Below are 57,500 nucleotides of genomic sequence, written 5' to 3'. Positions count from 1 at the left end.
CACAGTATAATACTCACACACGCGCACAGAGCACAGTATAATAATCACACACACACACACACACACACAGAGCACAGTATAATAATCTCACACACAGAGCACAGTATAATAATCTCACACACAGAGCACAGTATAATAATCACACACACACACACACACAAAGAGAGCACAGTATAATAATCACACACACACACACACAGAGCACAGTATAATAATCACACACACACACACAGAGCACAGTATAATAATCACACACACACACACAGAGAGCACAGTATAATAATCACACACACAGAGAGCACAGCATAAATCACACACACACACAGAGCACAGTATAATTATCACACACACACAGCACAGTATAATAATCACACACATAGCACAGTATAATAATCACACACGTGCACAGAGCACAGTATAATAATCACACACGCGCACAGAGCACAGTATAATAATCACACACACACACACACAGAGAGCACAGTATAATAATCTCACACACAGAGCACAGTATAATAATCTCACACACAGAGCACAGTATAATAATCTCACACACAGAGCACAGTATAATAATCACACACACACACACACACACACACACACACACACACAGAGAGAGCACAGTATAATAATCACACACACACAGAGCACAGTATAATAATCACACACACACAGAGAGCACAGTATAATAATCACACACACAGAGCACAGTATAAGCACACACACACACACATACACACACACAGAGCACAGTATATAATCACATACACACACACAGAGCACAGTATATAATCACACACACACACACAGAGCACAGTATAATAATCACACACACCACACACACACGCAGAGCACACTATAACAATCACACACACACACACACAGCACAGTGTAATAATCACACACACACACACACACACACACACACACACACATACAGAACACTATAATCACACACAGCACAATAAAATAATCCGTGCATAATAACACATAACTATTATAACACAAATATACAGAACAATATAATAATCCATGTATATACATATGTATAATCACACAAACATAAACAATATGTATTCATGTTACAATCAAGAAATATAGCCAAATTTAATAACTTATAACAGTATAATAACTTTAGAATTCTTGTGTGTGTGTGTGTGTGTGTGTGTGTGTGTGTGTGTGTGTGTGTGTGTGTGTGTGTGAGACAGGTGATGATAACGAACGTGACGTCACTGCTGAAGACTGTGAAAGCAGTGGAGGATGTGGCCACTAGGGGGAGTAGAGCGCTGGAGGCTGCTATCGAGGCCATCAAACAAGAGCTCTGTGTAGGAGCTCCTGCATATGTAGTGAAGGCTTAATAGCACTGTTATAATGGGTAGTGTAGGCCTAATAACTGTTTAAAATCAAATTGCGTGTTTGGGGTCATAGGAATTTTGGGGATGTCAAATAGTTTGTATATTGATTCATTTAAACATATATTGCTATAGTTTTCTGCCTTTACCACTGGGCTGCATATAATTCTCAGTTGAAAATTTGCCAGGTTTTTCAGTCCAGAGATACTCCAGTGAGGTCTGCCACACCTGAGGAGTTCGTTCGAATGACCAAGGGCATCACCATGGCCACAGCTAAAGCTGTTGCTTCTGGTAACTCTGCCAGACAGGAAGATGTCATCTCCACAGCCAACCTGAGCCAAAAAGTTATTGCAGATATGCTAACAGCATGCAAGGTGTGTCTGTGTATGTGTGGTTGTGGGGCGTGTGTGTGTGTGTGTGTGTGTGTGTGTGTGTGTGTGTGTGTGTGTGTGTGTGTGTGTGTGTGTGTGTGTGTGTGTGTGTGTGTGTGTGAGAGAGAGACTGTGTAAGTGTGAAAAAGGATGTGTGTAAAAAGTTGTATTTGTTGTGTTGTGCAGAGAGCAGCGTATCATGATGGGGTTAGTGAGGAACTGAGGGCCAAGGCGCTGCTTTATGGGACAGAATGCACCAAAGTGTACATAGACCTGCTGGAGCAAGTTCTGCAGGTGCACACACAACACCTACACAATACCACATGCCACTTACAGAACACTTAAACACCATAGGACATGGATACACAAACATACCTACACAACATCACGTACATACACAGAACACAGAAAACACACTGGCAAGTGTAGATTTACAGATTTGCTTCTCTATAGCTCTAACTAATATATTCCTAATTTATTCTTAATTTAATATAAAAATTTAATATATTCTTAATTTCTTCTAAGAGCAAATGTTGTACCTATATATTCACACATGTGGATGTGTCCATGTTATTTGTGTGTGTGTGTGTCTGTATGTGTGTGGGCCCGTGTGTGTGCGCATGTCTGTGTGTGTGGGGGGGGGGGGGGGGGGGGGGGTTTGTGTGTGTAGGTCCTGCAGAGGCCCACAGCAGAACAGAAGCAACACTTGGCTGTCTTTTCCAAACGTGTAGCTGGCGCAGTTACTGAACTCATTCATATAGCAGAGAACATGAAAGGTATTCCTACACACACACACACACACATCTAGACATGAACACATACACAAGCCAGGATATACACACACACGCAAACAAACACATGTGCACACGCACACACACTTACACAGAGTCACTGGAGAAACTCGTGTCTGATGTTTCTGGATTAGTGATGGAAGCATTTCTTGTGTCTCTTGCTTTGTGTCAGATAACGGTGAGTTGCATTAACCTCTGACTCATTGCTTACTGACCACCATTCACCATTTCACAGTCTGTTCCTAGTGGGTTATTTATCAGTTCTGTCAGAACCGTATCAGTTTTAACCTTAATGATTGATTTAGTTTGTTGCATGTAATTTTATTCCCATTAGATTTTTTTACCTGTATACTTTACCCTACTGCCTAGTGTGTATACTGGTAACAGGCAGCTAGGCAGGTAATATATAGATTGAGATTCCCATAACACACCACAATTCCTTTACAAATGGTTTATCTGAGCTCAGAAATGTGCAGCGCTTGGGAAAATGTATGGATTTGACAGGAAGCTTGGTCTCTGTGTCCCATGTCAGCAGTTCATGTGAAAAGGTATTAGCATTAGTATTTTGGTTAGCTGTTTCTCAGAATTTTCCCATAATGTCAAAACAGTTCCACCAGTCCCCAAGAATGGTAGCCTTTGTTATGGAATTGCTTTGGCATTAAGGGAACTTTTTGAGAAATGGCTAACCATACTCTAAGCCCCATGATCCATATTATAATCCATAAAATGGATTTATGAACAAATGGTAAAGTAAAATTTGCCCAAACCCACACTGGTGATAGCCAAGGATAGCTAGTCTTATGTGGTCATGTAATTGTTTTGGCATTATTGGAAATTTCTGAGAAATAGATATCTAAATTCAGCCTATATGAAATGAATATGTATTTTAAAATGGATTTATAAAAAGATGGTACAGTGAAATCTGTCCAAACTTACTCTGCTAATAGCCAAGGATCACTACTCTTATATGGTAGTGGAACTGTCTTGGCATTAAGGGAAATGTCTGAGAAATACATAACCGTACTGTCTCCAAGCCCATTAAAGACATTAGCATTTTAATATGGATGTTTGAAAAAATGGTAGAGTAGAAGCTGTGCTAATTTGCACAGGTGACAGGGAAAGGCCACCAATCTTGGGTGGTAGTAGAACTGTTTAGGCATTTGGGGAAAATTCTGAAAAATATGTAGCCATCTTTTATCTGAATTAGATGGGCATGTAAACATCATTACAAATACAAGGGCTTCAATATAGATTTATTAAAAACTGGTGGAGGATCTTATCAGACTTGATCTGGTGAAAGGCAAGGGCCACTTCCCTATACCCTGCACATGTGCAACATTTCACTAGTGATAACCCCTGTTTTAGCTGGCAGTCAAGCTCTATAATAAACGTCTGAGAAACATTATATAGAAAAACGATTTTGCACAAGGCGTATTAAGCTGTTTAACTATATTACCAATTGTGTTTAATGTGATGATGCAAGTAAACTAGTTGAGTCTAGTAAACTGTATTTTGTACTTTTAAATTTAATAAAAGTGCGCGTCTTCATCAAAGCTTTTAAAACAGAAAATACTCAAGTCTCCGTTTCTCTTTGCTTAGGGAGCGTTAGATTAGCGGTAAGTAGCGAAATACCGTAAAATCGCACATATAGGCGCGTACGAATTTAAAGCGCGGATGACTTGATCGGGAATCGCTAAAGTTTAGTTAGTTTAGATAGTTTGAACACGGTCAGATCGAGCCCAATTTTCAGGTGAATTCGGAGTAAAATGTCTGGTGTCACTTTAACCCCAGAAAGAAATTTGAGCCATTTTTATTTGGTAGAGAGAGTGAATGAAGTGTGGGTTGGTGAGTTGATTTGATAGTTCATGAATATGCAATATAAGGTGACTTATGGTTCGCTATAGTCAATTAGTGCTATAACACCAAAAGAAGTGTAATAACTAAACGGTGGTTAGGGGGCAGTATACATAAAAGTGATCTTATTTTATAATAAATGTTGAAGTGCAGCAGAAGTTTGAAGATAATCACATACTTCCTGTTACTATAACATTAAGTAAAAGGAACCATTCATCTCATCATCACTCTCACAGTTTATATTTTATTTTAAAATATTGTGTTTATGTGAATATAATTTTTCAGCCCTTATAGGTTTGTTATACTCTTGTTAATGGAGAATGTGTGTGCGTTGTGTGTTCGGATGTGTTTATATGCACGTATGTGTGTGGATGTGGCTGGGGTGTATATGGTTGGGTGTGTGTGTGTGTGTGGGGGGGTGTTCCAGGTTCTGAGTGGGTTGACCCAGAGGACCCCACAGTGATTGCAGAGACTGAACTGCTGGGAGCTGCAGCCTCCATCGAAGCTGCTGCCAAAAAGCTGGAACACCTCAAACCCAGAGCAAAACCAAAGGTGTGTGTGTGTGTGTGTGTGTGTGTGTGTGTGTGTGTGTGTGTGTGTGTGTGTGTATATATATATATATATATATATATATATATATATATATATATATATATATATATATATATATAGACACACACACACACACACACCATACATACATACATACATACATACATACATACATACATATATATATATATATATATATATATATATATATATATATATATATATATATATATATATATATATATATTTTTTTTTTTTATTATTTTTTTTTTTTTTTTACACACACACACACACACACACACACACAAGTGTTAGACTGATGATTTAGATATTCTGACTGGTCCTGTTCTGTTTAACTGGTGATATTTCCTTCTCTTCAGTAATGTGCAGTTGTGTCTCTGCAGCAAGCTGATGAGAGTTTGGACTTTGAGGAGCAGATTCTAGAAGCAGCCAAGTCTATTGCCACAGCAACTAGTGCCTTGGTGAAATCTGCCTCAGCTGCCCAGAGAGAGCTTATTGCCCAGGGCAAGGTGACAACACACACTCACACATCACACAACTGCACACACACGCCATGCAACTGCGCGCGCACACACACACACACACACACACACACACACACACCACAACCACACACACGCCTCTCAACCCCACACACACACACACACACACACACACGCCCCTGCACACATGCTACACAACTGATTAACATATATACATAGCACAATAACAAATAACAAATTATCACAAATAACATCATGGCTGTTGATCTATGACCAAATAACACTCCCTCTTGTGTGCTTAAAAACACACATCTCCATGCACATGGTCAGCATGCATGCACACACTTACTTACTTACTTACACATAAACACACACACACACACACACACACTCAGGCCATGAACACACGCCTGCACATACATTTGTGCATACGCAAGTAATGAACACACCTACAAATGCATGCTACCAGCACACACGTGCACACTACAAGCACAAACACAGACGTATCTATGCAGGCCATGAACACACATCTGTATGTGTATATGCATATGCGCATGCAGACAATGAACACACATCAACACACTAGATATCAGTCGGAGATAAAAGACAGATGCTGCTATTACTGTCCTGCTGAGTGACATACAGAAATGGTGAAGAGCTTCATGCTTTAAATGTGTGTGTAGTGTGTAATGTGTGTGTTTAATGTCTTCTACAGGTGGGCTCTATTCCTGCGAATGCAGAGGACGATGGCCAGTGGTCACAAGGACTCATCTCTGCTGTGAGTTCAAACGCCTTTACACTGCCTTTATAATATTACAAAAGGCTTTGATTATATGCCTAATAATGTACATCAGACTTGTATCATTCACTTAATAACTTATTAATTCAGTCATAACTGAATCTAAAGCATAAAAGTCTCAACAGGCTTAAGCCAGGATGGCATTAAGTGTGGCTGGGGTTGGGCGTGGAGGTATGCCTGGTGTTGGGCGTAGCTGGTTTTGGGGTAGAGGCGTGGTGGTGTTGGGCGTAACTGGTTTTGGGGTAGAGGCGTGGCTGGTGTTGGGCATGAGGGCAAGCCTGGTGTGGGCATAACCCATAAGCTGCTGTGGCTGGTTGCAGGCTCATCTGGTTGCTGCGGCGACGGGTAGCCTATGTGAGGCATCTGTGCAGGGTCACCACGGCAGTGAGGAGAGGCTTATCTCCTCTGCCAAGCAGGTGTCCACCTCCACCGCACAACTGCTGCTCACTTGCAAGGTGAAGGCAGACCACAACTCTGAGGCTATGAGGAGGTTACAGGTACACACATGCACACTCACACACAGAGAACATATACAGCAGAGTCAAATATGTACACTTAATATTAACCGGTCGAACAATGAGAACATATATACATGTTTTAGATAACCTTTATGTAAAATAACATTACATCACAATTCTGATAGTTTCATTAACAGAGGTGCCTTGTTTTCTCAATAAATAAATACAAATAATATGTAAATACAAATAAGAAAAATGAAGGCAAAACATAATAACTAATAACCATTCTGTTATAAGCGATGTGAACCTCCGCAGAGGCTGATGGGTGTGCAGTGCTGATGGTGGCATAGTGCTTTGAATTGGTTAAAAAAACTAAATGAAAAAAATATACCACAGTCCACAAATGTTTCTTGGAGTCAACAAACAGAAATGCATTTATGTGTTCTCATACACACATACATACTGACGTGTATGTACAAACGTGTGTGTATGTGTAAACATGCATGCTTGTGTGTGTATGTGTGTGTTCATGCAGGCTGCTGGTAACGCAGTGAAGCGAGCGTCAGACAATCTGGTGAAGGCGGCGCAGAAATCAGCCTTTGATAAGACCGATGAGGATAACGTGGTGGTGAAGACCAATTTTGTTGGAGGAATTGCTCAGGTGAAGCTCGCCATGGTGTTCCATTTCATATTCTCGCTGCATCGGTCACTTTGGGAATGTCACAGGCAACACTAGCAACATGTAGATTGATGAGAAAAATCATATTTGCATATTTGATTGGCCAATGACGAAAACAGCAGTAACTTGTGAGGACATTCAGGAGTGTTCTCTTCTAGCCATGGGCTGGCCTGAGTTTTTATATCATTCTAGGGCTAACACTTACCCTAGTTTTTATATAAAGTTCTGCTCAGAGGTGTTATGGGTAGGTGAGAAATGGTACCAATATTGTTTTGACAGTTGTTGATTCGTCAGGTAGCATATAGGTAGATACAAGGTAGCATCACTTCTAAATGGTGGAATTATAGTGGAGAAGACCTCCTGCCTGAATGTGAATAGAACTGGGGAAAATACAGAAACTAACAACACTATGCAAATGAAAAACTGATGCATTGATGTAGCCATGCAGTGATGTAGCCATGCAATGATGCAGTGTTCGTGAAAAGAGCTGCATGTAAGTGCCTTGTACTTTTTTGCAGATCATTGCGGCGCAGGAGGAGATGTTGAAGAAGGAGAGAGAGCTGGAGGAGGCCAGGAAGAAACTAGCTCAGATCAGACAACAGCAGTACAAATTCCTGCCTAGCGAACTAAGAGGGGATGAGGACTAAATCACTACCTCCTGTGGGTGTGTGAGGCAGGGGGTGTACAGGAAGTAGATGTGATGGACAAAACTGATTTCTGTATGTGTTGCAGCAGCCCTTAATTGTTTTCAAAACAGCAGCAGCATGGCGCTCACAAGGGCTCCATGTGCTTCAGCTCCACTCAAGGCTCAATGTGATCACATTACAACACTTGCTTACCTTTCTGACTATAAACAAGTCAAATATTGAATGTGACTTTCAAACCTGATCCACAGAAGGTGGCTGTTTTATTGCATACCTGTACATCAGATACACCACATGGGTAACATTAGGGTTAATTCTAACGTATAAGGGTAATATTAGTCTATTAATATTAGGTTAATCCTAACCTATATGGGTAATATATATTAGACTAGGATTAAATGTTTAAAGTTGGCGTTAGGAAGTTTCACTACTGGGGCAGATCACACTGGATTCTTGGCCTTGGCTGTTTTGTGGCTCCTAATGTCTCTAAGATTGTTACGATTCCAGCAGAAACGAGGCAAGAGGTAGAACGCAAATGCAGGAGATGGTTTATTAAATGAGAGTAACCAAACACGGAGGGCAAAATAAATAGAGACAAAGGGGAATTAATCAGACGCAGGTGAACATAACAGGGACAACCAAAACATGGACTGTAACTGAGAAACAGACGAGGAGCAGAGAAAACGAAACCAAGGAATGGAATAAGGAAGTAAAGCAAAACAGACTTGACAGGGAAATCAAGGAAACGGTGATGCCAGGAGGGAGACCGTTCATAAAAAAGATCCTCTGTATTTTGTTGAATCAAATGAAAGGGATCCTTTTGTTTGCTGATATTAGTATGTAGTCTGTGTCTGTAGTTTTTAAAGTGACTGGTGTGAATGATAAAGCTTTGTAAATGTATGATGTTAAGGTAAGTTTTATTATTTATGTCTTTTTATAAGGAAGAAATGAATAAACAAATACTACAAAACTATACAAACAAATCAAAACAAACAATGATGAATGCACTCAGATGGTACTGGACTGGTTGTACTGGACTGGTTGTACTGTGTTCCTGTGCTTCCTGCTTTATTCTTGCTGAGGAGAATTTACTTCAGTGATTGCATGTGTTTCAATCATAGTGACAGATCAAGGAAATGAAAGAAATATTGAGAGCTGTAAAACATTGCCTCCAGCCCATACCTCTTACAGCACTTCCACATGTAAATTATTCACTGAAAATGCAAAAGAAAAAATCTAGGACTATATATGACTGAGTGGGACCCCTAACCCTTAGGGCACAAAAACAAAAAGAATGTCATGCTGATAAAAATGGATCTAAATGCGCTGACAGCTGACTAAAGCAGACGTGGCTTCACACAGCTTTGTGCTTTGTACAGACAGGTGTTTACAGTGTCTCTGTACGGACAGGTGTTTACAGTGTTTCTGTATGGACAAGTGTTTAGAGCGTCTTCCTCATACTGAGACCCTCTCAGTCTATCACTACTTTCTGTTTCATTTTCAGCACGGTCCGTCAGGCCAGGCCAACTCAGCTCTGTCAGCTCTCTGCATTAGTTGACTTCAGCCTCTGTGATTTTATCTTTTATTTAATTTTTCATTGTTTGTATTTATACACTGGGTTAGTATACGAGTGTTGAATATGTACACTGGGTTAGTATATGAGTGTTGTGTATATACACTGAGGTAGGGTTAGTATACAAGTGCTGTACATGTATGCTGGGTTAGGGTTAATATACGAGTATTGTGTGTGTGTGTGTGTATAATTATATATATATATATATATATATATATATATATATATATATATATATATATGTGTGTGTGTGTGTGTGTGTGTGTGTGTGTGTGTGTGTGTGTGTGTGTGTGTGTGTGTGTGTGTATGTGTGTGTGTGTGTGTTTATGTATTTATGTATGTATGTGTGTATATATATATATATATATATCTCCTTCAAACCTCAGCAAATTGGAGGATCTATAAACCTGCACATACTACTGTAATGGTGTTTAGTAGAGGGACTATTAAGAGTAGACAAAATTAACGTTATGAACTGTTCCATCATATCATTTCTGAAATCCAAAACTTCAGCCTTTGGACCTAGCAAGACCAAATCTAGTGCGCTACTAGCTGACCTGTAACACAGCTTGCCAGCCCAGTGCTGCTAGAACATCAACATGATCTTTCTGGCACATGACAGTTTAGGCCACTTTAACATGATCTGTCTGGCAGAGGGCAGCATGGTATGTCCGAGTCATCAGAAAACTGCCCTGCTATATCAGGCAGGAATGGTGTGCTAATTTGAGCCTCCTGAGGGTGACATCTTTTGCAAAATGAGTAGTGCTCTGTTACTGCCCTCCTACCTGGTTTGCTTAGTTCAATGAGCTAATGGTGTATCCTCAGAGTAAGAGCAGTCTTATCTAAATCACTTTCATTTTATGCTCTCTTTGTGCCATCAGACTTGCAGAGAGAATTAAGGTATGAAAAATTCAGTAATTTTCAGTTGTCTAAAGCTGTATCTAGTAGTTTTATATGTGATGGTCAGGAAGCAATAGTTTGTGTGTGTGCAAACAGTTTATTGCAGAAAATTGTCTATCCTCAATGACCACAAACACCTAAGAATACACAACACAAAACAATCAACTTAAAAGAAAACCAAGCTCAAAACCCCTGATAAGAAATAGAAAACGTGTCCACATAGCTCAGAACTGCTGTAAGGGATGTGCAAGGCTTGGCAGAAGAAAATAGAGATGGGTAAGTTTAATATATGTTGGCTAAATTAGTGCATAGTGTATGGACAGGTGTAGGTGATTTATGGGCGGTGCCAGGGTGGAGCTGCAGGAGTAGCTGGTGAACTTGTTGGTTTTGTCCTGGGGTGGAGGCTACTGTGTCCGAGCCATCGCAAATGAATGCAGATGTCTCAAACTCTCAAACCATTTCACTGCGATTTATACTGTGTATGACTATGTATGTGACAAATAAACCAAACTTAAAATTAAACTAGATGTGTATTTCCACTGTGACTCTGGTATTCAGAGCTGGACCTCAAATCCAAATCCGGTCCTGGATGTTATTTCTTTTAGTTGATGATTCATGTACCTTTTGGCCATTTTTTGGACACACATACACACCCCCTCCAAATCTTCTTTTTGCCTTTCAGATGCATGTGCTGTAAATGCTTATGACAATCTTTCATTTTTAAATATCAGAATATTTTAGTTACACAAGCGAAGCTGCTTTCCATGAAGCAAAGTGTAGCCCAAGCCCCTGCAAGGTATACCCTCCATAACCAATGCTAACCTTGCAGGGTAGACCCTCCAAAACCAACTCTAACCCACCATAACCCTGCAGGGTAGACCCTCCATAACCTTCCCTAACCTACCATAACCATGCCTAACCCTCACTAAAAATGCAGTGTGTTGGTTTGTCTGGGCTTCATCGTCTGGTGAGTGTGTGGTTGGGGCACTGGGACCTCTGCATGTGGTGAGTGTGGTTGGGGCAATGGGACCTCTGCATGTAGTAAGTGTGTGGTCGGTCTACTGGCAGCACTGGTGCCTTTTAAAGCTGAGGGGCACACAGGGAAATCTGGGCTTAGCCTGTTGGCATTTATCAGGTCGCAGTGCCAGACAAAGTGGTGAAGGGTTGGGGCTTCTCCAGTGATGTCAGGACTTCCTGTTAGGAATTCGCAGGCTGTGTAGCCACTTAGACTGTGTACATGCATGTGTGTGTGTATCACTGAGAAAAATCATTGAAATGGGGGTAGAGAACGGCATAGTTTTTCTGCATGTCAGTTCTGCCCCAGGCTTTCTTATAGTCCTTCTGAAAGTCAATAGTCTGATGGTCTTTCTTTCTATGAAGCAGAAACACTGAGACAAAGGTGCTACTAAGTAGTGTATGTGTAAAAATAACTCTGACATGTAGCATCAGACACTGATCAAATAATCAGACACTGATCAAACAGAAACAATCAAAGGAAGAAAACTGAAAGCCACTTTCATACAGTCTCCCTCCCTCTCTCTTTCACACATGCCCCTCTTTCTCTCTCATGCTCACATTCCCCCTCTCTTTCACACATGCCCTTACACACTCTCTCTCTCTCACATGCCCTCTCTCACTCCTGTAATCTTTACTCTCACCCTTTCTCACTCTCACTCCTGCCATCTCACTCTCACTTATGTCCTCTATCACTCTCCATCCGTACAGCTGCTGAAAGAGCTGGCATCACTGGCCAAACATTGTGGCATGCTTCATGTCATCACGGCTCTCAGTACACAGCTGCAGCTCCAGTAGATTAACGGTGAATGAGAGTGAATCGCTGAGATTCCCAATAGACTGATCCCTTCTGTGGCCTACTGAAGATATCCCAGCCCACAACCTCTAAAGAATGCCTGCTGTAAACCTGACAAGAGTGCTAATCTAACCTTCAGATGAAGGATTGCTGTTGACTCTTTAATGTGTTTTAGATAGTGAACAAGGTCCAAGGGACTTCTTGACATCTCTTTGTGTTGTAGGCATCTCTTAGTGTGATAATCAGGGACTACCATAGCATGCTCCCAGTACAGTATCACTCTCTGCAGTGTTGTAAATGTCATAAGGGTCCTGATTGGTTCAGAGAACCCAGAGCTAGACACCTGACCTGAAACATGACGGGAATTATACATGCCATTTTTAACTAATATTGATAATTTAAAATATTTAAAGTGCTTAAAATGTTTAAGCAATGACAATTTAAATATCAAAACCTTTTTAAATAAATCAGAAATCTGACTTTTACATGTAGCAGAAATGTTTTTATAGTTAAAAGCATGATTATGACAGCTCTCAGTCATAAATGAAACAGCATGATAAAACGGTTTAAGGTTTTAGTGGAAAACCGGAAAAGTTTAATATTGCGGTATTTCAAAATAACGGCACAGTAACCATAAATAAAGGATGAACAGACATAAATCAAGCTCATGGAACTTTAACTCCTTATTTTCTCCATGCTTATGTTGTTCACTGATCTTCTACCATGGTCTGGGGTTAGAGGGTAGCAGAGGGGTGGGGTGTGAGGGGCTGTTAGAAATAGGATCAAGACATCTTGGGGTTGGGGGAGGTGGGTGCCCCACAGATCCCATATATAGCCATATCAATGGTTCAGTGTCTTAGTACAGCGAATCGCCAAACTGATCTTTAAAAAAAACAGGCTCAACAGCACAGGAACCAGTAGGAGTGGTTCCCTAACACATTCTGGAGGCACTGTGAAACTTATCGGCCCTTGGAACATATTTCACAGCTCTCAGTGGGACTGAGTTTGCACTCCAGCTCAGCATTCAGTTTGGTGCAGACGCTCTTCTCTTCTCTCCACCCCGTTAGCAGAACTCTACGCAGCCATGGACGCCATTAAAAAGAAGATGCAGATGCTCAAACTGGACAAGGAGAATGCCTTGGACCGGTCCGAGCAGGCTGAAGTGGACAAGAAGGGAGCAGAAGACAAATGCAAACAGGTTGGCATCACTACGGGGCATTATAGAGCAACTATAAATCTAGTAGGACTGTGACTACCTGGTGGATGTTCACAGGCAACTCTGAGCCATTCTTCCACATGGACAGCCAACATGCAATTTGTGATTAAATTATTGAGTATGGCTTTTAAGAAAACAACAGGCATTGCTGTTTAAATTTTTGATATGTGTATTTTATGGATGAACTATTTAAACTACTTAGGATATCAAAAGATTTAATACACTACATGACATATGCCTTGATGAGCCTTGCTGAATTTCATAGGTGCCATGTGTTGCTAACAGTAATTTGATGCATCTGTAACCGCACATTGTCGTGCACCATGCTGACAATGTATCATGTCATGCATGTCTTGTATCATGAAATTATATAAACCCTTATTTGCAAGCGTGAATGTCGAGGGAGAGAAGGTCTCATCGCCATGTGTTCCCTTCATGTTTATGCCTGCGCCGTGTACACGTGGCCTTCCTCGGTACTCTGCAGCTGGAGGACGACCTGGTCGCTCTGCAGAAGAAACTTAAGGCCACCGATGATGAGTTGAGCAAATACGTTGAAAACGTGAAAGATGCTCAGGAGAAACTGGAAAATGCAGAGAAGAAAGCCACAGACGTAAGTGAAGACGCGCGTCATACGGCGCTTGCGCACACACGCGCCACAACAAAGCGCTGACAAAGCGGATTTTTTAAAAACCACAAAACCCACATACTACAGCCTGCTTAAACATAGTACACAGAAGAAATATTAGGATTAGTAAATATTAGTCTTCTGGGGTTTTTTCGGTTTTGTAATATATGAGCCAAAGTTGGAGGGCGAGCCACTACGTATATACGTGGCGAGGCGCTCCGGCGCGGGCAGGTATATTTAGCGCAGTGCTTTATAAGGACAAGTTAAGTCTGGGGGCTCCACTTTGACCCCGTGGGGTTTAAATGTGCGTACGGGTAGAATTTCAGCTTTCTTTTTTTCTGGATAGCTCAACCTAATTAAGAATGACTAATTCAGCGCATTATTAGACTTAAAGTTAACAGTTTAGCGATGAGAGGTAGCACGCAACACCTCGAATAATTTTATTTTTCATAATGTCATTAATTCAGCTATTTTAGCTAAATCCGTTACACGCAAACATAACATGAACATTTTCCACGCAACCGTATTTTACCTCATATGGCATAATAAATATAATCTTCATCTATCCTTCAGATAATCTTCATCTATTGCATAAATCTAATCTATAAAATATTTACAATAAAGCCAAACAGCGCGAACGTGTAACATTTTACCTTGATAGCATTACCGTGAGCAGACCAAAAGCATTAAGCATAACTAACCACTGGGTGGCGCTGCGGACTCATAAACTGGGTTGAAATAACTGCGGTGGCTAATTGTATAGACATGAGTAACAAATTATAATAACCTTCAATAAAATAACGAAAAATGAAAAGCCTATTATACAATATCTTCTAAGTGCAGTCTATATGTTATTGTCATATCAAGATATCCCGTGTAATAAACCACGAGACTACTGTTTACTCGCACTATTAACAATAATGCCAAATACTTAAGAAATTAAAGCGGGAAATAAATAATCCGGACAATGCACATTAACTTCCAGTATTCGGTGCGTCCGCCTGAAGCGCGTCCATCACTGCGCGAGGTCCCGGCACGCGTCCGCCCAATATCAGTTCAACTCAGTCGCGTGCGGGATGTCGCGTGCGGACATTGACTCTGTCAGAGAGAAAATCAGATCATTACGAGAAGGTGCGCGAGACGCCGAGCGCACGAGCGCCAGGCTACAGGAGGAGTTCACCGCTGAGCGGATCGCGAGAGGATGTGTAAGGCCGAGCGGATGTCATTAAGTCCATTTAACTGTCGTGTGCATTATCAGATGGAGTATGGGGTTAGTGTTAGGATTAGGATTAGGTTAGTGTTAGGATTAGGATTAGGGTTAGGGTTAGTGCCCCATTTGGGATGGATCATAGCGGAGCACGCAAGGCGTCAAACGCTGCGTTCGACTGGTTTATCATTCCGTTTTATTAGCAGTAGTCGCTTTGATAAACGGACAGGTTTATCGCTACAGCCTATAGAGAACGGCAAAGGTCTGCTTCATTCTTTTCTCTTCTGTGGCAAATATTTCTGTGTTATATATTGCTATAAAAATGTATAATAAATAAATGTATGATTGGACGGGAACGTCAATGCGGTCTAACCGCAGCCTCCTTGCTGGCCGCGAGCGGCAGTTAATATTGCTGCTTGTGCCTGTTCTTGGCGCAGCTACAATATAATGGCTTCAGATTGATCTACGTTTAATAGAAGGGTTTCTCTAGTAGTGCATAAACGTGTTTCTTGGGAAGAGAAGGTCTAAAGTAAATGTGTGTGCAGGCCGAGGGCGACGTGGCTTCCCTGAACAGGCGTATCCAGCTGGTTGAAGAGGAGCTGGACCGAGCCCAGGAGCGTCTGGCCACTGCACTGCAGAAGCTGGAGGAGACAGAAAAAGCTGCTGATGAAAGTGAGAGGTGTGTGATGTTTCAGAGACTCACCCCCCCACACTACTCCCCACACCACTCAGTACTCCACACACACTACTCCCCACACACCACTCTCCACACACTACTCACCACTCAATACTCCCTACACACCACGCCCCACACACCACTCACCACTCAGTCCACCCCCACACACACACACACTACTCACCACACACACCACTCAGTACTCCCCACACATCACGCCCCACACATCACTCACCACTCAGTACTCCCCACACACCACTCACCACTCAGTACTCCCCACACACCACGCCCCACACACCACTCAGCACTCAGTACTCCCCACACACCACGCCCCACACACTACTCCCCATACACCACTCTCCACACACTGCTCCTCACTATTCATACCACACACCATTCACCACTCAGTACTCCCCACACACCACGCCCCACACACCACTCACCACTCAGTACTCCCCACATACCACTCTCCACACACTACTCCCCACACATCACACCCCTCACACTACTCCCCACACACCACTCACCACTCAGTACTCCCCATACACCACTCACCACTCAGTACTCCCCCCCACACACACACTACTCCTCACACACCACTCACCACTCAGTACTCCCCACACACCACACTCCACACACTACTCCCCACACACCACACACTACCTTCCCACACACCACTCTCCACACATTGCTCCTCACTATCCATACCACACACTACTCTCCACACACCACTCCCCACATTCCACACACTACTCCCCACACACCACTCAGTACTCCGCACACATCACGCCCCACACACTACTCCCCACACACCACACACTGCCTTCCCACACAGCACTCTCCACACACTACTCTCCACACACCAATCCCCACATTCCACACACACCACTCCCCACACACTACTCCTCACACACCGCTGCCCACACACCAATCTTTAACTAAAACATTTGGCGTTTCAGGAAACAAGAAGATTAAATGTTTGGGGAGAGATTCTAACTGTCCATGTGTCCACAGAGGCATGAAGGTCATTGAGAACAGAGCCGTGAAGGACGAGGAGAAGATAGTACTCCAGGAAGGTCAACTCAGAGAGGCCAAGAACTTTGCTGAGGAAGCTGACCGCAAATACGAGGAGGTGAGATTCAAGTTTCAAGTTTGGTTTATTTGTCACGTACATAGTCATACATGGTATAACTCGCAGTGAAATGATTTTGTGAGTGCTCTGTCCAAACTGAGGAGCTGGAAAGAAACAGGGGTGCATAAGGAAAAAAAAAAAAAAAAAAAAAAAAAAAAAAAAAAAAATATATATATATATATATATATATATATATATATATATATATATATATATATACACACACAAAAAAACAAAAATACAAAAAATATATAACAACATGTGTTATTCTTCCTCTCCCACACGTGGCTCCTTTTTCCTTTATTGCCTTTCTTTCACTGATTTTGTTTCTGTTAAACATTCACCTCTGTGTGTGTGTGTGTGTGTGTAGGTGGCTCGTAAGCTGGGAACTGTTGAGAATGATATGGAGCGTGCAGAGGAGAAGGCTGAACTGGCTGAAGGGTAAGAATTCTTACTTTAAAACATTGAGGGGCAAGACTATGTAATGCTATAATATGAACAGCAAGGCTTGTATATATTTGAGAGTAATTTGCTCATCAAACTCATTTTAGTCAATATAATTCTATATTTTAGCTTATGGCAAGCTAAAATCAAGACTCTTGCTCTTGTCTGACCTATTGGCTTCCAGAATGAAGAACGCAGACCTAAAACTCTAGACTTACAGAACTGACAGTGGTGTTGTAGATGTGCCCTTTCACCTCCACCTCTCTCTATGACAGAACCCCTAACCCTAATCATAATGCCTCTTTCTATGACAGAACCCCTAACCCTAACCCTAATGCCTCTCTCTATGACAGAACCCCTAACCCTAATCCTAATGCCTCTCTCTATGACAGAACCCCTAACCCTAACGCTAATGCCTCTTTCTATGACAGAACCCCTAACCCTAATGCCTCTCTCTACGACAGTAACAGAACACCTAACCCTAACCCTAATGCCTCTCTCTACGACAGTAACCCTAACCCTAACCCTAATGCCTTTCTATGATAGTAACCCATGTAAGGCAGTGGTAGCTCAGTAGTTAAGGTACTTGGAAGGTTGCTGGTTCAAGCCCCACCATTGCCAAGTTGCAACTGTTGAGCCCCTGAGCAAGACCCTTAACCCTGAACTGCTCAAGTCATAATTGTAAGTTGCTTTGTAAGTGTCAGCTAAATGCCATAAATGTAAACGTAACCCTAATGGCTCTCTCTACAGTAAGTGCTCTGAACTGGAAGAAGAACTGAAAACAGTGACCAACCTCATGAAGTCTCTTGAGGCCCAGGCTGACAAGGTAAAGCTGTGTGTGTTTGGATTTATATGTGCTAATGACTATTTCTTTATGTGTGCATATGTGTTTCAGCCTGAGTAACAGGTGGATCTCTGACTCCCCCTTTGTTTATGTTGACAGTACACGCTGAAGGAGGACAAGTATGAGGAGGAGATCAAGGTTCTCACTGAGAAACTAAAGGAGGTGAGTTGGCTTTAAGCTGTCTTTAATGCCATTGTTAAGTGTCATCATAGACATTAGTAGTGTGTGTGTGTGTGTGTGTGTAAGCTCACATCCCTGTGTATAACACAGGCAGAAACACGTGCTGAGTTTGCTGAGAAATCAGTCGCCAAACTTGAGAAGACTGTTGATGAAATAGAGGGTATGTACATTTCCACATGTTTCTCTTTTTTCTGTTTTTTTTTGTTGTTTTGTTTTGTTTTTTTTTGCAATGGCTAAGATACATTTTCTTAGTCCAGTATAGTCCATATAGTTCATGTACAGTTCATGTTGTTTTCCTGGGGACATGGTGTCAGTGTCTGGCTTTAGTGTCTGATTCTGGTGTCTGGTCTGAGTTTGAACCAGTATTTAACTAGCTCATAGTACATTGTAGAGTATTCTACAGCTTTGGAAAAGCATGTGGCAAACATTACAGTTCTGTCCACTTCCACATTATATGCACTTATGTTGTGAAACTGAGTGTAAACGTAAAGGTCTATTGTAAATGTAAACGTAAAAGCTCTAGTGTTAACATAAATGTAAAGATCTAGTGTAAATGTAAACGTAAAGGTCTACAGGGCAAGAATACTCTGTCATGGCACTTTTTTTGTTTGTTTCTTCAGTTATTTCTGCTTCCAGCCATCTCTTTGCTCTAACTCTCATCTTCTTTTCTTTGCAAGTCCATTTGTTTACTTTGTGTCTCTTTCTTGCTCTCTTGTGTTACCACACTATAACTCCCATCATCCCCCATTGCTGTCTTTGCTGCTTGGCTACTGTAGATGAGGTTTACTCTCAGAAACTCAGATTCAAAGCCATCAGTGAGGAGCTGGACCACGCCCTCAATGACATGTCCTCCATGTAAATATCACCACTTTCTGTGTGTGTTAAACATTTTACTCACATTTTTACTCATGCTACTCCTAGTACCACATTCCTTCACTCTCTCACTAACCAACACTTGCATTCCACCTCAATACATTTCCTCAACCAAACTGCAGGATATTTGAAGGTACAGTTACAGTGTTACACGATAGACTTCTGAAAGGATGTGTGGCCAATGTTCAACTTCCTCTTGATCACCATGACACACTTAGACACACACACTACATTCCTTCTAACCATTGCATGCTCCTTGTTGTTTTTGCTGCATATTTTGCTGCTTTTTCCTTCCCATCACATCCTCTTTCTCCCTCTCATCCACGTAGATAAAGTGTGTATGTTTCCTCTCTGCCTGGCACCAGCTGGTTGGCCCCTCACTCTCTTCTTCAGCATTTCTCTTTTTGCTGCTTTCTGATGTTTCACAACACATCCTAAGTGAGGATGGGGCGCCCACCTTTGACATCCCATCTGTTGTATAGAACTTTGACTTATTTCCCTTTCCATAAAGTAATAAAAGAACACCTTTTTCTGACTCCTCCACTCTCTTTAAGTTTGTCTTAGTTTTTCTTATTTACTTTATTTATTGTTGAGAAGCTTGAATAAAATCTATAAAAGCTCTTCTCGCCAACCCATGTTCCATTTTCTGTTTTGACTGCTTCTGCGCTCTTATTCTAATGAACATGATAAGTTTACGGTTTTCCTTTGGCAATAAAATCCGTTGTACCTTCTAAGAGACAGACAGTCTCTGGAGTTTCACTTTTGCAGGTATGTCAACAGATATCAAGTCATGTAACAACATATTTACTAACACCTTTCCTCTCTCAGTCTGTGTGCCTCTTTCTCTCTTCATATGTCTATGAATTTTTTTGGCTAGAATGCCTTTATCAACAACTTCAGAAAAACTGAATACTATCACATGAACTCAGTTTAGCGCTCAACAAAGACTGAAGCTTAATCTAGACTGGGATTATACGGGAGTTTAATATTGTGCTTTTAATGCTGCAGTTAAATATGTGATCTTAATGCTGGAGTTCTATGCACTGCATGATCAAGGTGCTAATACTGAAAGATATGGTACTGATTTGAGGAAGTGATGTAATAAGGGTGTAATATGCAAACTAAACATACTGAAAGTCTCTACGTACCTTTAATGGCATTATATTAACATTAGAAATTGTGTTTTTCATTTCATGTAAGCATTTAAATTTGAGATTCATGTTGCTGCACTGGTTTGAAAATGAAAATGTAATGGCACTAATATTTACCAGGCATGTGAATGGCTGACATTTATAAATTATTACTTGCATAATCAATTTAAGTGGAAGGTTTTTCATTTCAGTTGATATTGTAGTGGGCTACAATGATTATGTTTATTATTCCAGGCAAATTATAACTTGTTCTCTGTCTATAGCAACTACAGTAAACAGTGTATTGCCACAGACACAAATATTATTAAAAACATCTACACATATTTAGAGCTAAATGAAAAGAAACTTAATGTAATGTGGCAGGAAGGGCCAAACGTGTGCAAATCAGTTAATAGTTTATTATAGAAGCGTAAATCGAAAACTCATAGTCAAAAACCAGTCCAACAAAACAAAGCCAGAGAGAAACAATACTGAAGGCAACCAAAGACAAAGTCAAGTAAATGTGAAATGGTCAAAACAGAGGGAGTGCAGGAAACAATGAAGTACACTCACAGGAACAGACGCGATACTTCTCAAGGAAGCAGGTAGCCTACAGGAATTAAATAGAGCTAAAAACTAGTGCATAACATTAGTATTCAGGGGATGATGATATCCACACTGGATTCTGGGGAATGTAGTAAAGCAACCCAGCAGTAGCCTCGTTGGTCAGGGCTATTGGACCGGAGGGCTGTGTGACATTTAAAGCGTATTTAAGACACAGTGGTACCAAACATGGCAAGAAGGCTGCATTGTACATAAACTAGGGTTAGGGTTAGGAATGAAAATAGGGTTAGGGGCTAGGGTTAGGGTTAGGAGTTTAAAAAGAGTATATACAGAGAAAAACAGTTATAAATTCCAGTTCTTACATTGTTTAGAGATAATCATTAATGCTTTCAGCAGTGAAATTTGTCCCTAACCTAACCCTAGTAGTGCCACAAAATAATACATTTTGCTGGTTTACAGCTTAATTTACACATATTTTAGGCTGAAGAAATCATAAGAATGGTCTACAAAATATTGGTTTCATATAATGTTTGTTTCTGAGTAGATTAATTACACTATTGCAAATGTATATTTAGAACAAATGGTCTGTCAAATGGACATGGCTTTGGTAATGAAGAATGTTAATGTGACATATTTAGCTAACACACACCTCACACACTTTCATTTAGCTAACACACACCTCAAACACATTTTATGGGATCTACTTAAATAGCATCTGTGGTGGTAGTACAGATTACATTTCTTGTTCTAATGATCATCTTTGCAAATATAGGCTAGTCTAATTGTACTTAAAGTTAAACTGAAGCTTAATGGTTATATGTCTCAAACTTTTATTTTTGAAAATGTCTAACTAATTCACAAGTAAATGCATAAACAGGTATAAACAAACAAACATTTTTTATTTTTCTGCTCTAAGAATGTGGGGATGTTTCAACATTTTTGGGATATGACAGTTGGCTACACTTGAGATAGAAAGATTAAATTACCATCAGCACATAACATCTCTTTTAAGATACATAGAGTTTATTGTTGATATTTTCAGGTCCATAACTAAGTGAATTAAACTAACCCTAACCCAATTACCAAACTCTTTGAGCATGTAAACACCTGCCCTATTTCATCTGCCTTATTTCATCTGCCCTGTTACTCTATTGTCCATGGGTCCATGCATCCCAGAGCAGCTTACTCTCTCTCTCTCACATACACACACACACACACACACACACACACACACACACACACACACACACACACACACACACACACACACACACACACACACAGACAGATTTATATATTTTAAAGACCTCTTGTTAGAGATGTGAGATGGCATTGTGTGTTAACAGCAAGTGTAGAATATGAAGAAAATAAGCAATTATTTTGAAATCCAGAGAAATGTAATCAGACACTTAATCAAACATTGTAAGTATATGAGTTGCTGCAAACATCTTAGTGTTGAGTTTTATTAAAACTGCAGAAAGGGTAGGCCTATATAATTATCACGTGTACAATTTAGAATTTTTTTCTTTTGCACCTGATCACACTGCTCAAACCTTTCACTGTTTAAATGTGTTATTTTTACGGTGATTACAACTACAATAAAAGAGAATGCATATGTCACTGATTTTCATGTCTCTTTTGTTTGTTGGTATTGTAGGTGAATTCCCAGATTAATAATTATTGTGATCTACCTAGCTAGTACATTTGTAGCATGTAGTATGTGGTGTGAATGCAGCCCAAGAATAGTCATATATAGCATATATATATAGCCAGAGGTATTCAACTTTTACTAACACTCATATACAACATTTACTAACATTCACATACAAGGTTGCCCTTTTCCCTCATACCATTTCCTACTTTGTACTTTGAACTTCTAATGATCATATCAAACAATCTAACAGGGATCTTAATTGCAGGTAGAGAAATTGTCAACTAGTGGACAACACTGCACTTTTTCCAGAGACTGTATGTTGCTGTCGCCCTAGGGCGGATACAAACCTTCTCTCAGGCTTCTGAACTTTATCTGAATATTAATAAATGCAGCCTTTATCAATAAAAGACTGTTTTAAAAGACTGACAGGAAATTGCTAACATACCCGTCAATGGAAAAATAATATTTGGGTATTTTTATTTGTTATTTTTAAGGGTCAAAAATTGAACTTAGATCCAGCCATCAAAAAAATGAAGAGGACACCAACTTTCTGATTTTTAAAGGATTTATCTTTAAAGGGAAGTATGTTGTTATCTATAGCTGAAGGGATATCAAGACATAGTTATGCAGCTACATAACCCTGACCCTAATCCTACCTCTTTAACCCTAACCCTACATCTTTAAGCATAACATTACATACTTTACATAACATTACTTACTTTAACCCTGACCCTAATCTAACATCTTTAGATGTCTCCAACCAAATATGTAAGACGGTTGACAACTCTCATTTTAACTGTATCTGGAAAAATAAAACTCACTATGTTTTGAAATCAGTTGTAATAAATACATACAGATCAGGTGGTTTAAATTTTCTGAATTTCCCTACTCTCAATAACACTTTCAAGATTAATTGGATCAAACAATTTCTTAATTTTACATTTATAAACTTCCTTTAAAACTGGGCCATTTTCATAAGCAAATGTTGCTTTATGATCTACAAGCACAATTTCTCACCGTACATTTGGAATAACATTGTAATATTTTATGTTTAAAAAAAAATAATAAATAAACAAAAAAAAAAAATAAAAAAATAAAAAAAAAAAAAATATATATATATATATATATATATATATATATATATATATATATATATATATATATATATATATATATATATATATATATATTATAGCTGGTTCTCCGCTGGTCTATAGCTGATGAGTCAGCAATATATTATTTCATTATTATTTAAAGGACTTATGAGAAGTCCATTTAGGGTAAATATCACAGGTGGCACAATCTGCTTTTCTCCTGATCTTAAACACAACAGCAAGGGAATCCGTGTCTGATGACAGAAATGTTGTTTCTGTTCCCTTTGTTATTTTTTATTGGAACAAATTTGTGAACTGGATGAAGATTTGGACTTTACCCCACAAATGTTTAGTAATATAAAGTATTAAAGTATTGATCAAAATATTATGCTTATTTTCTAAGACCAATTTCCTAACTAAGATAAAACAAGATCCTCAACCCAAATGGCTCTTTGTGATGCACGTATTTAAGTTATTTTGACACTGCAATTATGTAAAATTGCTTTAGAAAGTCTTTGTAATTGATTATATTGATTTCACATTTAATGATATTTGTAGAAATAAAGCAAATAGTTTTATATTGTTAATTATAATTTAGGCAGAATTCTACATTAATAAATGAAAATGTGGTAATGACAAGCCCTTGTTATTGGTAGTTATACAGGAGATAAAACTGTATATCAGGACTATTGTCAACAGATAGGAAAGCTATAAAGTCTGCTGACATTTGTAAATCACTCGGTCTTTGTATAACTCCACTCCCCAGTTAAATCTGTTTTTTGTTTTTTTTTGGTGCAACATTTATTTTGTATGTGTGTTTTTCCCCTTGTATTCCCTTGTGTGTAGCATTGTCAATGCCCTATCTGTGTATGTTGGAATGGTCAGTAAAACCTTTTTCTTGGAAAATTTAAAAAACAAAACCAAACCAAACCAAACCAAGCAAACCCCCTACTCACAAACACACTTCCGTTTCCGTCACGTCATCAGAGGCGTGCCGGAGTGTATCGTGAAGATGGACGGAGACGCAGCTCACGGTCCAGCGGACAGTAAAGCGGGGTTTGTGCTCAGTAATGTGGCTGAAGTCGTCGAGAGGATCCTGACCTTCGTCCCCACTAAAGCGCTCTTCAAGACAGCGAGGTAGTTAATAGTGAACTGCTTTAGCCTAGCCTTGTTAGGTTTGGGGTTAGTGTTGCTCAGCTAGCGTTAGCTAGCAAGCTAATGATGACGCTACATGCTAAACATTCTGACAGGAGGGCAGTTTCACCCAGCTGCGTTGTTATCTGGGGTATCTGTGTTTAAGGAGCCAGATCGCCCACCTGATTTATTTGGCTGTATCTATGTTTAAGGAGCCAGATCATGTCCATATTCCTATCTCCTGCTAAACACCGTTAGCATTAGCTAGATATTTGGTTAATTGTTACGTGCCCGACACACGGTAGTTAGCCAGTGATCTTCAAGTGATAAGTGGCAATCGGACTAAAATCTGAACTAGAGCTAACATTCACTAGGAGTAAACACGCTGAAAACATTTGAGACATGAACAAATCTAGCAATATTTGAAGTATGCGGCTAGCTAGCTCTCTATTGTAGATCAGGTCGGTTGGCGTTAGCTGGATATCTTGGTAGTATCGAAAGTAAAACTTTTATTACATTTTTAAAGCTTGTAAACCTGCTACAGATTTACTGGCAGTTCAAGATACTTACGCCATTGAAGAGCAAGTTCCGTTGATGTAGCTGGTATAGCACTATCGCGGTATTGCGAGGGTTTGGTTGAATTGTAACACTAGCTTGTGTTAATGGTTTTTCTGTGCAGAGTGTGCAGGCTGTGGAGGAACTGCGCGCGCAGAGTCCTGCGCAGTCAGCAGAAAATGACCTGGTTGTCTGCATCTGGATCATCCAGATATGAAGAACATGTTCTCCTCGGAGCAATGAAAGAGGGCTTGGAAGTCAGATGCGTCTATTTTTTTCTACTTATTATCATGAAATAGACTCAAAGTTTGGAACCAGCAAGGATGGAATAGTTGGTGATATTGCTAGACAAATCATATTTAGTAAAAACAGACAAACCTTACTTATGGTGTACACAGTGCCCAATATAATAAAAAGAAAGTCTTTATTACAGAATTATGGCTTACTGCCGCTGATCTTGATCACTGGTGCTTAGCACCATTGAGGAGCTTCTAGTAGTTTGCAATTTCCTTTAGCTTCACAGCAAATCAAATGGAGAGAACATCTGGACTGTGATTATGGCTCTAGTATTATTATTATTATTATTATTATTATTATAACCCTATTTTAACTCCTAATCCTGTGATTATGGCTCTAGTATTATTATTATTATTATTATTATTATTATAACCCTATTTTAACTCCTAATCCTGTGATTATTGCTCTAGTATTATTGTTGCTTATTATTTGTCTCTGTGTCCTATCTGCAGAACATCTTCCTGCTGCCTCAGACAGCTTTATTAATGATAGACAGTGAAAACTTCAGTGGGCGTAATGGTTCTTTTAGACACAAAAAAGGTGAGAGGCCCTTGATGCTTTGTGTAGTCACTCTGATTAATGAACTTTATGATTTCTCAGTATTTTTCCCATAATCTGTAATGATTGATTACTGAATATTTCTCCTGTAAACACAGCCAGGAGGTGTGAGGAGGAGGGGGACTTGGACACCATGGACAAACTGAGACGTTTGCTGCCTCGATCTTGTGACATCGTATGTGCCATCACCCCAGGGGTTGTGTGTAAGTCTCTCTGCTCCTCTGTTATGTGTCTTGGTCATTGCTGAATTGTTTTAAATAAATGTCAGTGTGCAGCTCATTTGGATCGTGCAGGCTGAACGAGTGTCAATTTCAGTCCAAATCAGCAGTATTAGTGGAAAGGCTTGTCTGCTTATATGTGAAGTTTATCAGAATAACATCATTTATCCAGTATTTTCTCTCTTATTTTACTTTATTTTCTTTAATTTCTGAAGAACATTTTTGGAAAGTTTAAAAATACTTAAATTTTTCATATTTCCTTTTCAAAAATAATATGTCATCTTAAGTAGATAAATGTGATGAAAAGGTGTCACCTAGTCTACAGTTTCTGAACAGATTGTTCTAATCTTCAGATCTTGTATTTAATAGATTTGTTTGTGGACAACATTTTTAATGTATCAGCACAAATAAATTTTCAGCTACACAGCCAAACTGACATAAACTGTTGACGTTACAGTGACCCCTAGTGGCCAGCACCGTGCACCGCCGCAGGAGTTCATGGAGGGGGAAGCAGGTTTCAGCCTCCTGTTTCCTGCTGTGGAAGGAGTTCATATACGATCATTTCACTTCTGCAAAAATAGTCTCACTAAGAGCGCTTTGGAGGAAGCAGGTGAGTGCTTTGTTTTTCTTTCTGCAATATTTATGAACATAAATTAATGTGTGTTGTTTTTTATAGATCTTGGTAAAAAGAAAAGTTTACATAATTGATCTAAAGTTAGTAGATTTGATTTGTCCACTTTGTGGACTTGTCATAGTGTTTGTGTGAGTGACTTGAGGTGGAGTGTTGGTGTTTTGTTCTTTAGGGTTGGTGGGGAACCCTGACATGAAGGTGGTGCTGCTCTTTGGCTACAATGCCTTTAAATCAGGAGGTGGGCGTTTCCTTAACCAGCTGCTGGAGCCTCTGGCCCACAGTAATGTTCTTGTTGCTGGCGGTCATGTGGAAAGGGTCTTCCCCCAACGCAAAGACTGGTAAGTTAATTGGGCTCAGGCTTCTTTTTTCTTCTTTTTGAATGTATCTGCAGATTGTCACAGATGATTTGTTCATGAATACTCACTCTGAAAAGTGTTCGCATGTATGGATGTATGTCTGTGTGTGTGTCTGTGTGTGTTCTGTGTGCTGTGACCAGCTGTTTGCCAGGTTCGTTTGGGGTGCTGGGTCTTGCTATGAGTGGCTCCAGGATCCAGGGCGCGTCTGTGCTCCTGGACCAGGACGTCAGCAGCCCCAGTGCAGCCGAGGCCACCATACGACGGCTGAAGGCTGCGAACATCCCAGAGAGGAACACTGTGGGCTTCATGTTCGCCTGTGTGGCCCGTGGTCCAAACCACTACAACAACCAGCACAACGTGGAGGCTGACGCCTTTCGCAAGCTCTTCCCCTCCGTGCCTCTATTTGGCTTCTTTGGAAATGGTGAGATCGGCTGCGACCGCATTGTGAAAGACAGCTACACACTGAGCGAGACAGACGCCAGCGGCCTACAGCACGGCTATACCACCATCATGAGTCTGGTGCACCTGGGATGATGTGCGTACATGCAGACACACACACGCACACACACACAAGAACGATTCTGAGGTTTCCCTAACCCCATTGCTGGATCTGGCCTGAATCCTCGCTGTGGGGGTGGTTAGGTTTAGGGTCGCTGTGGGGGTTGTTAACCACTGGAGAGGATCCAGTTATTCTCTTAGTAGCTTTCTCTTTTATGTTCTTAATTAACGATAAACTGTTGTGTATATGAACAGGACAGATGATTTTGTGGTATGTCTGTTTTGGCATGGTGCTAACACTGACTTGAAAATGGACTTTTTACATCCGTGTTACATAATGTACATTATTCTGGTGTGCAGGGGTTCAACTTTTCTACAATAACCACTGCCATGTATGTAAGGGTTGCTTCTACTCTTAATGGGAAGGTGTTCTGTAGAGATCATCTCAGTAATAATTTACAAGTATGAAAAAAGTGGCTTAATTTGAAACTACTCTGGTGTGCCTGGCACTTGTATGTTAAAGTAGTTGCTATCTTTACATAAGTCTGTTTTCCTATTGCGTGGGAACTGAATGGAATTGATTTGTTCTATTGATCTTTATTTTTATAATTTTTTTTTTTAAATTTTTTTTTTGCGCCATTTTCTTTTTCTTCTGGAGGGCATTTACTAATTACAATAGTGCAGTTAGTCACTGTAAACATTCCTAATCCTTTATTGTACTCAGTTAAATGAATAGGCTGCACTCCAATGACTGTGTGTGTGTGTGTGTGTGTGTGTGTGTGTGTGTGTGTGTGTGCTTTCAGTGTTAAACTTCTTAATAAATTAGAATTATTTTTCTTTAGTTCAGAGATGTGCTGGCTTTCATTGTTTCACTGTCTTTGTCTATTTGGGGAAAATGTACCATCACAAACTTCACCAGCAGATGGCAGTGTTAAGGGGAGATGCAAAGTATGCCACAAATTACATTTATTTATTACCTTTACATTATGGGAGAGAGGGCCTGATTGCATTCCCGTTTAAGTGGAGTCTGTTTTGGTTAACTGATTAAAACAATTCCTGAAACAATTGACTGAACCGTCACATTTTGATCATAACCAATATGCTTTAGCAGGTGAAATAAAATGTAAATTTTAAAGATGGAAAATAGATGGAATATTTATACAACTAAAATCAATCCCTTATTAAAAAAGAATTTGTTTCTAAATGGTGGTTTGTGCAATTACAGTGCATTTTTTTGTCCTACTGAATGCTACCCAAAACATGATCTAAATGAGACTCTGAATTAGCTGTTTATTGTTTCTTCTTTTGACGTCCTTGTGGATCTCCATAAGTACAGAAATATTTGCTTTGGGTCATTGTGTTTTAATTCAATTGTATTTTTCAGCTATAAAAACACAAATGCATCATATATATCGCATATGCAATGTTATTTTGTACAGTTTCTTCCAAATATACCAAAGCCAAAAGCCTTTGTGCTACAACAGTTTGAGGACTGATGGAAAGTAAAAGCCTTTTTGACCCTTTCACTTTGTCCTAATAGCTTCTATTGATTACAAAATAAAGTCAGCAACTCAGTGACATGCACAAAACCTCTGCTTTTGTTGTATGTTATAAATATGAAAAACCTGAGAGAAACGTGGACAATATAAATAGAAAAAAAAAAAGAATTTGGCCCAACGCCTTTGTTTACAGTGTGTCATTGTCAAACAAACACAACCTCAAACCCTACACGCCAATAAAAGAAGAAATATTTGTCTTAAATCTTTGTCTGTATTGAGTAATCAACTTGTATAGCATATGCAGTGTTATTTTAGTTATTGAGTACTTTACCTTACATACAGTGTGTGTGTGTTTTAGTTTGGCTATGTAGCTGAAAGTTTATTTGTGCTGATACATTAAAAATGTTCACAAACAAATCTATTAAATATAGAAACTCAAGATTAGAACAACCTGATCAGAAACTGTACCCTAGGTGACACCTTTTCATCAAATATCTCTCTCTTTGTCTCTCTCTCTCTCTCTCTCTCTCTCTCTCTCTCTCTCTCTCTCTATATATATATATATATATATATATATATATATATATATATATATATATATATATATATATAAAAATATATATATAAATTTTCTTTAATTTTGTAATTGTGCAATTACATATATAAGTAACCCTAATCCTAGCTGCACATATAAGTAACCACAGATGACTAATTCAGTTGTTTTTAATTAAAAAAAAATTTTTTAAACCCTCAAACATGTAATAAATAATAAATCATCTATTTCCCTGAGGGTAAAAGAGGCCAGAGTCCTCACAGCAGAAAAAATTATATCTATGTGTAAGATGGCAGCCAGTGGCCAGAGTACCAGGCTGGAGTGAAATGTGGCACTTTGCCTGCTGCTTGGGAGTCAGTCTGAGGGTTCTGCTCTACTGGAGCAGGGTGCCTGTCCCATTACGAATGGCTCCTGGATCGATGCAGACGGAAATGCTTTTAGGATTATACTAGTTCCTCAGTGCTGAAGCTGCCCTCATTCAGTAAGGACACAGGCTCTTGCATAGGGAATCCTGCACTTCCATTCCACAGAGAGAAACAGTGAATAGCATCTGTTCGTGTCACCTGGGGACTAGTAAATCTGAAACAACAGATTCTTGGTGGGCACTTAATGATGATGTTTTTCAGTATGTGTTCTGTTTGCCCAATACTGCACTAGGCACTTGTGTCTCTGGGCTGACAGAGCACCTGGCCACTATTGTCTCCTAAAGAAAAGGTTTGTAGGGCAAACACAAGTCACTTTGGAAGATTTCCCTTATAACTACTAGACTATTCTGCTCATAATTAATCTTGGAACAATAAAAGTCTTATGATAAAATCTGAGTTAACACACAAAACAGAAATAATTATATGAACCACAAATACAGATAAAATACACAAAGAGAGTGATGACCATTTACAGGTAAAGGTGGTTTTGGATGGGAGGGAGTTGTGTGTAACTTCCCTGTGTTTCATTAAGACACTGATTGTGGTGTCTGCACTGGTGTAAAGTAGCATTGTGGGTGGTTCTGCTGGGATGGACTACTGATGAATAAATGAACACAGCCTCCAGGGAGTAGCTTCTCTTTGGGGATGCTGAGGATGACCAAATATATTTATATAAAGCATTTTACAATAGATTTTGTCAAAAAGCAGCTTTATAGGCACTATGTCTCAACCCCTAATGAACAAACCAAGGAAGTAAGGAAACACTGGCAGGACCAGAGACCCTCCTTTGACGTGGGATAGAACACTGCATATAAAAATAATAACCGTAACTGGAAACAATAAATGGAAACAGTTGCAGATTAACTTGGGTCAAAAAATGATATTCTGGTAGTTTAGCTAATGATGGTCTTATAGATTAAGTTATTGTGTACTATTTGACAGCCTATGGTACTGAGCTTAATCTGATAATTTACAGTTTCCAGATAAATATTGTTCACACCAGTATTTCAATGTCAGGTGGGTCACTTTGTAGTCCAGGTTGGGGAAACTCAGTACAGTTTGGCAGGTCAAATGAATGTCCTTTTATTTTAATCTTTTCCTCTAGACCTCTACAATTATCGTTATCTCTCAGGTCTCAGTTTATGTTAAGACCTAAGATGCACATTTATACAGTTATATCAGTTTATGTTAATCCTAAAATGCACATAAGAAAACAGTGAATTACAAGCAGCTTCGTCCAGGCCACACAATCAGGCTAAGCATGGAATGATTCTTGTGTAAAAATTAATTACATCAATCACCTGGGATGATTTATAATTGATTGGGTGGATTAATTTGTATGTGGATGTTTGTTTTGAAACCTTAATGATGCAGAGAGTAACCATAGCATGTAGAAAAAAGTAAATCAGTCTCAGCCGGTAAAGGCACGGGCTGCATGGCTTGTCAGCCTATTTGCATATCTATGTAAACATGTGAATAATTTATCTTTACATATTATAATTAAGGAGCTGTCAAATAGAAACATATCAGAGAAATCAATTTCTTTGGCTGTTGCTTAATGATCACAGTAGCTGTTGCTCATTTAGAACAATATTATTGCTAATTAAATTTATATTCAAGTATTTAGTAGTTCATTAAAAGCAAGTCAGTAGTACCAACTCAAATACAAGATGGTGAAAGCATGCTGATATTGCAGTTGTGATTGTGCAGTGAAGCAGTTAATGTAAAGTTTCTAAAGGTGAGGTCTTAAAGGGAAGGTCTTAAAGTGAAGCCAGTTGTAGACTAAAGCTAAATATATATTTAGAAAAGACATTTTCATAGAGCTCAAATTTCTTCAAGAAAATGAATCACTATAATTTAAGGTCGAGAGAGAATTAATTTTGCTCACAGTGAACAAAGTGAAAGTGAATTAGCAATTTGTGAATGTTTTAGCATTTCAGCCCTGCCCACATTTTTGGGCAGCTCAGTGTGATGTGAGTGACAGAGTGAGCAGGACAAGATGCTAACTCAGGAACAGCGTTCAATTTAATTTCTTCCACATTTTTATTTATATTTTAAATATGAAATCAAAGAATTGTTTTTAACTTTGTTATACTCTTAATTCTTAACACAGCCACTATCAGAGAGATACAGACCTGAAAATTTAACTTGAAATCCAACACTTACCCAAAAGCTTGTTGATTACTCTGTTATTGTCATGTGTTAAGCATCTGTGTCTGCACACACACACACACACACACACAAACCTGTGTTCATGCCTCCCCTTCTACAGCCTGAATAATTCAGTGTTTCTCCCCTGTGGAGGATAATGGACATGTGAGGATTCATAAGACAGTTCCTCACTGAGTCTCTGGGTCACTGAAGTGTCTGTGGTCACTGGCCAAACCTCCATTTAGAGTCCAATGGCCTGAACTACAAAGTGAAATTAACCACAGCAATCTGTTTTCACTCTACCCCTGAAAAAGTGGCCTACTTTATTATAACTACTCTTAGAGCTCGTAGAGCTTACTTGATTTTATATATATATTTATATATACTATATAATTAATGACAATCCAGAGTGGAGGCCAGACAACCCTCTGCTGATCGCCACGAGATGTCACCCAAGATTCATATTTACAGTGTATCTGAAATTATGGAAAAACATTAGTACCTTGGTATAGTCATCATATTTGCAATATAAAACAGAATACTCAAAAGGTAGAACGTAAATGACGCAACACTAAACTTTTACTCTTCCAGCTCACATGCCAGGAGAGCCTTATCAAGTATAGAAAAGCACTTATTAGCCTAACCCTATCCCAGAACATCAAAGCCAATAAAGATATTATTATCCTTTACCTCTATCCAAGAGCCTGAGCTAACATCTGTGATCTCAAGGTTCAAATAATCGAACTTTTACTACATTTAATAAACTTCTCCTTAAACATTGGCTATGTACCTAAATCATTCAAATTAGTAATAACCAGACCACTTATCAAAAAATCTAAGCTTGAACTACGTTAACTATCAAACTACAGGTTGGTTTCTCTTTATTTATTCCTTCCCTTTTTTAAGATCCTAGAAAAAGCTTTAGCTCAGCAGCTAAGCTCATATATCAGAACCAGATACATTAAGCCTTTCAGTTTGGGTTTAGGCCTAATCATAGTACAAAGACAGCACTGATTAAAGTAGTTAATGACCTGTTGTTGGTTTCTGACCAGGATTATGTCTCTTTGTTTATATTGCTTGATTTCAGTGCAGCATTTGACACCACAGATCACAACATTTTACTATATAGACTAAAATGCTGTTGTGCTACCGGTTTGTCCACATAAATGAAGACATTTCAGCCTACACCAAGGTTTGTTTTGGTGTCCCACAGGTATCTGTCCTAGGGCCCATGTTTTTTTATATATGCTACCTCTAGGTGGCATTATACATAGACACTGTGGAAGTTTTCTCTGCTATGCTGACAATATTCAATTATATATCTTAGCCAAACTAGAGAACAAACATCATCTTAATATTACTGAGCAATGTGTAAAGGATATGACACTATGACACTGGATATTGAGAAACTTTCTCTCACTTAATCCTGACAAAAGAGAAGTGCTTTTATTAGGCCCAGAGACAGCTAGGACAGCTATCTAATTACATAATAAACCTTGTTGGTCTCCCATTCACACCTTCTTTAACAGTTAAAGATCTTGGGTCCCAGTCTCTCATTTGAACCTCATATCAATAAAATTTCTAGGACAGCCTTTTTCCACCTCAGGAACATTGCAAAGATTAGGAACATACTCTCCTCACATGATGCAGAAAAGCTAGTCCATGCATTTATCAGTTATGTACTGATAATGTAATGTCTTACTATCAAGCTATACCACTAAGAGCCTAAACAAGCTTCACCTAGTTCAAAATGCAGTAGCCTAGTAGTTCTTACTAGAACTAGAAAACTTGATCACATCACTCCTATCTTAGCTGCATTACATTGGCTTCCAGTAAATTTCGTATTGATTATAAAATACTTCTAATGACCTGCAAAGCACTGAATCATCTTGCTCCACAGTACCTTAGCGAACTCCTAGTGCATTATGACCCACCATGTCTGCTTAGATCAAAAGGTGCAGCCGATTTTCAGTATCAATAATAAGAAAATCTACCACAGGGAGCAGAACCCTTGTCTTGCTCACTGGGGGCTTGGACACCGACATGTGTAAAGCTGCTTTGTGACAACAGCTGTTTTAAAAAGTGATATTTCAACACATTTGACTTTTACTTATTTTTATGCTTATATATGTAAATTATGCATATGATTAGACTGTATTTGTATGTGTAGCTTCCATCTTTGCTCTATACATTCTCCTTATCTGATATATCATCAGGAATTCTAGAAGTACATACAAGACATATACAGAGTACATCTGTGTGCGGGGCTGAGCGCACACGGAGTCTGCCGTTCTGAGGGTGGAGCTGAGGGCGGAGTCTGCCGTGCTGAGGGTGGAGCTGAGGGCGGGGCTGGGATTCAGCCTAGCACCACTCCTCTGTTGCCTCTCTTGGGAAGGGCAAATCAGCTGCTCTTAGACAAACATGAATATTTCAAATATGAATATTTCAGTGCCATTTAATGCTCCCGCTGCAGACCTCAGAGAGTCCAGCATCTATCTGTGAACACACTGGACAACCGACAGTCATCTCTCCTGCTTTAGGAACATGTGAGAGTCAGACTGCACACACATGGAAATGGACAGGTGGTTTGCTGCCACTCTGTGAGTTTTCTGTGTTCTGCTGAGCCAACATGCCTCACTGGCTAAAGGGAGGGAGAATTTCCTAACCCTAACACACACACACCAACCAACCAAACACACACAACCCAAACACACACCCACACACCACCTAAAAACACATGTACCATCCAAACACACACCCACACACCTCCCAACCAAACACACACACTACCCACACACTGACTAAACAGCACCCAACAAAACACACACCACCCAAACAAACATGCGCACAACCCAACCACACACACACACCAACCAACCACACAAACACCACCCAACCACACACACACCCCACCCAAACATACACACCACCCAACCAAACACACATACCACCTAAACACACACCACACAAACAAACATGGACATCACTCAACCACACACACACCTCCCAATCATGCACCCGCACACCAACCAAACACCTAAAAACACATGCATCACCCACACACACACCCACACAAAAAAATAACCATATACAACCCACACACACAAACAAACACACATAACCCAACCACACACCCACATATCATTCAAACACATACCACCACACACATACCAACCAGGCACACACACACCACACCAAAACGAATACTCACACACACACACACTATCCAACCACAAACATACCACCTAGAGACACATGCACACACATTAATTTAACATTAATTTTCCTGTCACAATACATCATCTTATAAGAGGCAGATTAAGCCATTATTCATACTTGACTTCTCTCTCTCGCTCTCTCTCTCTCTCTCTCTCTCTCACACACACACACACACACCCCGTCATACATCTCTCAAACACTATCATACACACACACACACACACACACACACACACAAAATCATGTATCTCACTCACTATCATACACACACCCACACACCATCATACATCTCTCATACATACACACACACACACCATCATACATCTCTCATCCACTATCATAGACACACACACACACCCCATCATACATCTCTCACCCACTATCATACACACACATACACCATCATATATCTCTCACCCACTATCATACACAAACACACCATCATACATCTCTCACACACTATCATACACAAACACACCATCATACATCTCTCACCCACTATCATACACACACATACACCATCATATATCTCTCACCTACTATCATACACAAACACACCATCATACATCTCTCACCCACTATCATACACACACATACACCATCATATATCTCTCACCCACTATCATACACAAACACACCATCATACATCTCTCACACACTATCATACACAAACACACCATCATACATCTCTCACCCACTATCATACACACACATACACCATCATATATCTCTCACCCACTATCATACACAAACACACCATCATACATCTCTCACACACTATCATACACACACACACACACGCACACACACACACACACAGAGAAACTATCACACATCTCTCAAATACTATCATACTCACTCTCTCTCTCTCTCTCTCTCTCTCTCTCTCTCACACACACACACACACACACACACACACACACACAGCATCATAAATCATACATCTCTCACACTATCACCTGGCAGCTGCAGTGCTGTTATTTTCTTTAGTGACACACATTTGTTAAATGTGTCAATGCAAAATAGTGTTTTCATGCTTAAGTGCTACCTGTATCAGTCAAACCACACAAAAATAGGGATAACTTTATTTCTAATATTATATTTGCCTTGAGAGATCATTTCCATCAAGGTGGGACACAAAATAGCCATTTTGAGAGGTACACTTAAGTTATTGGTATTTTGAAAAATATATTTAAACCACTTTATTGGTAATATGTGCAATTTCTAATACATTTTGGTTTATACAGCAATTGTTTTGTATAGTCTGTACTTAAAATATTATAACGTCTATTGATGAAATGTCTCTTTAAATATTTAAGATACTGACGCAACAAATACAGTTTTAGAGTAAACAAACATCAACAAAGTCTTAAAAAGGATAAAACGCTACTGTCTGTCGAAGCTGCTGTCGATGAAATATTACCGAGTTCACAAAGCCTTACCAGCCATATAGCAAGAAAAGCTTTCTGAAGATAACTAAGATACTGACTGTAGAAAAGAGACTGTAGAACAATTGAAGAGGTCCTAATACAAATCTAACTACTGGCTATTGGGTATCTCTGATTGGGTCTAGTAATTGCTTTATGCAATTATGTTGTATCTCGAAAGTTATTTTCAATATCGCGAGATAACCCGTGATGGCATACTGTGAATTAGAGCTGTAAATGGAGACTCCCTAAATTATGAACTCTCCTTAATTTTCATTAATTTGATCCTTTTGTCTGTCTCTTTTTAGATTAGCCATACATACTGAAATCAAGTAGGCCTATATAACGTTATTGTAATGAATAGAGTTATTATTTTAAAGTACTCTACGACTTACAGACTTTGTAGCTGTTTCACAGTCGTATAAGAAAACAAAGCCTAATTTAAGCAGTAACAGTTCATACAAGTGTTGTGGTTATCAAACATCGGAGTGCCCTTATAATTATTGATATAGTATATAATTTGTAATCTACTGTAGTGTGCAAGAAATTAAGTCTATCTGAAGCAAGCAGTAAAATATAAACTAGCCTATGTGAGATGGCTATAGCTAACAATATTACAATATTTTTATTCATTTGTTTACTACTACTACTAGTACTACTACTACTACTACTACTACTAATAATAATAATAATAATAACTAATATCCCAGTTCATGTAAGGATAGCATGCGCCAAATGAAGATTTAGACTACTGGAACAGAACTATTTGAACCAGTACTAAAAATGAATACATACCTGTTCATTTTTGTAGAGATCTTATTCCTTATTAGTTAATTGGCTAATTCCTTAAAGTATCATTTCCAATGCTGTTGAACTGTAACTGCTACTGCTACTGCTAATATGAAACAATGTCCTAAATCTAGGCTAATTATTACTTATTCCAATTTAGCCTACTACTAACGTCTTGTCCGTGAAATGTAACGAGATCAGTTATTTTGGTAACATATTAATCAAAACTGTTTCATAATTAATACGGTATCACATTGTCTAAGGAAAAAATTAACTGTCCACTTGAATTCACTCTGTAGATAAAAAATAGAAACATTGTTTCAATATCACATCAATAAATAACATCTGATGGTTAAAATTTGTGAATAATATTAGTTCAAGTGTCTTTTTGAACTCCCACAAATAGTCGATTGTTACTCCAATAGATGTCATCATGTTTTTGTTTTAGAAGCACCACAGCCATTAAAGTACCTAGATCATTCTGGAAATAAAAATTATAGCAACTCTTTCCTAGGTTTATTATTTGCAGTATTCAAAAACCACAACATACAAAATGTTGTGTAAATATTTCATAACTTGTCTCTAACCCTAACCCTAACTGGCCTGATATGCTTCGCACTGAACTATTGAACATTCCTATCTCTGATAGCCTGATGTACATTAGCATTCAGTGAGTACCTTATGCAGTCTTCTAACTAGAAATAATCAATGGTAAAACTATGCACTTGTTTCATCATATCCGGGGTGTGTCATCAATCATTTCCCCCTACGACTGTCCCTAGATGCCTGTTGCCCACTATTGAAGAATCCGTTTTAAAGTGTGACGTCATATCGTGTGTGAGACACTGCAGACTGTGCACAGCGATCTCATCCACTCTCTTTCTCCCTTTCTCCATCTCTCTTAATTTCCAATTATACTTGTCAGGCAGCAGAGTGCTAACGATACAGTTTCTTGGTTTGATCGCGTATTTTGTGTCCTATATGGTGGATATAATATTGAATTATTTCTTGGATGATATGGGCGATCATTCCAAAAGTAAGTAACTGCGCGCAAGCAAATCTGAAGAATTTTCTCTGAATTGCATAATTTACCGACAAATGTTTCTCTCAGTCAGGTGAATTTACTGTTTACTCCTAAGCAGGCTTCTGTTTTTCTGCTATGGATGTTAAGTATATTGAAAATGTGTTATATTGTATGTATTTGATGAAAAACTTGACACTACTGTGTGCTTCAATATTATGTTTAACTGCAAAATCTGAACTCTGATCTCTCTGTAGATGACGCTCAGTGATGGTCTTGTTTTTTCATGCGCAGAGAAGTCTGGGTTGGCGATGTGTGTCGGCTGCGGAAGTCAGATCCATGATCAGTATATCCTTCGGGTCTCCCCCGATCTGGAGTGGCACGCGACTTGCCTGAAATGCGCAGAATGCAGCCAGTATCTCGATGAGACTTGTACTTGCTTTGTCCGCGAGGGGAAGACCTACTGCAAGAGAGATTATGTAAGGTATGGTTTCAAATATCCTAAAAGTATATAACATAAGTAAAGTCGATATACATAGAATACAAGTCGGTTTAGACCAAGAATCTAAATAACAAATAAAGGGATATTTGGTATTTACAGAAGAATCTGTAAACCTAACCCTAAGTATTGCACACCAGCGTCACAGGACACGTAGATAAATAATTGCAAGACCACCGTTTATAGCCTCAGAAATGTTTAGAATGGGTTAAATAGTTGGAAGGTTTCTAAACAACACATCGGTGTGGATGAGTGATTGTAAGAGTTGATATCTGTCTGTAAAGCGTCCTTGAGTTCGAGAAAGGCGCTATATAAATGTAACTAACCACCACCACAACAACAATAACAACAACAACAACAACAATAATAATAATAATGATAATAATAATAATAATAATAATAATAATAATAATAAACTGTTTAACATAAAACATGTAGATGTCTAAAATAGAAATATCCTAACAGTGTCCTATTAGTCTATGTTGCCTTGTATAAATTGTGTATGTTTAGTATTTCCTTTCTTGGACAGACTTTTCGGAATCAAATGCGCAAAATGCAGCTTGGGCTTCAGTCGTAAGGACCTGGTCATGCGCGCGCGGGACACCCTCTATCACATCCCGTGTTTCCGCTGTGGGGTCTGTAGCCGGCAGCTCATACCAGGGGATGAGTTCTCCGTACGAGATGACGAACTATTGTGTAGAAAAGATCACGGATTACTACTGGAGCACGAAATGGGTTCACACAGCCCAGACCATATCCACAACAGAGTGTTACATATGGCAGGTCAGTGCAGCACTACATGATTAAGGATGCCCCGTTATTTTTAATTAATTAATTAATTAACTAAGTAAATAAATAAATACATAAATAAATAAATGTGTGTGTGTGTGTGTGTGTGTGTGTGTGTGTGTATATATATATATATATATATATATATATATATATATATATATATATATATATATATATATATATATACACACAAACACACACAAATGCCCCGTTATCTTAATAAATGAATATATATGCCCCATTATCTTAATAGCATGACTCAGTTTTCCGCGTCTTAATTCGTTTCTGAAAAGTCTGAGAAGGGTTTTCCAAAAGAAATAGTGTTTGTTGCACGACTGGACTGACTGGTTGGAGCCTAATTACATTTTTAAAACGACAACGACTCCTCTTGTGCACGTGCTATATTGACAACGTACGCAAACGGACAATCTACCAGTCACTTACATTAACACAGCAGTGTAACGCATTTCTTGTGAGAAGATTTAAGATTTTTACGTGATTTTTTAAATTAATATTTAGCGTTTATTTATTTACTATGTATTTACTATGAACATTATTGATAAGCTACTGCTGCTGCTGATGATGCTAATATTTTTGGTAAATCGGCAACGTCTAATTACTCAACCAGTTGATTCAAGGCAAAATATGAGTATAGAAACGTGTGTTCTCTGATATAGTTGATTAAGATTATTTGCATTATAATTACCAACATTTCTCGTTCATTTTTTTCACTTTAGCGGATCCGATGTCGGTCCGACCGGCGCCACACAGGAATCCTGTGCACAGACAATCAGAAAAGACCACGCGAGTGCGAACTGTGCTGAACGAAAAGCAACTACACACTTTACGCACGTGCTACAACGCAAACCCACGGCCGGACGCGCTCATGAAGGAGCAGCTGGTTGAGATGACGGGTCTGACCCCGCGGGTCATTCGGGTCTGGTTCCAAAACAAGCGGTGCAAAGACAAGAAAAGATCTATACTAATGAAGCAGCTACAACAGCAGCAACACGGCGATAAGACCGTAAGCATACATAGTCAGATAATGGGGGTGGATTTTAGATTCAAGCACCGTAGCGAGTGTCAGTAACCGTTTAAAGTTCATTATCATGAATGACCGGCCTCAGACATTAGACAATTGGAAGACAAAGTTAAGTGAGTCTATAATTTAGTTTCCGTGCCAGGACTCATTCGAGGTTGATTTTGAGAACACTGTAAATCTCGGTTTTAAAAGTATAGACAGATGTTTTTTTCAGTTACGCTTATGAATATCTTAATTGAAAGGGAAAAGTTTTTTAAAATAGCTTTTTTACCTGTTTTTTAAGGACTAGTCTTAAAGGCCTAGGTACATGGACTTATTGAAATGTTTTCTGACTCAGAATCGTCAGGGCCTGACGGACACTGCGCTGATCGCGGGAAGCCCTGTCAGGCCTGACGCTTCCGTGCCCGGCCATCCGGTGGAGGTGCACACCTACCAGCCGCCTTGGAAGGCCCTGGGCGAGTTCGCGCTCCAGAGGGATCTGGAGCAACCGGTTTTCCAGCAGCTGGTGAATGCCAACTCACTCAGGCGCGCGAAAAAGATACCGTACATGAACTGTACTTGATATCGGTGTGCGAAGGTGCAACCACAAAATTGGTGATAATTAATTTATTTTTATTTTTCCATGGTTTAGGGATTATTTTCTGCATTTTGGAATCAAATGGCACAATTAACCATTAATATAAAACATGAAAAAACAGTTAATTTTCTTCTCACTCACAGGTATCTTTCTCGGAATCGGGATCTAGAAGCAACTCATCGGGCAGTGATGTGACTTCTTTGTCATCACAATTACCGGACACTCCGAATAGTCTGGTAGCCAATAGTATGGTACCGAGCCCGATGGAGTCGTGAGAACGATAGTGTCCTCGTGCCTGGACTAACAGTCAGTCCGTCTGAAGCACGAGTCACGGGGTTTCATAGGAAAGTGGGTTTCCCATCAGACAGCTGACCGGACAATTCCGGCGGACAAATCTCGCGTGCTGAAAAGAAACTATAGTGAGAATCTTTTCTAAGTTGAGCAGTGTGAACGAAACCGAACGGATGCAAACCGCACAGTCATACTAAAAATGTATTCAAAATGGGCATCTGTATCTCTCTCTGACATTTTTATACGAATCATTAGGGACTCCGAAAGATAGGAATGATGTTGACAGAATTGTTTATATAAAGTACAGGCCTTTCTAAGTGGATTAGTGACAGACATTTTGTGCCTCTTGAGCAAAGTAATTTATTGTTAGGGTTAGTAATGGTAAAATTACTTATGGTAATTTATTGTTCTAATCATTCATACAGAAATAAAGCTGAGCGAGGTGATTGTGAGTTTGTGGGTTTAGCGTTCGGGTCTGGAGACCTTTAAGAAGACAGGCTTACTAAACTGCGACATTCAACACGAGTTTATCGATGATATACCATAAAACTAATTACCACAAACAGACCTGTATTGCTTCTTATGCACATCATATTATTTGTAGGAATTGGGGGTTGGAAAAATTAAACAGAAAAATGAAAATGGAAACGAAACATTATTATTATTATTATTATTATTGTTGTTGTTGTTGTGTGTATTATTATTGTTATTATTATTATGAATAATAATATGCATTTGTGCATTATTAAATTGCTTAATAGACATGTTTGTGGTTTTAAATTACTTTGGACGTTCTCTCTAATTTTGAGCGTCTAAAAAGTAATATATGAAAAACTCTAAACAAAAATGAGAAAATTATTTTTGAAACTTCATTATTATTTAACTTACATACCTAGAGATTTATAATTGGCGTCATCATTTTCGTTTAGCTTTAAGGCTGTCCGATCGTATAAATGTCTCTAAAGGTTAGCGTCTTGGTGAGCTCCGTCTCACTCGTATAGGCGGCTTTGGACAACAGATTTGGAGTTATCGTGTAATGGTACATTTAACGAATATGCATAATTTGCTACAAAGTTATCTCTAATAAAGAATGTGTTAAGTTTACGGTTTCAACCATGGGATAGGTTGAAACCATAAACTTCAACAGGGATAATGCGCAATATCGAGTGATTAGAGTCACAGTACATGTATTTTACTATTGGCATGAAAATGTAGTAAAGGCAATGCCTCTAGGAAAGAGTACTTTTAGTTTACGAATCACTGCTTTCAGGGTACTGTCTAGATTCTTATCTCGCCCATAGACTTTGATGATAATGTGATCAGAGATAAGACTTTTGCGGCGTGAACGACACTAACCAGCCGGCATCGTGACAACCAAGGTAGATCATCAAATTGTGCAGGTAGTATTACTTCGACCATCTTAACAGTTAGGTAGGGCTTCACACCTCCATATTTAAATGGCTCTGGTCACTATTTCGGCTCACTCAGCTAACCGCAGCAGATCTAGCCTATCACAAAACCCAAACGCTAAGAAAACAGAAGCTAGACCTATAACCGCCACAGGTCAATGACGATCTAGTACGGTAGACACGAACGAGGAAAACTGTTAGATGAACAGATGGTGCATATAAAAAAACCCTGCGATATTAATCTGTCGTGCTATAGTCCAGATTGCTAAAAGTAGGCCTATTTCCTGAAAATCAGTGTTATGAATTAGTAAAATAGCAATAGTTTAACTAGCACTGGTAATCACTTCCTGCCTACCATGAGACCATATATTAACCATTAATATAAAATCTTAAGTAGATGCATAAATGAATATTTTTGCTCTGTGCATATGTTAAACTGACTTCCTCATTGAAAAAAAATAGATGTGTAATGACAGTAATCTACAATTATAAATTAGAATGATTAAAGACCAATACTGAACTTTGCGTTCTACAGTAAAGTGGTGTAAGTAGGCCCTGCTCTAGATTTTGTTATCAATTAAACTGGCCAAATGGCATAAATTGGCAGTTTGCATTAGCTGTAGTGGAAAATGACAAATAGAGAATGAATGAATCACACAAAAACAGGCAAAAGGTGCTGCTGGCAAAAAGAGAGAATGAAGGACCCAAACAATGAGAAGCAGCAGTGATCTGATCGTGGAAGAATGAGCCATCCTCACTCATCTGCTAAAGATTCCTGCATGAATATGTAATGTTTCAGACAGCAAATATGAAAATGTATGTGTACTATGTCATATTAACATGATAATATTTTTGTATGTGCATGCGGTGGCATGTTTCATCTCTGTGTACATGAGGTAGCCTTCCTGCTAGAGACCACATTAACAGCGGTCAACTTCTTACAAATAAAACACACACAAACACACACAAGCATACAAGCATGCACGCCACCATAATAAAGGGCAGTCAGTGCCACCCACTCTACAATGACGTGTAAAACCCTACAAAACCTGTAAACCCAGACTAGCTACAGTGTTCTCTGCACAGCCGTGCAAACATCTGCATGATCTGCATGTACTTTTAGAAAGGAACAGGGTGAGTATTATAGTGTGAACTTGAGCTAAAGATCCCAGGATGTGAGAAACCCAGCCACTTCACCAAAGCTTTATATTAAGAGTGAATGAATAAGAAAAAAAGATTCATAATAGATTTATAAACATCTTAAAAATGCTGTCATACACATACATGTATGCATAAAAACACATACACGTACACATGCATGCATACACAAACAGATACACATACACACATGCATACAGAGGGAGAGAGAGAGAGAGAGTCTGTAGGGCAATGAATGTGAGTAGAGCTTTAGAAGAACCCACAGAAGACCCAAGAATGAGCAGGGTTGAAGGTGAAGATCTCCCAGACCCAACACAGAGCAGGGTTAAAGGTGAAGTGGCCTGACCATGGTAAATATCCAGAATTTATGAGATCCTAAAAACACTTTTAACAATAACAGCCTTAATATATTCTGGGTTTGATAATGCACTCTTCCTCTTAAGAGCAGAATAAACACACCCATAACACGTTTTTATAATTCCAGCATGATGGGACCTCAGAAACATCCTACAGCAGTGTTCAAAGGACTGCTGTGACATCAGCCTCAAATTAACAACCAAAATCACCATCAAAGAAAACACACATCCACTTTTCATTTCTCATTCATTACAGCTTTCCTGTTTGCTGCAATCTAAATCTTCACTGCATACCATGAGTTTATTTTTCTAATTTGTGAAAATTATGTTAATTATTTTCAGACAGTCACATAACATATGTATGAAACTTATAAAAAGTCTTATATTTGAGGCAGTGTGAGGGTCAAAAGTCACACAAACATTTTCCATAATAATGAAAATTACTGTGCAGTGCTTACATGCAGTATAAACACATTGAGGGTGAAATATGAATAATTTGGTCAATTACTTGGATAAGTTTAAATCATATAGTTTCTTGTATCATTCAGTGATACACACTTTACTAGTGTAAAGTAACAATTTTCAAATATTCACATCACTGTAACGGAGTAACTTTTTTACGCAATAATTAGTTATTGTGTTACACCAATTTTACCTTTATATTAAAATTCTATATATTTATATTTACAGGTGTAGTTTTGTTCAACCTAGTCAATCAAATCAACCTCAGAGAACTAAAATATTGTATAGAAAATCATTATGCAAACTGATTCTTAAACCAGCAAAATAAGGTTTTGGCTATTGACAAACAATAAACATGCAAACAATCAAATAAATAAATAGGTCAAATCAAGCAATTATGCAATTACAATAACATATGAACCTGTAGTACAGAGAACAACATGTCAATATCACTGAACATAGGTATATAACCTGTAATACATATAACAAATGGAAACTGTCCTGAAAGTGACTGAATGTTTCTTTTCATCTAAAAAGGATAGAGTAGCCATTTAATGCCCACAGTGTGTCTTAACAAGCAGTGCTACTGGAACAGCTATAGCACAGACACACACACACACATATACACATACACACATAGCAGCCGGCAGTGAATGAGAGAGTTGAGTCTGAGGTTGGCCTTAAGGTTAAGAGGGCTTTCTTATGCCAACAGTGTTTATCTTACCCTGGGAGAGAAAGGGTAGACTCATCATGTTTCCCTCCAAACATTTATCCTGCTTCAGACTCACACACAGAACATTCCAGAAGCCTGCACTTGCCAAGACAACCATTCACAACAAACAAGAGGACTTGTAAAGGAGCCTATGAAGAACTACACCATGGAAAAGCCAAAGCAGCCCAGAGTAAACAGAATCTATGAAGTGCTGATGCTCTGAGGTGGTGGAACTACATGGGAGTGTGAGTAAGATAAGAGATTCTATATAAAGTTATAAGGTTATAAAGGCTTTAATGTGATTTCAGCTATATACAAGTACACAGCAAAAATGAAACAATGTTCCTCCAGGACCATGGTGCAACACAAAACAAGTGCAACAGACAACACATTATACGAGTGCAACAATACAATGCAGTGCAATAATATCATAACAATAAATACAATACACAATGAGCAGACAGTGCATTTCTGCAGTAGTATTTGAGTAGTGATTTAGTTATAGTCACACATGCTGGTGATGCAGCTCACAGGTTAGTAGCTGGCACCAGCAAAGTGTATTCATGTCCCAGACATGTCCCAGGGGTATTTAGTTAAAGTTCCCAATCCTTAATACATATTTAACACACTTTTTGGAAGGAGGGTGTAAAATGTACAGATGTCCAACGAAAGAGTGTGAGGGTTAGAGGGTTAGGGTTAGAGTGTTAGGGTTGGAGTGTTAGGGTTAGAGGGTGAGGGTTAGTGTTAGAAGGATAGGGTAAGAGGGTTAGGGTTAAAGTGCTGGGTTAGAGGGTTAGGCTTAGAGTGTTAGGGTTAGATGGTTAGGGTTAGAGGGTGAGGGTTAGAGGGTGACTTTCTTTCTCTCAGAAATAGATTGTAAATCTCCATAGTCCATAGAGAAATATGAATATGCAAAAACAGGAATGAATATACGACAATATATATTTATTCTCAATCTGGTTATGGAACCTCATTTTAGGGAGAAGCATATTCACTGTCACCAACTGCCCAGTCAGTTTTTCAATCTGATATGTAAATCATCAGTCAAAAACAAATTATTGTCCTGTATTGAACTTCCCAGATTTGAGGATGAGATTATGTTCCTCAATACTGATGTTCCCAGTGCTTGAAGCTGCCCTTAATGGAAGACCTGCAGGGATACAGAGTCTCTCTGCCTTCTTCTAAAATAAACCACACAGCATGCAGAAAACAAGTAAACTAGTTAAAAGTCCTGTGATTGTATTCCAGGCTGAAAACATTGCAGCTGGTTAAAATTATTGGCAAAATTTCCAACAGCAAGTGGGGATGCCACACGCACACACACAAACAGACTAGCAATGGCACAATATGTCTTATCATCATCCTTTAGTTGTTTGCAACACACACATGCTAGCAATTGCATAAGTCTTATTTTATCATCAGTTGTTAGTTTGGTGTCTCTTTCTCTCTCTCTCTCTCTCTCTCTCTCACACACACACACACACACACACACACACACACACACAGATTCCCTGGTATCAATGTGTGGAAGCTCTGAGAGTTACAGATTTAACACATTTAGTCTTGCGAGGAAATGTTCTTCTCTTTATTAATATAGAAATCTAAGATTATCTTAACCAGAAGTTAATGAAATTATTAAACACAAAATCCCTTCTGACTAGTCTTCCATTTGAGCAGCAGATAGAAGCATAAGAGACAAACACATTGAAATATGATGATATAGTGAATGTAAGAGCTCCAAGGACAGTAATTACTGTCCAGTCCCTCTCCTTCAACATTAATCAAACATTTGACTGGCTGCCTTTCTCCTGCATGACTGTGGTCTGTTGGCTGAAAGAGCCTCCTGTTCTCAGATGAACACTCCTTTCACATCTAGATCAGACAAAACCTCCCTTCAGACCTAAATCAATATAATTAGCTCAATAAACTCTTTATAAAATTAGTCATGATGATAAAACCCCTAAACTTTTTGAAAGATATTTGCTGTCAAATACAGATTCCAAGTACACATCAACACAAACAATTCTGATCAAATCTTAAAAAAGCCAGTCATCAGCATAATATTTAAGATAGCATTTGATTCTGGTAGCAGGACTAGCAGAACTAGCAAGAGCCAGTTTTTCTGATAAAGGCCGGAGGTGTGCAGCAGGGTGCTGGTCTCCAGGGACAAACTGTCACCACAGAAACAGTGAGGGAGTGGCAGGATGCAGGAGCTTGCAGGTCACACTTTACTAGCTCACCGAGACTCAGAGATGTAAATTTTGTGTGAATGCCAAGCTCCCTCTGAATGGAAGAGCCCTCTGGCATCACCAGACAGAGCTGTCTTCGACTCGGCCTCCACTGCATTAAAAATATGGGAACATTTGCTTTAGTAACTGTATAACTGACTAAGGATCAACAAACTAGTACAATTAAAAGTATATGTGAGGTATATTATATTAAACAATAAACTGTGTTTACATGAATGGTAATCCTCCTTTAACTAATATTCTCAGCTGTGAATGTTGAACAGGAAAAGAAAAAAATTAGAAGTGAAACTTAGTGTTAATGAACAAAGTATTAAGTAAATAGAGTTTTACTTATGATTTACAATATGGCAGAGATGTGCTGTGGGTTTTTGTCAATAAACTGAAGTTTATGTCCATGCATAAGTTACAAAGCCAGATCAGGTAAATGGATATTTAAACATTAAGTAGCAACATTGCCTCCTGACCACTGACAATGTTCAGATTTACACTACACTTGAAACATTGATTGTTAGGTACAAAAATCTAACCTCTGAAACATTTACTGAGGAATCTATGGGAATTTAAGCCACAATATAGAAACTGACATCCAATAGCTCCCTTTTCAGAAAAAGCCAGTTGTACTGGTGCATCATGGGAACATAGTTAATTTGTCCTTAAGTAACAAGTCAAGGAAGCACACATTCTTCCCACCCACGTTGTAACAAATCATGGCTAATTGGACTTTTAGCCTCTCTCTAGTTGTCATAGCAACAGGATGACTAGGGGGCCACCTTGTCTGGCTCAGGTATGTCAGAGGGTGTAGAAGTCCCGTTTCCCTTTTCAGTTGTAGACTCGGGGTCAGGCAGCACGTTCTTCACATTATCGAGAAATGAATTTGTACAAATGGGAAAGAAACTTGTTCTGCCGTTTGTGTGCAAGAAAGTGAGGGGACAGTGGAGTGTGGGGAGGACAGGCTGAGAGAGAGAGATGTAGAGAGAGATGTAGAGAGAGATACTGGGAGAGAGAGAGATACAGGGAGAGAGATACTGGGAGAGAGAGAGATACAGGGAGAGAAGAGATACAGGGAGAAAGATACTGGGAGAGAGAGAGATGTAGAGAGAGATACTGGGAGAGAGTGAAATAAAGGGAAAGAGATACTGGGAGAGAGAGAAAGAAAGAAATAGAGAGAGAGTGATATACTGGGAGTGAGAGACAGATGCAAATGCATTGACTAGAGTATCAACATCCAACAGGATGTTTAAATAAAGCTCAGTCACATTTGTCAACGAAGGGGCTCAGGGGTTGTGTGCAGATACACCACAGCCAAACCCAGGTGAACACCACACATGGTAAGCCCATGTGTGTTTCTTTGTGTGTGTGTGTGTGTGTGTGTGTGTGTGTGTGTATCTGAGCAACTATATGCGAGGTGTGTGTTTGTGTGTGTGTGTGTTTGTGTGTATCTGACAAACTTTATGTGAGGTAGAGGTGGGTTGTAATTGGTTGTGGTATGATTTTGGGGTAAATTACGAGAATCCAGCCAAACTAATGAAACCACAAGCCCATTTGAACCATAACTTAACTATCCTGCTGAATACACATGTCATAGCTTTTGACCTGCATCTTGGTAATGTGACAGGCCTCCCTTTCTCCTGTTACAGGTGAACTATGCCAAGCTGACTTTAGTGTTCCAGTTCCAATGGACACACACACAAACAGGCACACACACACACACACACACACACACACACACACACACACACACACACACACACACACACACACACACACACACACACACACACACACATATACACATACACACACTGTGGCATTCTTTCCTTCTTTCCTCAGAGTTTATATCTGACAGTACTGCATGCACACAGCTACACTCTGTCTGTGGTGGATGTGAGTGCAGCCTGCCTCTCAACAATAGCCATATTGTTCAGCTAGCAGCACACTCTTATCTCACAAACCTGGGGTTACATTTCAGAGTAACTCCTTACTGTGTGTGTGTGCCTATATATGTGTGTCCATGTGTATGTGTGTGTGTGTGTGTGTGTGTGTGTGTGTGTGTGTGTGTGTGTGTGTGTGTGTGTATTCTCTTTTACTTTCTCAGTGGGGCCAAAACTGACTGCACACTACTTTTTGATTCCACACTGTTAGGAAAACATCAGCATAAAGGCACTTTGCTTGGTTCCCAAAATGCAGAATTATTTCAAAAAAGCGAAAATACTACTAAAGTAAGACTTAGGGTCAGTGAGTTATGCACAAGAATAACATGTATGTGCATGTGTTTTTGTGTGTGCCTTTGTACGTGTATCTATGTTTGTGTTGGTTAGGGTCTGTGAGTTATATATATAATGGCATTTGTTTGTTTACTTTAAATGAGGTTCTAAGAGGGGACCTAGGATGAAACCTTTCTGTACATTTTGAGACTGTTGGGCCTGCATTTGTTATTTTAAAGTTCCAGTGGTAGTGTGGATGTGTGTCTGCATTTGTGTGTGTGTATGCGAGTATGTGTGTGTGTGTGTGTGTGGGTGGAGGGTGGGGGGTGTGGATATGAGGTTGTATGTAGATACAGTGGCCCCTCTCCTGAAAGTCAGCCTGATCTGCTGTTGAAGTACAGGAGTTCCAGTGTAGAGCAGCCTTGCGGAGAGGAGGATCAGATTCCCCCAGCAGAGATTAGCCAGCCATCTCTCTCTCCATACATCTCATATTCTTTCTTTCCTTCCTTCATTTTTTATTCTTTTCCATAATAACAACAACAACAATCATCATCATGATCATCACTTTTTTTCATTGTACATTCTGTACATTATATGGACAAAGCAACTCTGGTAAGAAAATATCCACAAGATGTTGATGTTACCATATTGCAATTTTCAAATGAATGAATGAGACAATATCCATCTACATATAAAGCTCTTACATTATTAATGCTTTTCTGTCTATTGCAGCCTGAGTAAACAGCGTTATTCCAGCCTGATTCAAAGGTGTGGTTTCACCTATTGGACCATTGATTTAGGCATTTAAAGGCTTTATATAAAATAACATTTTATTCCATGTCTATAGTCTATTTCATCTTGTATAACAAATCTGTCATATCTGTTTGATATAGCTGGAATGAATATTGGCTGGAAACCATTTTTCTCAATCAGAGATCATGGGGAAGTAATTCCAAGAGACCAGCTTAAAGCTGTCATAGAGTGTGTGACCTGGCACAAACAAAACATACTTACAAAGGTCATGACGTTCCTACACAAGGAACTCAGACGTTCCTACACAAGGATTCCACCAGAAATGATCACAGACATGACTTATGATTCTCTGGGATAACCAGAAATGTGAGAAGTGGGAAACCACTAGAGGGATGGGCACACAGTGTAGTGCACAGAGGTTAGATCAAGACATTCTGGGGGAACTGGTACATAGTGGAGGGTACAAAGGTTAGATCAGGGTTAGATTAGGTGGAAATTCTGGGGGTACTGGGTCAAGTTTGGTATATATCAACCAATATGTCCCACTGGAACTGTGATGCAATCAAGAATAAGAGTTTCCACTCTGGGCATTTCTGAAGAAAGCTTAAACTTCTGAGATAGTGGGAACAGTGCGTCTCCCTGGCTACAGGGAGGTGTGATTCTGTGGGCAGGTTGTGTTTGGTTAGCCAGGGTAGACCGAGAACAACAGGGCTTCTTGGGGACTTAGTAATCAGGAAGGAGATGAACTCCTGATTATTTTTAATGAGATATTTCATTTGTGTCCTTTGTTGTACTTTTGTGTGCTTTTCCAAGGATTTTGTCATCTAGACCTTGTAACATGATGGGCAGACAGCAGGCAAGGAAAGGAATGCCAAGCTTGTTAGTGATTGATACATGTAGGAAACTCCTAGCCATTACAGGGCCATGTCTGGTGAGTAGATTAACCAGGCTTAGTGTTCCTTCTTCTAAGTTTATATAAGCGTCATGCTTTGGGAAATTCTGACATTACATGCTACTTACAGTACATTTTACCTGTAGATATCTATTAATTACATCAGCACCAACATAATCCAACATTAGCAATGAGCCAAGATTCTATGAAATCAGCTGAAAAATACTCAAACACACATTTTCTACTGATAAGTCAGAATGAGAGAGAAAATAAACACTAAAAAGAGATAAGAAAGAGACTAAAAAATAATCAAAAACAGGAAAAATAAGAAAATAAGATGTAGTGGTTTGTTGTCAGACAGCTTGATGGATCTAAATATACTCCCCAATCCACAGGCAAACTTAACAGTGCAGCAAGTCATCAGAGTAGCATGGAATGACTCACACGGTAACAATGAGATGGCGAATCACACGGTAACAATGACATGGTGAATCACACAATAACAATGACATGGCCAATCACACGGTAACATTGACATGAGGTATACACTCGTAACAATGACAAATATTGCATTGGTAATATTGACGTAACAGTGAAATAAACATATCTGGGCTTTTTGTTATGGCTAAATTTCCCTATTTCATTACACTCCAGACCTCTGTTCTAGTCTTCTGTGTGTGTGTGTGTGTGTGTGTGTGTGTGTGTGTGTGTGTGTGTGTGTGTGTGTGTGTGTGTGTGTGTGTGTGGGTGGGTGGGTGTGTTTATATGTGTGTTTATGTGTGTGGGGGTGTTTCATTAATAGCTAGTTTTTTCTTAAAACCAGATAATGATTAAAAGTGATCACAAAAATAAGAAACAAAGCAAAGGAAAATACAAATGACAATTATACATGACAAAGGAATGCTGACCAAGCTGCATGGCAAAATAAATAGACCAGAGTGTGTCAGAATGTAATAGTTGTGTAATAGCTGTTGATAGACTTGTAAAGATTCTTCCAACATTAATCCAAAAATGGTGAATGATCAAATGATGACTTGGAGTCAGAAATGATTTGAGGTTTCTCATCCACACTTTGATTTCTTTTCCACAGTACTCTAAATGATGAATGGATAAGTTTCATCTGCTTCACTGAACAGAAGCTGATGATAAAGAACTTGCTGATGCCTTAACATATCTGCATGGTTCAGAAGTATTGACCAATCAAAAGATTTTTCTACAAAGACATGGTCCTGAGATGACACACAGCAGGCTCGGTACTATGCATGCATCTTTGGAGGGAGGGGCTTTGGAGAAAAGTTAGGATGGGGAGTGGGATTGAAGGGAGGTGTAACTTTTTTTAATGGTTAAGCCTGGCAGAAGTTAATAAGAACTGTGAAATCAATTATATTTGCTTTAATGCCTTGCTTAGAAATACATGTCCCCCAGTCACAGTATGTACAGGGAAAATAGAAATAGATATTGAGACATGATTTCATGAGACTGATTAATAACTGATGCTTAGTAAATCATATGTATTGTACAAGATTGGTAGGTGAAACCCCTACAATAGACAGGACATTGACTCAACAGGGAAGTACTGACTGAACTAGGAAGAACATGTTGAAAAGTCAGACACCTCCCTTACGGTGCAGCTGCCACCTAGTGGACATGTAAAAATATCATATTCCTACAAATGAAGCTGTCAGGTTACTGAGCACATGAGAAAAAAGAAAAGATCATGCTAATGCTGATATACCCCAATCAGGTCAATCAGGTGGAAGTGTGTGTGTGTGTGTGTGTGTGTGTCTGTGTGTGTGTGTGTGTGTGTGTGTGTGTGTGTGTGTGTGTGTGTGTGTGTGTGTGTGTGTGTGTGTGAGAGAGAGAGAGAGATCAGTGGTACACTGGCCTGGTGGAAATGTGTGTGTGATATTTGATCTCAGCACCCTGGAGAAGAGTGCTTTCTGTGACCTAGTCTTCTTCACCTTTGACCCTCTCCAATTGGATGACAGATTGTAATGTCTCAATCTCTTCCCTTCTCTAGTTACAAGCCCTTCTGGCATCCCAGTGCTTTCTCTTCATTCTATTCTCTCCTTCTCTTGCTCTATCTCTCTCTTTCCCTCTCGTGCATGTGCACTATCTCACTTCCCCCTGTCTATGAGTTCACACTCCCCATTTCTTCATCTTTATATCATATCTCTTCTACCTCCCTGGTCTCTCTCTCTCTCTCTCTCTCTCTCTCTCTCTCTCTCTCTCTCTCTCTCTCTCTCTCTCTCTCTCTGTATCCTTTTTTGATATCGACTGCATTATATGTTTCTGATTAGCATAGCAGACATTGTGTGTGTTTCTGAGAGCGATATAGGTAATAATAGACATACAGGCAAACCAGATGTTTGAAATGGTGTGTGTAAGTGTGTGTGAGATGTGTGGGATGTGTTTGCACGTGTGTGTCTGTGTGTGTGTGTGTGTGTGTGTGTGTGTGTGTGTGTGTGTGTGTGTGTGTGTGTGTGTGTGAGAGAGTGTGAGTGAGAGAGAGAGAAAGGCCATGGCTGACATTGTTCTTAGTGTCAGTGAAGGAAAAGATAACTGAAGGAGAGGAGGAAAGGTCACTGAAGGAGAGGAGGTCACACTGGACATGTTTGTTTATTTTATCCTGTCTCTGACTTCCTGTAGGACTCATCTTCTTCTCTCATCCATCTGCACTATGACCTGGGTGTGACCTCTGCTATATGAAAATATACTTATGAGATCAAATATGTCAATGTTGGTGTGTCCTTCTCTGCACAAAGGCCATGACCATTTTAATTAAATCATGTGGTATAATATGATTAAACTGTGGTAATATATCATTATATATATTATTAAAGAGTGGTATTATATCACAATATCAAACATCATTAAAGGGGTTTCAGGCTAGACTAAGATCTTATCAAGGAAGTTGTTAAAATCTTTTTTTAAAAAGAAAACCTGATTATATAGCCAGAATTGTTCTTAGAAACCTTTTGATCTACTATAAGTCAATCCAAAATATTACTTTGCCAAAATGTAAAATGGATGTCATATTGCATTTAATAAAACATAAAAAATAATTAACTGACTATTGATCTATTTCATTAAATTGTACAATGATATCAACTGGCATCGTCTCTGAGTTCTTAAATAGACACTTTATGTTAACATACTGTGGCTCAGAGAAACAACCCTAACCTTATATTTTAACATGCTGAAACTTTATGGAAGATCAGAGATATTGAATTACCCAGTGCCTGTATATTTGATATGCTGAGGAAAAAATGGAAACCTTACTATTGTTTAGAAACATTAGTATTGTTTTGAAAGGTCAGTTGGATCAGTTGTTATATTTCAGTGATTTGTTTGACACTCAAACTGAAATGGATGTGCTGCGTTTGAATGTGAGGACAGGATGATAGAATCTGTATGTTTGTGTAAAGACGGAAGAGAGAGACTTGGAGGGAGGGAGAGAGAGATCGAGATAGATAGAGGGTGGGAGGGAGCGAGAGCGAGAGAGCGAGAGAGCGAGAGAGAGCAAGAGAGAGAGAGAGAGAGAGAGAGAGGTGGACATCAAGTTAACTAGTTTCCTGAAAAATAGGAACTGTAAATTGAGGAATTATATCTATAAAAAACGCACTGAGAAACACTTCTCTCATGCATTCAAGCACACACTTACACACATCCAGCAAAATAGCTCCCAGTTACAAACACAACACACACACAGACACATGCACATTATCAGTATTTCTCCCACACTGACAGGGGAACGAAATGTTGTGTGTGTGTGTGTGTGTGTGTGTGTGTGTGTGTGTGTGTGTACACCCACATGCACACATGTAGCGATCAGTGTTTATAGTGTACAGGTGCCAGAGTCTAACCCTAACCCTCTGTCCTGACAAGTGGGTGCCTTCAGATGTTCGACAACTCCAGAGAAAAAGAGAAGCAGAAGCCTCCACCTCCTCTCACACTCAGTGAGTGTATTTACATGTACTTAATAAACACACTTAATGTTTAATGAGGCTGGAAAAATCCAATCAGTTCAGACCAAGAAAACTGACACAGAAGAAGAGAGAAAACTGCAAGCTTTGTTACCTAGTTCTTAGTCATTTCAGTTCAGTTCAGTAAACTTTGTTGGCAGACTTGTACAAGAGTTGAGTCAGTGTTTCCTGACATAATAATTACCAGTCAGATAGGAAATTGTCAGTAATACATTCCTGAGCATCATGGCAAGAAATACCAGTTGTTTACTGATAATATTTCTTTCCTGTCCACTCTGGTTCATTCAAAGTAAAGATAGAGAGGGAGAGAGTATGAGGATACTGACAGGACAGGGAGAGCAGGTGATATGGAGGTGAGTAGGAAAGGAGCAAATATGGATGCTTAAGACCAAGTATTGACATCATAACGGTGTTGTAACGGGCCAGGCAAAAAATCAGATGCTTGCAGATAAAAGATAGGGCTTTATTGTAGTTCCACATAGTGGAAGAAAGAAAAGGTTGCAATAAGATGGGCCAGGTAGAGTAGCGTGAATCATGATAAAACAGTCCAAATCCAAAACCAGAAAGACAATCCAAAAAAATTCCAGGCAAAAGTACCCAAAGGGGGCAGGCAATACTCAGTAACAAGAAACAATAAATCCAAGGTACAATACACGGAAATGGAATCAGGGAAACAACACTCAGTATACACAGAAAACTCTGGAGGCAATACTTTGTAACGTGATGAAGTTTTAGACCAGCTTATATACCTGTTCCTAAATGATACACAAGTGAGTTCAATATTCGGGTGATGATGATCTGACGTGACGTTCATGATTGCTTGGGTCCTGGGTTGGGTGAAGAACAGCCTGCTGGGTACTGT

General features: G+C 39.2%; 4 protein-coding genes across 7 annotated transcripts in view; all 4 read left to right on the top strand.

Annotated features, from left to right (window-relative positions):
- The window catches only part of LOC113584703 (talin-2-like), a 44,692-nt gene extending 36,060 nt beyond the window's left edge, over positions 1-8,632 (top strand). For all 4 annotated transcript variants that reach the window (XM_035527960.1, XM_035527963.1, XM_035527951.1 and 1 more), the window contains 10 exons: positions 1,209-1,325; positions 1,541-1,726; positions 1,910-2,017; positions 2,394-2,499; positions 4,796-4,920; positions 5,325-5,450; positions 6,139-6,201; positions 6,543-6,719; positions 7,216-7,341; positions 7,878-8,632. In XM_035527960.1, the coding sequence (XP_035383853.1) occupies positions 1,209-1,325; positions 1,541-1,726; positions 1,910-2,017; positions 2,394-2,499; positions 4,796-4,920; positions 5,325-5,450; positions 6,139-6,201; positions 6,543-6,719; positions 7,216-7,341; positions 7,878-8,006 (1,263 nt within the window). In that variant the 3' untranslated portion in view covers positions 8,007-8,632. The remainder of the gene's footprint in view (positions 1-1,208; positions 1,326-1,540; positions 1,727-1,909; positions 2,018-2,393; positions 2,500-4,795; positions 4,921-5,324; positions 5,451-6,138; positions 6,202-6,542; positions 6,720-7,215; positions 7,342-7,877) is intronic.
- Positions 8,633-13,233: 4,601 nt separating this feature from the next.
- LOC113584702 (tropomyosin alpha-1 chain-like) lies at positions 13,234-20,221 on the top strand. The gene is made up of 10 exons (XM_027021781.2): positions 13,234-13,484; positions 13,987-14,112; positions 15,880-16,013; positions 17,025-17,142; positions 17,513-17,583; positions 18,337-18,412; positions 18,530-18,592; positions 18,701-18,770; positions 19,387-19,465; positions 19,813-20,221. Exons 1-10 carry the CDS (start codon positions 13,371-13,373, stop codon positions 19,814-19,816), a joined length of 855 nt encoding a protein of 284 aa, XP_026877582.1. The 5' UTR covers positions 13,234-13,370; the 3' UTR covers positions 19,817-20,221.
- A 4,694-nt stretch (positions 20,222-24,915) lies between these two features.
- fbxo22 (F-box protein 22) lies at positions 24,916-29,756 on the top strand. Its single transcript, XM_027021778.2, has 7 exons — positions 24,916-25,062; positions 25,739-25,871; positions 26,364-26,451; positions 26,568-26,672; positions 27,145-27,297; positions 27,491-27,656; positions 27,815-29,756. The coding sequence occupies exons 1-7, from the start codon at positions 24,938-24,940 to the stop codon at positions 28,206-28,208; spliced, it is 1,164 nt and encodes a 387-aa protein (XP_026877579.1). The 5' UTR covers positions 24,916-24,937; the 3' UTR covers positions 28,209-29,756.
- A 9,460-nt stretch (positions 29,757-39,216) lies between these two features.
- Positions 39,217-43,079, top strand: LOC113584701 (insulin gene enhancer protein isl-2b-like). Its single transcript, XM_027021780.2, has 6 exons — positions 39,217-39,271; positions 39,551-39,740; positions 40,285-40,538; positions 41,285-41,571; positions 41,927-42,094; positions 42,310-43,079. The coding sequence occupies exons 1-6, from the start codon at positions 39,217-39,219 to the stop codon at positions 42,439-42,441; spliced, it is 1,086 nt and encodes a 361-aa protein (XP_026877581.2). The 3' UTR covers positions 42,442-43,079.
- The last annotated feature ends 14,421 nt before the right edge of the window (positions 43,080-57,500 follow it).

The sequence above is a fragment of the Electrophorus electricus genome, chromosome 1, assembly GCF_013358815.1.
Source record: "Electrophorus electricus isolate fEleEle1 chromosome 1, fEleEle1.pri, whole genome shotgun sequence".
Taxonomy (NCBI): domain Eukaryota; kingdom Metazoa; phylum Chordata; class Actinopteri; order Gymnotiformes; family Gymnotidae; genus Electrophorus; species Electrophorus electricus.
Note: the sequence above shows the minus strand (reverse complement) of the source record. Positions and strands in the feature narration are given on the sequence as shown.

Coding starts and splice junctions, on each gene's coding strand:
- LOC113584702 (XM_027021781.2), top strand. CDS start 13,371: ATGGACGCCATTAAAAAGAAGATGCAGATGCTCAAACTGGACAAGGAG. Junction 17,143..17,512: donor CTGACCGCAAATACGAGGAG/GTGAGATTCAAG, acceptor GTGTGTGTGTAG/GTGGCTCGTAAGCTGGGAAC. Junction 18,771..19,386: donor GACTGTTGATGAAATAGAGG/GTATGTACATTT, acceptor TGGCTACTGTAG/ATGAGGTTTACTCTCAGAAA.
- fbxo22 (XM_027021778.2), top strand. CDS start 24,938: ATGGACGGAGACGCAGCTCACGGTCCAGCGGACAGTAAAGCGGGGTTT. Junction 26,452..26,567: donor TTCTTTTAGACACAAAAAAG/GTGAGAGGCCCT, acceptor CTGTAAACACAG/CCAGGAGGTGTGAGGAGGAG. Junction 27,657..27,814: donor TTCCCCCAACGCAAAGACTG/GTAAGTTAATTG, acceptor TGCTGTGACCAG/CTGTTTGCCAGGTTCGTTTG.
- LOC113584701 (XM_027021780.2), top strand. CDS start 39,217: ATGGTGGATATAATATTGAATTATTTCTTGGATGATATGGGCGATCAT. Junction 39,272..39,550: donor TATGGGCGATCATTCCAAAA/GTAAGTAACTGC, acceptor TTTCATGCGCAG/AGAAGTCTGGGTTGGCGATG. Junction 41,572..41,926: donor AGCAACACGGCGATAAGACC/GTAAGCATACAT, acceptor TTTCTGACTCAG/AATCGTCAGGGCCTGACGGA.